Source organism: Pelodiscus sinensis, chromosome 3 (assembly GCF_049634645.1).
Source record: "Pelodiscus sinensis isolate JC-2024 chromosome 3, ASM4963464v1, whole genome shotgun sequence".
NCBI classification, from domain to species: domain Eukaryota; kingdom Metazoa; phylum Chordata; order Testudines; family Trionychidae; genus Pelodiscus; species Pelodiscus sinensis.
This window is the reverse complement of record NC_134713.1, coordinates 179,998,041-180,058,988: the sequence shown is the minus strand read 5'-3', so window position 1 is coordinate 180,058,988 and position 60,948 is coordinate 179,998,041. Positions and strand designations below refer to the sequence as shown.

The 60,948-nt window shown below is 41.9% G+C and overlaps 1 protein-coding gene across 5 annotated transcripts; it reads right to left on the bottom strand.

Annotated features, from left to right (window-relative positions):
• Positions 1 to 258: 258 nt before the first annotated feature.
• On the bottom strand, positions 259 to 48,063 carry PAPOLG (poly(A) polymerase gamma). 5 transcript variants are annotated; one of them, XM_075925531.1, is made up of 24 exons: positions 47,982 to 48,042; positions 47,391 to 47,467; positions 44,468 to 44,626; positions 44,324 to 44,390; positions 41,974 to 42,055; positions 41,779 to 41,888; positions 37,962 to 38,015; positions 34,941 to 35,052; positions 30,360 to 30,449; positions 21,311 to 21,449; positions 21,045 to 21,117; positions 20,845 to 20,965; positions 20,488 to 20,572; positions 18,668 to 18,721; positions 15,136 to 15,255; positions 14,629 to 14,738; positions 9,419 to 9,540; positions 9,141 to 9,316; positions 8,609 to 8,718; positions 8,229 to 8,536; positions 5,676 to 5,888; positions 2,822 to 2,881; positions 1,532 to 1,647; positions 259 to 1,393 (listed from the first exon to the last, which is right to left on the bottom strand). In XM_075925531.1, exons 3-23 carry the CDS (start codon positions 44,617 to 44,619, stop codon positions 1,549 to 1,551), a joined length of 2,457 nt encoding a protein of 818 aa, XP_075781646.1. In that variant the 5' UTR covers positions 44,620 to 44,626; positions 47,391 to 47,467; positions 47,982 to 48,042; the 3' UTR covers positions 259 to 1,393; positions 1,532 to 1,548. The 5 variants fall into 5 exon arrangements, with proteins under 5 accessions (XP_075781646.1, XP_075781645.1, XP_075781644.1 ...); XM_075925530.1 differs by lacking the exon at positions 47,391 to 47,467 and having other exon boundaries at positions 47,982 to 48,063; XM_075925529.1 differs by lacking the exon at positions 47,391 to 47,467 and having other exon boundaries at positions 47,986 to 48,056.
• Between the last annotated feature and the right edge of the window lie 12,885 nt (positions 48,064 to 60,948).

Sequence of the window (60,948 nt, the reverse complement as noted above, 5' to 3'; positions counted from 1 at the left end):
CTAATGAAGTCACACATTGCATGGTAAGATTTTATTTAGTATTTGTCTCAAAACCTAATGTTCCTGGTTGCTCATACAGCTGACCCATAAAAGCTGTGGTACTGAAGGAAAACTACAGTTAAGGAATACTGTATCTGCAAGTTAGAATCCTATTCAAAGCAGAAGTATTTTGTATATTTGTATTTTCTTCAAAACGCTTTTGTGAAAAGGGCTTTCAACAGATTTGAGCTACGTAAAGAAGTAGACTAAAGAAGAAACTGAAGTTTTTAAACTTTTCTTTCAAAAGATGTTATCTTACAATACATACAAAAACACTTTCAAAATACATACAACTTTTACAAAACATTAAACTAAACAAAGTACAAGAGAAGTTATAGTCTAGGGTTTGGTTTGTAGAAACTGCCTTTTCCCCTGGAAACTATTCTATTTAACCAGGTAAACGTTATAATGATTATGTAGATTGTTTACATGTAGACTGCAATAGTTCTCAACCAGAGTTCTATAGACACTGTTATGCAAAAGGAAATATTTTTGGGTGTTTCAGTGAAGCTAGTATCTGTTTCTGCATGCCTAATCAGTGAAGAATTGTTCTGTAGAATGAATAGATGGTAAAGTTACAACAAGTTCTTTCCTAGTCTCAATATTTATCTGTGTCTTAAGTATTTTGGGTAAGTTAATTTGTTGCTGTGGGGAAATTTTTTTTAAATTAGCCAGTGAAAACTGGAAGAGCTCCTCAGGCTGCTTCAGAATAAGATTTTCAAGAATCAAATTCCATCGTATAGAACATTCCTACTATGTCCGTATATTGGCAGATTACCTTAAATGGAGGAATTTTCATTTTTAAATTAAAGATTGATTTATTGGGCTTCCATGGGAGACAAGCTGTACAGCTTACATAGTGCCTGGCTATGTGCTAAGTACAGGAAAGCAATTGCCTATGGATTATGAGTACTAGCCTGACTGATGGACAAAAGTGTGTGCTCAACCAGAAAAAATTGGGAGTCCACAAAATAAAGTGGATCTACACCATTAGGAAAGCAGAAACAATACCAGGACTTTCATATGCACACTTTTAACTAGAATGTAACTCCAGTGTCTGAAGTAAACAGGTTTACATACGTTCAGAAAAATGGTATCACAGGACAATTTTTTTGTATTTTTCAGAACAATTTTTTTTAGCTCAAGACAATGATTATAACACAAGAGTTTTTAAAAAAACAAACAGGACTGCTGTTGGAAGGGAGTTCTAAGTGAGAAGTAGGTCAGTCAGAAGCACAAAATATTTGAACTAAAGGCAAATTTTAAAAGAGACTCAAAAGCCATGATTTTGTAGACAGCTTGTCTGGAGATGATCTTGGAAAAGCTATACAATAATGGAAGTGTCCTACAGCATCTGCAGATCAAAATGCAGACAAAAATTAACAGGAAAAGTCTCTCCAATTCAGTTACAGTAACGATATTTTATGTGGGACAGCAACTGCAGTATAAAAATTGCTTATTTAAGCCACTAAACAACCACTACTATCTTTACCTGAAGAGGCACTGTAGTTACCGGTTAAGGGTCAATCTGATGGAATGTTTAATGACACGAATATTATTTGTTGGAATGGGAGAAGATGAATCTGGTAGTTCTTTACTGGCAAGTCTCTACAATAGAAAAATATTAATTAAGTGGGGAAGAGGAAATGTTTGTCAACATGAATGATTTAACAGAAGTTGGGTAGAAAATGAAACTGTTCAGCTGTAAACAAGACCTACAGATTAACCCTGTAACCTACCACATCAAACCCAGAGGTCTAGAATATGCCCTCAATACTGATTATCTGCCAGAAAGATTAACTTCTCTACTAGAAGTTAGACATTTGCAGGCAAAGTCTAACACTCCTCACCTCTTCCCACATCCAGCCAACTGCCCCAGCTCTGATCCTCCTCCCAAAACCAAACTTGCTCTGCCCCCCAACTCTGAACCCCTTGTGCCCACCCCCAGATGAAGCCCTCATCCCACTCTACAATAGTCTGGTAAAAAGTGAGGGGGAAGGAGGCTTAGGGAGAGGAATGAGTGAGTGGGGGGCAGGGCCTCAGAAGGGGAAGGACAGGGGTGTTTGGTTGTGTGTGTGATTAGATGGTGGTGTGATTAGAAAGTTGACAATCTTACAAGGCAGTCCAAAAATCTACTGGCTGAGGTTAAAAAAGTAGTGAGGTAAGTTTCAGATTGTATCTTGATTAGCCTAGTTTTAAGATCGAGGGCACCTGAAAAAATAGGTTTCAAACCTCTGAAGTGTATTTGTTAGATTTGCAAATGTTTTTTAGTATATCCAGTTTTTTACATTGAAGTCCTGTAAACGTCATATGTAGGTTGACAGCTCAGAGCACTCAGTGAAGAATGTGATTGAAGCAGAGCATAGATTCTAGCAACAGTAAGATGACAATTTGGAAAGAAAGGGGCTTGGTCTAGTGGGGTTTTTTTTAAGTGGTTGTGAAGTTTGAATGCCTGAGATTGTAGGAGACAGATGCTTATGTGCGCAAATGAAGTGTTTTTCCTTTCTCAATCTTTGGCTTTATGCCTGAGCCTTAAGTAAGAATGGCAATTTGGGGCTTCTGTTTGAGAGCGGCTCAAGCTGCTCTCCAAAATTCCACTGCACAGTGCTTGCATGAGAATCAGTTACCAAATGCTTCTGCAAGAGTTAAAGAACTATAATATATGAACAAATAAAGTACTTGATAGTTAAATAGCTGGCTTTATGTGTAAGCAATTATCTTAATGCAAACAGGAACTACTCACTAGTTTTGCTTTACCTGTGAACAAAGACTCAGACAGTACCTGTGATCTTGATGTGTCAATAGTTGGAATAGGCATGGATTCCTCTTGTCCAAGGCTCTCCTAACCCAAAGTAGGTAAGAACAGTGTACTGAATGCATTGCAATTAAGTTCATGCATATGAAAAGTACAAAATTCAGCTAATGAACAAATACTTAAATGCTCTCTTAATTGGTACCAAAAACAGATAGAACAGGCATTTGTGAAACTTTAGAAGCCTCGTGACATTTATTTGTTATGTGGAAGGCATTCTGGGCTATTTTATTCTTCTATAAAGGGCCTGCGTATGTACCCAAAAGATATGAATATCAGTGCATGCACCTGCTCAAGTTAACACTTTTTAGCAAAACTAACTTGGGGAGCCTTTAAAATTGCTCAAAGTTTGAATTTACATAAAAAAGACTATTTACTTGAATGGCTATTGTACACAAATCCAGGCTCTGAACTTTTCATTACCCAGCTTCTGCCTATAGATTGGGATGCCCTTTCTTTAACAAAAAAAAAAGTTGACAAATTTTATTTTTGAAGGAGACAAGATTTAAATTGTTGGTTATAAAGTGAGTAACTTCTGTTTTTGGCTTACTGGCTGTCCTGAATGTATTTGGTTTGAGCTGACCAAAATTCAGGAAGTTTACAGAAAGACTTTAGAAAATGTTTAATTTGGCTGATGTTATTGGGCAAGTTAAAGCTATTTGAATTTTGACACTGGATTAACCACAAGTAAATTTTTCATCCAATAAGTTTTGTACAAAAAAAATATTCACTCAGTGCTAGGTTTAGGTCTAGAAATAATTCAAATGCTCAGAGACTTAAAGTATGAAGTTACACATTGGCTTCCCAGCAAATAATTTCACATTGGCTTCCCAGTACGATGTGTAGGTAAACAGAGAAATGGAAAAAGCTTGATTTTAATTCATATATTCTTAAGTCACTAATTAAGTGAAATTCCTTAAATACTCTGAGTAGACTAGGACCTTCAGACTAATGCCTTAAGGACCAAACTACCCTCAGATAAGAGTAAAGCTTTCATTGGGAGTTGAGAGCATATCTGAAATTCAACTTGGTTGAGTACAAACAGTCCTTACTGAAGAAAGCATTGCTTCAACTTCAAACAAGCAAAAGCCACATGAGTGGACTTTTCTGAGGCACAACAGGAGCTTGAGAAATAAAGTTTTTGGAAATGTATAATCAAATTTAAAAAATAGTATTTCCCTTTGTACAAAAGTGGAGGTGAAAATAGCAAAAGTTATTTAAAAAAATTAAAGATATTAATGCCTAACGCATTGAGGACTGATGTCAATTTTCAGGGAAATGGAACTAAAGATAATTTAGAGCTTGGTCAATATCAGCTGCTGCTAACCTGACCAGCACGTTAAGTGTCTGCACCAGAGATATTGTACAAAAAACCTACAGGAAGACATCCTAATCTTCCCTACTATGGTAAGCCATTTTCTCCAGTGTATTATCCCATTTATAAGTATATCAAAGTACATACCGAATGTTAACTGTGCAACAACTGGATAAATAACTCAAGTTTCTAACCCATCTGTTGGTGTTTATTACATTTTGTAAAGAAGATTCTGTAGTTTACTTGGCCTTCTGCCTGTTGCTGCAAATTTCTCACTCCACAGAATTGTAGCTAATCAGAGTGAATGATTAATCTTCTAGACAATCAGTTTCATCTATATTGTCCTGTAGCACTATCAACACCTTTACCAAAGGCTGCAAGTTTGTCACAGAAGTCATGGGTTGGTACTTTCCAGGACCCCTGACTTCAGATTGATCCAGAGGCTAGTCAGGCCACTGCAGATTAGCCACTGCTGGAGCAGTTTCAGGCCATCACGTGCTTCTCCCCCAAACAGCAGTAGGAGTTAAGAGTGTGGGAGGGATCTCAGGGCTAGAGTACAAGATGGGGGGGAAGGGGGCGCTCAATGGCACTTGCTCAGTGAGTGCTCTTTCAAGCAGTGACACATCCCTTCTCACAACTCCTACATGAGGACACAGTTAGGTGACACTAAGAACTGCCTCTATCTCTGCAGCTCCCATTGGCTGTGGTTCCCAGCCAACAGGTGCTCTGGAGTCAGTGCTCAGGGCAGGGGCAGTGCCTGCAGCTGCCTGGCTATGCCTCTGCTTAGGAGTCAAAGATGTTGCCAGGTCATGGACAGGCCACAGGCTGTGAAGTTTTGTTTACTAAACCATGAGTTAGCAAAAAAATACCCATGACTAAAATATAGCCTTACCAATACTTACTACAAGTGATGGGGAAGGGATTATTTACTTCAGCTAAGATACATAATGAATAGTACCTGCAATATCAAGATTTTTCAACAAGATTTCTCCCATCATTCTATAAACCATAACTTTGTGCACTCCATAGTTAAGATACTTAAAGTATGGGTTTAATGCAGCTTGACTATAGAAATGGCATTACTTTCTTATGTCACTATTGCTTAGACTAATGTGGTTTTATTTTTTGAAGATGACCAGCAAAACATTGAGCTTGTATTTCTTGATAATGACATGAAAATTAATGTTTTTCCTAGAAACTTTACTTAACTAGTTAAACAATAGCACCTCAAAAGGTAATGGTGACTGCTGAGCAATTGAAAGTGGATATTTAACTGTAACTAGAAGTTCTTTAAAGATATGTAGTCCCCATCCATATTCCACTCGTGTCCAGAGCCAGAGAAAAGTAATGTCCTTCCGTGCACACGGGGCCTAGCTTACCTCATGATTCCATCTTAAGGGATACAAGGTTGGATGGACCTATTGAAACACCCGTGCCCCAGCATGCAAGAAGCACTGGGAGGAAGGAGGAGTTGATCAAGAGGGCTGGTGGACCCACTGGAGTACTCACAGTGTTTGAGAAACACTGATGTAGCTGACAGTTGTAATGTCTGACATAAGAACATGGTGAACATGGATGAATGGAAGAAAGGATGTTCATGTCTTCCTGACTGCCTGCAACTCCAGGATATTGATGAACATCTTGGACTTGTGAGAAGTCTGGGTACTTTGAGGTGTGTGGTTCCACAACCCAATAGGGATGCAGCTTTAGTAGTGGTCCTGTCTGGAGAAGGGAGAAAGAGGAGCCTTGTCAGGTATGCATGGATTTGGATTTGTCCACGTCCACCATAGCAAGAAAGATACTAGATTGGTCAGAACAGTCACCATGAGCTTCATTGACTGGCGTTTTGGAGATTACATCAAGTAGAGTCTTGCAAAAGGGATGACAGTTGCATAACATTATACGATCTAGCCGAGACAAGTGACTTGACTAGTACTTGGGGCTTTTTTGTAATGTAGGCTGTGATACTGCTCATGGTCTGGAACCTGTCCTGCAGGTATGATTTTGTTGTGATACAATTCAATATTGCCCGAATGAGAGAGAGAGATAGAGAGAGAGAAAAAACAGATTTTTCAGTGTTTACACTGAATCCAAGTATAACATCATGGAAGTTGATAATATTAGGTTTTTCTCTAGGATTTGAGGACAATGAGACCACAACATCAGACATGGACTGGCTCTACTGGGAATATCTTGGTAAATACTCTGGGGGCAGTTGCTATTCCAGAGGGGAATACTTTGTTCTGAAAATGGGTGGAGTCCACCATGAATCTCAGGAAGCTTTTGTGGAGGGGAACGAATGTTTAGGTGAAAAAGTAAAAGGTCCTTCATCTCAAGTGCCTTAAACCACTTGCCCTTTTCTGACTGGAATTATAGCTGCCAACATGGCTATGCAAAATTGTAGTGTGCAAATGTAGTAGCTGAGATGGAAGTACAGGAGTAGTCTTGAAATAAGCTGCTTTTTAGGTACCATGAAGTCAGTCAAATAAATCCCTCTCCCTCAGTATTGAGGAAAGTGGAGTTCGATCACTCCTTGGTGCAGCAAGAAGTTCACCTCTTGTTTGAGACTAATCTAATGTGGCCCTTAGAGGGGTTGGCAGTGGTTTTGGAGGAAGTTGGGATCCTAAATACCATAGCCAGAGTGGATGACATTCAGCTCCCACTTGTCTGTTATTGCAGTAGTCTAAGTCTTGAAAACCAAAAAATGCTAGGCAGGCTTAGGTCAAGTTGGGCTTAATGTTTTGTTGCTCTCAAGCACCCATCAAAACCAACATTGGCCAGGGCTGACCTTAAGATGCTGAGCCAGTTGCAGAGATGTAGAGAAGCAGGACTTTTGAACCTTCTGTCCTTTGTTGTTCATAATGCCTCTGAGGGAAAAGAACAGCCAACCCATGTACCTACATGTCCTACTGTGGGAGTAAACGCTGCAAATTTGGGGTAGATCAGGAAATTGTGTTCAGCCATTAGCACCTAGTATCTGGTTATCCTGAACTGCAGACTGGATGATTAAGATCTTTCTCCCCAGCAGATCCAGGCATTCACCCTCTATAAGCAGGGTTGAGTATGGCTGGGGAAACAATTGGCTATGATGTGAGCTTCCAAAGCAGTACAGATAGCGCTGGTGGTAGTTACCATCAGAACCATGGTATTTGATGCCCGGGGTCCTGGGTACAGTCTTATATCTTAATATCATGAGCAAACCCCACCCCATTTATCCATAAAGTGATACACTGTTAAAACTATTTTTAAACTATGTAGTTCTTATTTTGTAGGATGTAGCTACAAATCTGTATCCACACAAGTTTCCACCTTGGATCATGCAGCAGTGAGAAGAAACTGGAGACATGGTGATCAGTTTACCCTGCTCTATCCCCTCAGATGGGGCACAGGTGAGGTAGGGTGTATGCACATACCACTGAACACTGCTTTCAAATTCTCCAGCTCCAGATGCATGGTGTGCATGCACAGCCCACTATGGAATACAATAGGGACTATCACTCAAAAAAGTAAAAGAAATTGAGTCTTAGTCAAATTAGTATGACTAATGAACATTTTGGAGAAAAAAGGCTTTGGTAAATATTTCAATACCACCCTTATAATCAAAGTTATTAAATATGGCATTTAGGTCAGTCAGCAAAAAGGTAGTCCAGAATTGACAATGCTGATATTTTTATGCATAAAATAAGAAATAGTAAGAACTTTTGGGCTTATTTTATAAATCATTAAGCAACAAAATAAAAAAGCACAAGCCTAATTTTTAAAATAAATCTTTTCCAGGTTATTTAACTGTTTCATAGAACTTCGGATTAAATGTTCCTATGAGACTGTTCTCTCTAGAGCTTTACGAAACCTATCACTGGATGCAAGTGTTTCCAGCTTTCCAAGAGCCTATAATCAAAGCTTAGGATTTAGTCATCGGTTTGCTAGAATGAAACACTGTCATATCAGATCTGAAAAGTGTAGTCTAATGTTCAGAGTTTGTGTAAGTAAACATTAGACTAATCCTGACAGCTGAAATTTTCTTATTACAAAGAAAGTATTAAAAATTGAAGTTGACATTACCTGCAGCGTCTTTTGGAGTTTCTCTATACACATCTCTCCAACTCTGTCTCTCTTTGATTCTGTATTGAAGTGTGTTTTTACCTTTTCTATATCTTTAAGCCTTTTAGTGCATTCTTCTGAGGAAGGTGAATGAGATCTTTTAGGTGCAACATTTTTAGAGTTTATAGTTAAAATTCCATTTAGTAATTGTTGCCCCTGTGCAGGAGGAGATGTAATAAGTCGAGGAATCACATTGCGTCCTACTACTGTAGGTATGATGCATCCAGTTGGAGAAAGCACTGTTTTTGTTGTACTTGTAACATCTGTCTCTGCACAAAGAAAACAGCCTTTAAAGTTAAGAGTTAAAGTTTACATTTTCCTTACTATGTTTGGATACATACTTGAACCAATCACTGGAATGGACAGTCCTTTAACAGGCAGTGATGGCAAGGTGACATTCAATGGCTTCTCCCTACTGGTAGCAGCATTGGTTTTCTGAAGTACAGTATTCCTGTTCAATAAAAATTGCATGGTTTTTATATATTTCAGGTTACAAACACAGTCTCTTAATTGTACACTTGTTACCAGTCTCCTTGAATTATCCACTAGCCTAAAAATACATATTCTGTACATGAAGACAGTTGATTTCTGTTACCAAGTCCCTTTAAGTTTCTGCTGCCATTTCTGTTTATTCATAGTCATTACCCTTCAAAGTTTGTAGATTATACAGTCTTACAAAATACATGAGTAATATGCAAGACCCCAAACATTTTTTAAGAAATCAATGACTTAATTTACGTGCCACGACAACGACAACTGAAAAAAGTAAGGACTGCCCAACAAACGTGTCCACACTAAAAAAGTCAAAGTTATCCTTCGAAAGCACTTCACATTGCTACAAGGCATACTGGAACAATCTTACATACTGCTAACCTTTCTGTTTCTATCAGAGAAAAGGTGTCCAATTTAGAGATCCTGTTCAATGAAGAAGGGGAGCTATATCGTGTTCCAGTGTCTGTGTTAGTGAAACCATCCAAAGAGCTTCCATCCACTGAAATCCGTGTGGATGGAAATCCACTAATATTCCGCCCAATGTCCGGTATGCTTTGCTGAAAACAAAGGTTACAGGATATAGGTTTTTTTTTTTTTTTTTAAATAAAAGGATACGCACACATACAAATATTTTGTGAAGGGTCAAAACTTCATCATACCTTCTTTCTTTTTTGTAATATTTCAGCAGGCAAATAATAATGCAGTTGCTTTTTCTTCACATGAGTGGCTTCAATCTTCATGCCTTCTTTTAGCATATTGATGTTATTTGCCTGCCTGTGAACTGTAATATGCAATTACCACATTTAAAGCCACAATACATATAGATTCTAGTTCACTCATTGCAGATTTATATTTTTGTAAAACTGAAGATGCCAACAGCTGGCCTTCATTAAGCATTTTTACACTGGAAGTATCATATTGGAATATTGTCAATAATACGTTGAAGCAAATTTAAACTAAAGCTATAGTAACAGAAGGTTATCAGAAGAGAATTTTACTTTACATTTCATAACTAACCATGTCCATTTAATGTTCATAATCTGTCACCATCTTGTAGTCACTTTAAAAAAAGATGATTATGGGTGTTTGTGCTGCTTTAAAAGGTTGCAAATAACAGTGTAGAGGAAAGCAGGGGTCTTTTAAAATATACTAACCTTAACGTTAACGCCCTCTGATTCACTGGACTGAGAAATTCAGTTAACTGTCACCTCTGACTAGTGTTGGTTAGTCAATGGATTCAGATATCCATAATTTGCATACCAAATAACTCAGCTGTTTAAATATTTAATGTAAAAATGCAGACAAAAAAGCCCGATGCAGTTTATTTCATTCCACAAACAGAACTGCCCACAAATTGAGCAGATAGGCAAAGTAGAGGAAGACAAAATAGAGCTGATAATGTAAGTTAAAATTAAGCACATCTTCCTGGATGGTGTCTCTGTAAGAGCATCTTCAGTTTCCATTACTTATAAACCAAATACAGTGATGTCACCCTTACGCTTATAAAGGGTAACTTTAGGAAATACATTAGTGGAGATTCCATTTTAAGGTTTACTTATTTGACTTTATATTCTGCATTTGTTTAACTGATGCAGTAGCAATTTAAGTTAAATTTTTAGTATGCTGCCAAGCGTATGTGGGATCCTAGAATTAGTAAAGAGATCTTGGACTTCCTCTGGAGACTCTTCATGCTCTCATCTCTCACCACTTGCCCCCACCCTGCCGGGACGTGCAGTGGCTAGAGAGAACCACCAGCTGTTTTACAACAGGCAGTGGTTCCTTCTAGCTGCTGTGTGCCCCTTGCAGGGGAAGGAGACTTTGCTCCCATTTCCACATCTTGATTGGCCTATGGGCGAGGGATCGGCAGGATGGCTATGGGATGGATCCACTGGCTTGACAGGCCAGATCTGGCCTGCAGAGGCACTCTTGCTAGACAATATTAATCTCCTGTGGTTCGGCACTGGCCAGGTTCCGAGGGTACTGGATGAGTGAAGTTCAACTTGTAATATAGGGTACGTCTAGACTACATGCCTCTGGCGACAGAGGCATGTAAATTAGGCTACCCGACAGAGTAAAATGAAGCGGCGATTTAAATAATCGCCGCTTCATTTAAATTTACATGGCTGCCGCGTTGAGCCGACAAACAGCTGATCAGCTGTTTGTCGGCTCAACGCGGCAGCCATGTAAATTTAAATGAAGCGGCGATTATTTAAATCGCCGCTTCATTTTACTCTGTCGGGTAGCCTAATCTACATGCCTCTGTCGCCAGAGGCATGTAGTCTAGACGTAAGAGAATGTCCAGCTAACTGTACTGGTTATAGTTAAAATGGAACAACTTGTTCAGCCAGGCTCAGCATTTTGCCTAAATGACTTCATAGAGGTCTCTGGTAACAGTTTGAGTTACAGGCTCACAAAAACATCCATAACAGCATCCATAACATGCATTAACAAGGGCCAGTTGTTTTAAACACCTTAAATACAAGTGCACTATTAAAATTTTAAAAGATTAAACAGTTGACATTCAAATGCACATTGTAAAAAACTATGTACATACGTATCCAAAGGTGCACTTCTAAGTCTAACAAAACACACGCTGGGCTTCCACATTAAGATTTTGAAATGCTTACACATTTATATGCCAGATTTCTTTGAGGTTCGATTGTTTTAGCCCTCAAAGACTCATCATAAGAAACCATTAAAAGTTACCATATTATTCAAGCACTACTGTCATCTCACTCTGAAGTTTAACAAGCATGTTTTCATGAACCATCAGATGCTCACATGAAGTATGACTGAATTTCAGGTACAGTTTCTCAGTATGTTATAACAACGGTGAATGTAAGACAAACAGCAATAAATCTGATTGTCCACTTCTAGCTAATGGGGACTGGGGGGGGAATCAGTAAAAGCCACATATATACAATGAGCTATCAAATGCTCAAACTAAACAAAAAGTATGGTCTTTCAGCTATAGTAGCCTTGGAAATTTGTAAAAATAAAAATAAAAAATTGTGGGATTAAATTAACTTTGTCCCTTTAGATTTAGGGATGTTCAGTTTTGATTAACTGACTAATCAAATAGTTGATGCAATGTGCATCAACTATTCAATTAGTCAACAAGGGCGCTTTTGCCTTTGAAGCGTACACTTCAAAAGGTGAAAGTGCTGTGGGGAGCACGGGACCAGCTGGGACTCAAGCAGTCCCCCACTAGGTCTGTGCTGCCCACGACATTTCAAAGCAGCAGCACCCACATGAAGCCCAGAGTCAGCACCCAAGACCTGACCCCAGGCTCCCTGTGGGTGCTGCCACTTTGAAATGCTGTGGGGAGCACAGCGTCAAGCTGTAAGAGAAATTGTATGACAACGGGAGAGTCCCTAGTTGATCCCAGATGCTATGCGGCGCTGCTGCTTTGAAATGCCATGTGCAGCCTAAGGCCAGCTGGGGACCCCGGGGTCCATGCAGCGTTCCAAAGTGGCAGTGCCATGTGAAGCCTGGGGTCAGCTGGGCCCCTGGTGAGCCCAGGCTCCACGTGGCACTGCTGTTCTGAAGCACCCGCTCTTCTTCCCCCCCTTACTGCCTCTTTCTGATAGAGGCAGCAAGGGGGGGCAGGGAGGGGAGAACTAGTCGACTATCTGATAAGCATTTGCTCATCAGATGGTCGACTAGTCCTTCCAATTCCTACTTAGATCTACACTTCAGTGATTCCAATACATCACAAATGAAAGGTAAGGGAAGAGTCAGTAGTTGAATATTACAAGTAGCTAATAGTAAAGGGTGTGTTGGCAACATCACAGTAACCCAATACTCAAAGAACGTTCATACCCTTACCAGTATACAAGTGTTCATGACCATGTTTTCTGACATGCAGTCTAGCTTCAAGACTAGGACAGGAGTTATTGCATTCTATTACTGACCATTCTGAACTATTTTTATAAAGTTTGACTGCTACTCAGAAGTAGATTACCATTTTTGGGGCCCCGGGCCAGACTAAATGGGGGTCCTACCCCATCCCTTCTGCCTGTAGTCCCCCCTCTAACCTGAGTGCTCCTACTGGAGAAATGGGATTGGGGTGCAGTGACTTACCCCACCCCATCCACCTGATGTTCCTGTGAGGAGCAGGGATTTGCAGGAATGCTAGGCAGACAGAGTAATCCTCCGTGCCCACTCCTCAAGCAGGCGCACTGGGCAGGCAGAGCAGGCTGGGGTTCAGTGGTGCCCATTTTTCTGCCTCCCCCCCCCGGCCCAAGCATGAGCCCCATTGGCCTAGGAGTGGTTAATCCACCATTGCTGATACTCTAATTCCTACGCTATAATTTCTACTACAAATTACATACAGCACGAATGTTGATGGTCTTAACTATGGGTCCCCCAACTCATGCCTCTGACTAGCCATATCTATGCCGCCTTTGACAGCAATTTGAAATAGATGCTTGCAACAGCTATGAAATTTATGAAATATGGCAAATGAAATTTAATGTGCATAAGTGTAAAGTAATGCACATCGGGAAAAATAACCCCAACTATATGTACAGTATGATGGAGGCTAATTTGGCTACGACAAATCAGGAAAGAGATCTTGGAGTTATCGTGGACAGTTCTCTGAAAACTTCCACACAGTGTGCAGTGACAGTCAATAAGGCAAATAGGATGCTAGGAATTATTAGGAAAGGGATAGAAAATAAGACCCAGAATATCTTACTGCCCCTGTAGAAAACTATAGTACGCCCACATCTTGAATACTGTGTACAGATGTGGTCTCCTCACCTCAAAAAAGATATTTTGGCCTTGGAAAGGGTTCAGAAAAGGGCAACTAAAATGATTAGGGGTTTGGAACGGGTCCCATATGAGGAGAGGTTAAAGAGACTGGGACTTTTCAGTTTAGAAAAGAGGAGACTGAGGGGGGATACAATAGAGGTCTATAAAATCATGAGTGGTGTGGAGAGGGCTGATAAAGAAATATTATTTATTAGTTCCCATAATAGAAGAACTAGAGGACACCAAGTGAAATTAATGGGTAGCAGGTTTAAAACTAATAAAAGAAAGTTCTTCTTCACACAGCGTGTAGTCAACCTGTGGAACTCCTTGCCAGAGAAGGCTGTGAAGGCTAGGACTATAATAGAGTTTAAAGAGAAGCTGGATAAATTCATGGCGGTTAGGTCCATAAAAGGCTATTAGCCAGGGGATAAAATGGTGTCCTTGGCCTCTGTTTGTCAGAGGCTGGAGAGGGATGGCAGGAGACAAATCACTTGATCATTGTCTTCGGTCCACCCTCTCTGGGGCACCTGGTGCTGGCCACTGTCGGTAGACAGGATACTGGGCTAGATGGACCTTTGGTCTGACCCAGTACGGCCGTTCTTATGTTGGCTTAGCAAATGTATAGTTCACATGACTGAGCTAGCTGCTCACCATGCCAGAGAAGAGATGCACATATTTATGATTCTGCTCGAGTTTTAGCTCTTCTCCCATTACTCCCTGTGCTGGACAGAACATGTATTTTAATTGTTTTACAGGTGGCTCTGACTTTACTGACTTTTTCTAGCATATGCCTGATTGAAGAAGTGTCATGTGTACAAGTTTAGGAGAGCTCTTTAGGGTAAGAGACTATAGAGTGCTTCAGTTAAGAGTCCTCACAATGTTCCTAATATGGTTTGTATCTGATAAGTAATGCTATTGTGTGGCTATAGCAGGTACACTGCCAAATAAAGAATCTGTTTTGTTGTCAAAACTACTACGTTTACCATTTTAAGATTAAACATCCACATGCTCTGCAACTAGACCTTCACCATAACTATATCCATATAATATAATAAAATAATCGTAAATCAAATTAAAAACCATACCAAGTCTAAAAAGAGAAATATAAGCTTACCCGTATCTGTGAATGACTGTATATCATATGTTAAGTCAATGTTAATACTTTCAGCATTTTCCATTTTCCTAAAAATTATTCCAAGGAACCACATTGATACATAGTTGCTCCTAAACAAAAACACACCAATCAAATCACGTCTCATTTGTGTGTATGTGTCAGTTCTATTTGGATGTCAATTTAGCTTCAGGAAGTGGATTAAATAAACTAATCTACATTTAGCTGTTCATTTGCACTACAGAGTTTGATTTAATTTCTACTTATTGCATAAATTGTTTTAGTATGCTAGCCAGAGGTACAATATTTCATTCTTAAATATTATGGCATATCTAGAATGCCTTCTCTTGGAGACACAGCTGTGAAGTAGTGTTTGATTAGCTTGAAATGCCTTTCAAGAATGCATGTGGAGGTATCTAGAATAACTGAAATCTGCTAGTCTTCTGTACATTTTAGTGACTAAACAACCACATTCTTAGACTTCAAAAACACACACACAATTTAGCTTACTCTTTGTAATGTTCCTTGTTGCCAGGGAAAGACTGAGGATTAACGTGTGCAAGGATTATAAATTCATTTCTCTCCAAGTTCCCAACAAGTACACGAATTTTAGATTCAACTAGACCAACCCTAATAAAAAGAGCAAGTATTAAATTAGTTTGGTTTTCCCGAGTCAGGCACAATACAATAGTTCTAATTACCACTTATACACTTTTTAAATGTTAAGGCACCAGTCCAATCAACCCAGCATGACCAGTAGCTAAATGGAATTTAAATACAGCAACTCAAGGCTGGATCTCAAAATTTGTTTTAATTTAGGACCAGAAGTTCCTTTAGAAAGTTTCTTTATAAGGCTAAAAAGGTTGGCACAAGTTCATGATAGCCATTAATTATCCTATAAAGGAGTTAAAATATGGCCATTCCCATTCTAGCTTATGGCATCGAGTTGTAGGATCAAGATACTAGGTTACAAGTTATAACATTGGTTGGCTGGGTGGTAGGTGGGCAGAAAGAAGTCAATATGAAGCAAAAGTGTTTTTGGAAAGGTTATTGTAATTGCGTTTTGAGAATTGTACTCCAGACCTAGGAAGAAGAGCAGAATTCTTACTATAGCTAAGTAGAGAAAGGTAGTTCTGTTCTTGGAGTATTTAGAGATTCTGAAACGTGAATGTGTTCTGATTTGGAATGTAAACAAAAATTGCAGAATTCCCCATAAAAAGGGAAAGAAGTGGTACATGGGTATTCTGTCAGCGCCTCTCCTGGGTTCCATCAGAACCTCACCTAAAGTCTAACCAAAAATGTTTAGATTTCACCAACAAATTCTTGTTTCACACTTTCCCAGACAGCTCTAGCAGTCTATCCAAGTGAAAGGGTAGGGAGAATGCCTCCTTCTCCAAACCAAGAGAAAAAAGTCTAGAAGCACGAAAAGGGCAAGATAAACCAACATAATATTAAGTATGTTCCAGAATAACTTGAAGGCCTGAATTGTAGTATCTTCTCATTGGAAGTTCTTATGGCATTAAGTCAAAGAAAGATGTTAATTTACAATTTTTTTCTGTTTTCTTTAGTATTTTAACTAGCATGAATCAGTCCATTTAAAACATTAAAAAAATTGAATTCATGATATCACGTAAAGAAGTATTAAGGACAATGTAGGCAGGAATAATTTACAACAACACACACAAAAGTATTCGATAGTTAAGGTTGTTGAACTGACACCTGACTCAAATCACAAAAACAAATGAATAAGGCAACGTAACAGTACACATCCCGTTCATACCCAGACATTTTACCATCACCACAACTACTTGCACTATAACTCTTCCCCCCCCAAAAATGCCTACCTTTCATCAGCTCTGTTGAGTTATCCCCTTCTAGTGTATTACAACACCAGAAGAACAGGATGGTGAAGTAAAGTCTGAGAGAGAATGTAAGGTTGTGGAGAGCAGAGTCTGTGGATTAATGGTGGTATACGTTTGACTGTTTAGCTAAGTGTGCATGCTAACAAGCCTGCATTTCATAATGAGAAAGTTGCCAGTGGATTGCCCAGGAAAACCAGAGCCAAATTTCAAATCCTTCTAATTAAAAATGGGAAAAAGCCATGGCTACCCAGACTAATTAAAAAAATAAAATAAAATCTAAAAAACAGTTTTGCACCAAAAAGCCATTTATGTTTAGAGCTGTAGTAAGATTTATGCACTATTAAAAACCCATTACCTATGGAGCTGCTAGCAGAATGCCCCCATTAACTGTTACATGCAGTCTTAACTTGGTTAAGCTCACCATTTCAGGAACAAAAATGAATGCTTAACATAGCTATTTGACATAATACATATTATTGGCCTTAAAATTATTGGTATTTAATATCATATTGTTCAATTGAAATGAGCACATTTGGATGGTTAGTTTCAAAACAAATAGGAGGTTATTTTGAAATATGTACTTATTACCTGGGTGTTGCAACACACAGTAAGGTAAATAAACTTATGAATACATTTCATTAGAACAAATAGAAATTGGCTAGAAGTGGTGCCAGCCAATTCTGCTCCTTCAGTTGCTATTCTGAAATAATGTTTTTGCATTGAGTCTCGCAGATTAATTTAAAGCGGATAGCTGTGTAGCCATTAACTTTTAAAAGGCTGTGGAAAATGGTTTTTGCCTCCTGACTGCTTTTAGCACTGAATAGAAGGCAATGTTATTGGCCAGTGGCTTCTACAGGAAAAATGGCAGTCGTCATATCAGCGTTTAAACTCGCAGCCTCGGAAACGAGATCCAACATCTAGAACACATATTTCAATAATCAACTATTTCCCCAAGTCCTAAAGTGTTGATATAACTACTGAAAAGTCAGAGTGACTCTTAGTTGAAAGCCTCAGCATACTATTTTCTTCTGAACTGTAGGGCTACGTCTACACTGGCCCCTTTTCCGAAAGGGGCATGCTAATTTTCAACTTCAGAATAGGGAAATCCGCGGGGGATTTAAATATCCCCCGTGGGATTTAAATAAAGATGTCCGCTGCTTTTTTCCGGCTTGGGGAAAAGCCGGAAAAAAGCATCTAGACTGGCCCGATTCTCCGGAATAAAGCCCTTTTCTGGAGGATCTCTTATTCCTACTTCAAAGTACACATCAAAGTAGGATGAAGAGATCCTCCGGAATAGGGCTTTATTCCGGAGGATCGGGCCAGTCTAGACGCTTTTTTCCGGCTTTTCCCCAAGCCGGAAAAAAGCGGCGGACATCTTTATTTAAATCCCACGGGGATATTTAAATCCCCCACGGATTTCCCTATTCTGAAGTTGAAAATTAGCATGCCCCTTTTGGAAAAGGGGCCAGTGTAGACGTAGCCTAGGTGTAAGGAGAAACCTTACATTTGGCAAGATATGAAAACCACTTTCATAGCAGTAATCATGCAGCTGCATACACTAAGAACTCCACTTGCTTCAGAATTGCCAAGAACAAGGGAGCTTTTCACATAGGAGCAAGGTTTACCCCCGGCCCAAAAGAAAAACAAACAAACGAAAAAAAAAAAAAAAAAAAACCATGCCTCCACCCCTAAAAATTGCATGTCTACCATCTTTCAAATTCCTCATTAATCCACTTCTGCAGAGGCCATCACTACTGATCAGCTAAAATTTGCCACCACATAAAATAGTATTTTTTATGACTAATTGGTCACTTGATGCATTATGATTCCCAATTGTGTTTAATTGCAAGTTTAATTGCCGATGCAGACAGCATATCTTCTGCTTGCATACTGCCAAATAGCACTTTAACGGATACTGTTTCACCTTACTAGTGCTCACTGCTGCTTGTGGTGTTTTGAGAAACCATGTCACAACTACACTTATTTACCTTTTCCAAGAGAATTATAGAAAGCTTTTCCATATTTAGAATCCATACCTCGGAATTCCAAGCTGCATATTTTTTAAACAAAGGAGAGAGTTTGGTACTCTACCATTTTCCTCATTATATGAAGACAAGCCTACTGTAAGCTATGTTTTAAGTGATTTCCCCCCCCCCCCCCATATTTAAAAAAAACCTTACCATTCTAAATGATGCTCTTCGGTAGAAGCACTAGCAGTCAACACAATATAATGCCTGAAAAACAAATAGTTAGCCCCCGTCTGACAACTAAACTCTGATCCCAAATTCAGAGTAGAAAACTTAGTACAATAATTCCAAGACTTAGACAAACAGTCATGAATCATATTTTACCAAAGCTATGAAAATACGTAATTACCCATTGTAAATGTAACTGAAAACAGAATAAGTGATCCCATTTCACTGAACTCAAAACATACATGTGCAATTTACTCTTGCATTAGATCATTAATGTATTTTGTACCTTAATTGCTTAATCATCCATTGTCTAGCATTATACTACATTTTAACTAAGGTGCAATCCTATAACAATACAGTGTGAAAATTTAATTTCACCAAGCCAATGGAATATTTTAATTGTTCTAGAATGGCTCTTAGAAGAATTCCAGGTATGTACAGCCAATGCTTTCTTCCATTGGGACAGGCACCAATGTGTCTTGGACAGGGTGGGCAACATAGGTCTCTCAGGCAGACTGGATGCAGCCAAGACACCAGATCCGGCCCATGGAACACCCAGCTGAGACCCTCAGCCACTCAGCAGCCACTGTTTTAAGCACAGGGCTGCTCAATGTGCCCCTCTGCTCTAGAGGGAAGGGATGCTTGTGTGATCTTCCTGCCCCCAGCCCCGTCTTCAGCTCCTATTGGCTGGAAACAATCAGCCAATAGGAGCTGAGAGATTAGCTTGGGGGGAGAGGGACAGTGCAATCCGCTCCCCCCACCCAGGCCTGAGTGCCACATGGAGGGAGCAGCCTTCAGTTTTAAGCAATCTCGGGCCGCAGCAGGCAAGGTGCCCAGCCTGCCTTGAGGGTGCTGCAAGGCTGTTGGTCGGGAGATGCTTAGGTAAGTGCTTCCCAGACAAAGCTTGCCTCTGGCACCCCAACTCTCCCCCCCAGGTCACCCCCCAAACAATCTTCACTCCCCCTTGACCCAGGTCACAATGCCCTCCCAGACCCAATAACCCCTCCAATACCCTCCTTTCCCCAGGCCAGAATTCTCTCCTGCACCCATACTTTCTCTCAGACCCTACACTCCAATCCCCGACCCTGGTCACAACTCCTTCCTTCACCCAAACTCCCTCTGAGGTCTCACACTGTCTCCTGCACCCCAGTCCCTTACCCAATGCACTCTTCTGCACCCAACCTCCATCCTAGACCCTGCATCCCCTTCACAGAAACATGCAGCCCTTGACCACTTTCCAAAATCTTGGAGTGGCCCCCTCACCAAAAGTTAACAACTTCCCCGGGTCTAGCAGCATGCTGGAGTACAGACATTGCATGGCCCAATAGAACGAGTGTGGTTTAGGCAAGTAGAGTAGGTGTCCTACACACATGAAGCTCCAGGGTACACTCCATATGGATTTTTGTAGTGCTTCCCACGTCCACACTACTATTTTTTAGTTGTGCTTTATATGTTTAGGAAATATGGGGTAACAGTTCAGCTCTTTCAATTTACATGGAAATAGGCCTCTTTCAACTTCCTTTTCTTCAAGCTATTTTAAGCCACAAGTAGAGGTACTGAAAGCATTTCTGATATAAGTATAAAAGTTAGCGATTCCTTTACTGAAGAGTAGCCTGCATTTTACTTTTACTGGATTCTAATTCATTGGCTAAAATAGGGAAAAAGAAAATTAAGTCTCTACAGGCAAATGGCAAATTATAGCACCTAGTCACACCAACCAGGGAAATGAGTGATAGCGCACGCACACAAAATATTCCAGTGGCATTGTAATTCAAAATATTTTGGATGATGGATTTCATACATACTTGTACTTTTGAAAAAAGTTTGGTGGTTCAAGGAGTTTTGGCCAGTCTGATTTTCCTTGAAGAATTTCATCTGTGACAGCAAGACCTGTGTTTTGGGGTTTTTAATGAAAGAAAAAGTAAGTCTGCTATATTTTTGTAGACCATTAACCTGACTAGGTAAGCACATTAACATTTCTACCCAGCTTTTGCATACCACATCCTTTGATACCTTTATATGAGAAGGAGCTATATGAAAGCTAGGACTGTATGGCTAACATACATTTGTTTTATAAGGGAGAAAAACTGAGAATTTTTGCTTGGCATCTATTTACTTTGGCTTTTTATATATCACGTATGAAAAGGTTTGAAATAACGTACCTTGCTTGAACTCCTCTACCATTACTGCTCGTGTTGAAGTAGAAACGTTATATGTAGAGTTCTGCTGTGGATAAGCTGGCGTGATTATGGGCATTAGATGATATCTGTCGGATGGGTTTACCTGTGTCATTAGAATAGTTCCAGTTAATTTATAGTGCATTTAAGCATATATTAAGCAAGAAGATACATCATCTACATACCCTAGGATCCCAGACAGGCAAATTTAGATTGCTATCTTCAGGTTGTTTGAGCAACACAGGATTTGGCCATTCCCTACACAAGAGATGAAAAAATGACTATGGTGTCTAGTTTTATCCATATAAGTAAGCTTTCTTTAAAATTATATAAAATAAAGACAGTTTAGCCCAAATCTAGTCAAGTGTAGAACTAGCTTGACAAGACGGTGCTTTAGTTAACTTTGTTAATATTAGGGTTTTTTGGCACTATGAAAAATGTTTCTACTTACCATTTTGAAAAAATTAAGAAGAATTTGTGAACTAGAGTAGATGCCAATGCATTTGGATAAAGCTGACATGTTCTTGCTACCAGCATTGCCCAGGAAACACCACCAAGAAATCCCAGAACATTTGAATAAATACCACGTCCTAGAATAGATACATTTTAGCATTAGCTTTAATTCTTTCAGTGGGCAGGTATGTTACCTTCCAAACTTGAGAGTTCCAGAAGAGAACTCACAAAAGTGGTTACAATCCAGCCTTTACAGTTCACATGTTCTACTTATTCCTACTTACAAGCTTTAAAAAAAAAAAAAAAAAAAAAAAAAGGATACTTGATTCCAGTTTCTATTTCTCACAGTAAGGGATACTGAAGGCCCAAATGGACTTCCAGTTATGCAGAACCAGAATGCATTTTGGCTCTACTCATTTTGCACAGAGATCTGCACTTTTCTGAGCAGGTAAAGGGGAGCCGTTCAAATTTGTTATGAGCACAATCCCTTCCCGTTCAAAACTTGAGTGAAATCAAATCACATCACATGAATATAGACAAGATATTGAACAAAACGCACATATAAAACAGTTGACAGTGGATTTATAGCTTTAATCAATGAGCATTTTCATCAGTGTTTTCCACAGCGCCTCACTCAGACCCCAACCAGGCCAAGGAAAGAAAGCATTTTTAGACAGATTCAGCAACTATCTTCCTGACTTTACAGGATTCCAATGCCATCCAGGACCTGCTCAAAGCCTACATTGGATCAAAGTTTTGGCAGAGGCCTAGTAAGATTTTTTTCATGAAATGTTGTGAAAGTTTAGCTACTTTTGGATCAGCACTATCTGAGATCCCTCTATCAAGGCAGATTGATAAGAGAATTGCAGAAGTTTCTCAAGTTGACATATACAGTCTGATGCACATTACCACCCATGGCCTTTTTTATCCTAATCTTGGCATATTTTAAGACAACCAAGATCACAGGTATCTGATAATCCATTAAAAAAATGAAAACCATATCTTAGAGCCCCTCACATTATTCATCCACAAGGCAAAAATACTTAAGAGTAGCCACTATCACAAAGTAGCAACGTAATTCTAGAATAGCAAGAGTTCTCAAGTAATTATCCATTTGCACATTAGCCAGACTCAAACGGTTTTACTTTTAGAAGTCAGATAAGATTAAGTCTGTTCGTGTCAGTCATCCATCCAACAGGGTTTACTGCTCCCCAAGCTGCAATTTATTTCAATCTGCATAACATCCTGGGGACACACTTATGCTTTTATTTTGGGGGGGGGGGGAAACACACACACACACACACACACACACGTTACTTGCTTATAACCCAAGATCTGAGATGGCTTCTGCATATTGACTTTCATGATGTGCCATCTAATGGAGCTTTTTGGTAATACAGTGGGGAGTTCTCACATGCCCCTACTGATCCCTTCAGAGTTCAGGCATATTCCAAAGATGTGACTATAAAAGGAAGCATGGTGTTTTGGCACCTGCTCAGTTTTTCACATCTAGGACAGAGTGCAGTAATATTACATAATTAGGACTCAGAACAGGGAAAGATGGGTGGAGAGCATGAATATGCAGAATCCCTTGAAAGAACTCCAGTTACTTTCATTCCTTCTTTGAATGCCCTCTGCATATTCCCACTCCTAGGGCAGTTTGGTAAGCAACATTTGAACAAAAAGAATGGAGGGACACAAGGTTCTAATTAAACAGAAATTGAAGCACTGCCCTAACCAACTGAGTAGGCCGATTAAAAAAACATAACTCATCACTAAAAGCATAAAGTTTAGTGAAAATGTGAATTGAACTTCAAAAATGGCAGCTTTACAATGGGATCAGCTCTAACATAGCCTATGGAGGTAGGAACTGCTCTAGTAGTAAAGACTCACTGTTGGAGAGAAAAGATTCCTTATACTCTGTCAAACCAATCTATACAATGTCTACGTGAAGTTTGGGAAGAATCATTAACTCCTCAGTCATGGCTTGATAGTATAACAATGATTTTTTGCATCTAAATAATGCAATCCAGAGACACCATCAGCATAAAGAGGACAACTGATTTTCCCATATTCTACCACCGCAACCTCAGCCAGGCAAGAGCAATTTTCCAAGTCTTGATATATCCTTTTCACCACCTTTAGCAGTAAGTGGGAAGGAATGGAAGGTGTACAGTAAACTGGCCCCCACAGTAGAGACCAAAAGGCACCTATCACTGATTCAAGCCTACTCTTGAAGAAAAATACTGGGATTTTGTATTGAACCAGGTAGCAAAGATATCCATGTCCAGAAAGCCACAAAGGCTGGAAATGTTCCGAGTCTTATATAATCATTCATGCATCTGAGTCATCTCTGCTTGGCTTGCCCCTGAACTGCTTGAGAAGGCATGGACATACTGGGTTGCCAGCAAAGAGGTATCTAGGAAATTAAAAAATAAAGCTGGGAAGAAATGTGGAAAGGAATTTGTAAGGCTAGGGTAGAGACTGAAATATAGAATATTATTACTATAACTATGGCTATGAAACCATTAAGACAACACCCCACAAAACTGGCAACGTAAGTAACAAAAGAGTTAAAAGAACCAGCCAGACAGCAAGCACAGGAACAGAATAAAACACTGGAAACATCTGTAAGAAACATACCCCGGCCCCTAAAAAAGGAGGGAGAAATGCTGTCCCATTATAGATATTAGTGGTCAATAGCAGGCTTCAGGTAGCTACCCAGAGTCTGAATAATGGGGACAGAAATGGAAAAGGGTGCCCTAGCAAAAGACAGAACAGGGTCCACTGCTTTGCAACCACCACCACATGTTAAAAGCCAGGTTCTGATAAACGAAACTGTGACCTAGACTAGTGCTTGTTAGAATGGATCAGGTGCACAGAAGGAAAGAGTAGCAAATACTTTCACTGAACTGGAAAAATCAGATGAAGGGGGAGTGGGGAGAAATGGAACAGTTCACAGAGCACAGTGGACGACAGGAGTTGTGATTTGATCCCTGGGAAATTAATAAAAAAATTCAGAGTACAGATCCAATATTATGTAGGGTTAACGCCCAGAATTAAACCATTAACACATGTAGATGCCCAAAACAGAGTTAACTGCAGAAAAAAATGGCACTCTGCAATCCATTTGGCTTGTACACAAACATACACTGGAGGGAACCAATTCAGGTTCTACAAGAGAGCTTCTCAGTCAGGATAAGAGTCCAGAGTGCAGGTTCCCAGCTGATTTGATCCACAGTATCACACTCCATGTTCAGCTAAAAATACAACTTTCCTTTCTCAATATTTTTTACATATCCGTATATTTTCCTTTTATAGCCTGTCATTTTGCTGAACTTGCTACTGTTGTCTATCTTAAAACATCTGTAGAGTTTTATTTTTGGCTCAGATCTTGCTATCTTCCTAAATTGTTCTTAATCCCCATCCCTCTCCTCACTTCTGTTCTGTAAAAACTTTGTGGTTTTTAGAAAACAAAGATGTCTCCAAACAGTAAAGCAATTGAAAACAGAACAAAAAAGGGAAACAAGGTAAAAGTTTTATATCAATCCAGTAAGTTAAGTATTTCAACCCTTCAGGAATGCAACAGCTGGAATTACTCCCCCTTTAGTGAAGATATTGTTGTCAAGCAACAGAAATGCACACACTGCATGTAACCCTAACTAGTAACCAATATTTGAAACATGGGCACTAAAAAAAACAAAATAAAACCCCACCACTGCTGTATAGAAATAAGCTAGTTGAATATAAAGTAAGGCAAAATTCTGTGTTATTTATTATAACTGATATTTACTTAATGTATTTAAAGTTTTAAATAAGGTAATAACTTGTTCATTTGAATGTTTCAGTTTTATTTGTGTTTGCCTTATTTTGTATATTTATAAATAAAAACAAATTGCACCAGAATTCTAACTGCAAATTATCCTGTAGGTTATGTATGTTGTCCTGTGTTGTGTATTGTGTAATGTGATTACTTTATTATTTTTATTTTGTTTCAACAGGCTAATGTTACCACACTGATTTTAAAAGTGTGCTATCACACTATTGTAATATTATGCTTAAGGTATAACCACAACTTTTTACATTCAAAAAGGTCTCAGTTATAAAACATTTTTGCCTCAACAAATAATGCAATTGCAAAAAAAAAATTATATCTTTTCATAATTAGTCTTGTTTATTTTTTTGGTTTGAATTTATTTAATTCAAAGAAAAAAATGTAAGGATAAACCTCAACCTTAAGGTTAAGATCATAAAATGTAAATTTCTTGTTTGGGTTTTTATAAACTTGTTTTCATTTTTAAAATACATTTGTAAGAAGGACATAAAAATGTTTTAAAATAACCATTTATGCATAAAACTAACCAAAAAGTTTCAACAGGTTTCCACTCCTTCGGCTGCCAAAAGCAACAAAGCATCATGAAAGTTTCATACCTTCAGAGTATTTGCATAAACCTATATTTTAAATATATACTTGGTTTCATTTTATATATTTTTATTTTGTGATGGTAAGTTAAAGGGAGACAGAAGCTGTTAAAATTTGTGCTTAAATAGTTAAAGGTGAAATTGGAATCAACCAAATTAACAGTAATAAAAGCTTGGGTAAACATTGTGTTGAACACTTTTAGCAAGAGTTAGTAACAGGGGAATACAATACACCTAAAAATGTGAGGATCTATTTTAACATTTAATATAAAATAGTAATGCACCTCAAGTAAATGAATATATACACAATTGCAGAGATAAGAATGTTATAAAAAACTTCTTGGTTTTTACAATGTAATAGGAACCAAGTTAATCTATTAAATTTGGGTTACTAAAAAACCAGAGTAACGTAAAAAACAAAAGCCACCACACATTAGGTTATCTTAAACTATGTAAGATTGAATTCCACAGACCTAAGACACTGAAAGATATCACAACACACCAGAAGAGCTCAGTATATACAGTAAAGGAACCCAAGCACCAAGTAAAAGAACAAGTGATTTATATATTAGAGACTGGTCCAATACATCTCAATCTGACAATGTAATTGTCCCTTTATTGTAATCAGCTAGAAATTACTCTGCATTAATTTAAACTTGACTTCTGTTTAAGATCAGCTGTATTTGTGTTTTATTAATTTAGTAGAAGACTTACCTGGTCTTGCTTGAGTCTAATTTTTTTGTTTTTCTACAGTGAAGTCATTTCTCGGATTGTATGAAAGTTTTCCCTAATGGTACCTGTCAAGTCAGCAATGGAGCCCTTGGAGTGGTGCTGTTGTGGGTGGGTGAAAACTACATGCAATTTCTGACCCACCACTTGCTCTGTTCCTTCTGGCCAGAGTACTCTGATGAAGGGGAGGCAGGTGCAATTTGGAATGGACACAAGCAATACCTCAAAGAACAGTTACAAGAGGTCAGTGACCATTTTTCCCCTTAAGTTCTTGCTCATGTCTATTCCAGTAGGTGACTCCCAAGCAGTTTCCTTGGGAGGGAAGGGTCAGTGTTCACTTGGCTGCTGATTGCAAAATGCCAAATGCCGTGTTGTCCCTGGCTTACTGGGTGATGGCCTAGTGGGATGGGACATTATGAATTGAAGGCCACGTTGTTGCTTTGCAGAGGTTTTGGACATGGACATGAGTGAGGAAGGCCACAGATGATGGCCGAGCCCTTGTGGAATCTGCTGTCAGTGGTGGAGGTGACACATTTGTTAAGTCATAGCCCATCCAGATGCAGGATATAATCCATGATGAAATGTGCTGTGAAGAGAGAGTCCTCTCAGCAATGGCAATACAGAATTGTGATGATTTGTGAAATGGCTGTGCCTTCAATGTAGGATGCTGGGCACACCTAACATCTAGGGAATGAAGCATGTGTTGTCTGTTAGTAGTGTGGGGTTTAGGGAAGAATACTGGCTGAAGTATGTCCTGATTCAAATGAAACAGACACCCTTAGTCAGGAATGCAGGAGGACGCAGTGGGACCGTTGTCTCTGCAAACAATGGTATATGGAGGATTCAGACAGAAGTGCTCTTAGCTCAGCGACCCTTCTAGTTGATGTTACAGCTACTAGGAAAACAGTGATAAATAAAAAAGGAGAGAGAGGGCAGGTGGCCATAGATTCAAACCCAGGGGCCCATGAGCTTGGTCAGAACTAAGTTGAGGTCCAATTAGGGAACCATTTGTTGCATAGGCAGGCCATTGTGGGGCGGACGGGGGGGGGGGGGGGAGAAAGTCAGCCACTGATTTTCCCCCCTCCCCAAGGCCAAGTGGAAGGCATAGATAATCATAGCCAGATGTATCCTTATAGTCTATGTTGCTAGACTCTGTCCTTGGATGCTGACATCTCCCTTTTGCTGCTGTAACAACTCTTGTTTTTTGCTGAAAGTCCACTTGAGGAGAGGGATCCTCCTTCAGAAAGTGTACCAGGCCCTGAAGTGGGAAAGTGTTCTGAACGTCTGTTCCAAATGTTGAGGATCAGATTAGCTCTACAGACCTGACATCGATCCCTTGATCTGGCTTTTGAGCATGGACAGGGAAACTAGGCATCAGCCAGAATGCCCAAGGTAGTATAGGGCAATCTGACCACTTGATTCAATCTAGCATTCTCTTACAAAATGAACAGGACGTCACACTCAAACGGAGCATGGAAACAGCATTGTAAAGACAACTAATAGCTTGCTCCTGAATATCATAGTGAAATTATGCAGCTAAAGTTATGAACATAAGCTAGATTTGAAGTGCATTTACTAGGTAAGTCAGTTTCTTAATGATAAAGGAAAAGCGGATGCCTCTAGTCAGGTATTGTCACAGTTGACGGGCAATCACCTGTCAAGTGGTATTAATATGGAAGATCAACCTGCATGTTAGCAGACAGCATGGAACCTCTTTCACCAGACTTGTTGTCTCCTCTCTCAGTGGAAATGAACTTTAAGTACAAGCCTTAGGAAAATGCATTTTAAAGGATGACTCAACTGTTTAAGAAAAAAAAGGGGGGGCCCCCAAACACCCCATGTTGTCTTTCTCTAACCATCTCGCTTTCACCTAAGAGGAAAGAAGCAGGCTTTGGATTCTGGGAACAGGTTCTGGCCAGAATTCAGTCAATGTTACTGGAAACACATGGTAAAGGATGTCACCTCGAACCGAAATCTAGATTAAGTTTTAGTACTAGGAATCATTTTAACTTTAAGTGAATACAATTTAAACATCTTTGTTTTGAAATAAGTTTCATTTTTTAAATCAGTGTTGTTAGCTGTGCAGGTAACTCCATTTAAAGTAGAAAACTGCTTAATGGGTCAATGAACTTAATATTTGGACTGTCTAGGAGAGAGCTGGACAGTGTAGAACATGTGTTTGGGGAAAAGCTTTGGGACCATGAGAGTGTGGGGTCACTCTGAAAGTGTTAACCAATGCTGGAGGAAGACAGAGTGACTGATGTGTGGGTAACACACTAATACACAGAGCTCCTCAGGATATTACCTGCATGCTAGAAGTCTGAGAGGCCAAGGTAGTAGCTACAGCAGCAAAGCATTATGATGTACCCAAGTTAGCAGGGCAGCGGTGACAGTCCCCCAGCGTATTGCCTCCCACAACGTCAGAGGGTCTCAAGTATTTTGGAACCAAATTTGACATCTTAAGCTACCGAAGAGACTTAGCTGATTTGGAACTGGAGCATGATGTGGATGCCAACACCTTTACCACAGTAGTCTTCTTGGATTCAGAAGTACTCAGCCTATCCTGGCCTCCTTTCCTTTAGATCTCTTCAACATCTACAATTCCAGAGGGATGGCAGCCAAAGCCTCTGCAGTAAGAGGACTTAGAGTCTAACTAGTCTCTTTCCAGCCTGGAGGAGAAACAGTCTATAGTGCAAGGTGAAGAGAAAGTCCTTTCCCAAAGCATTTAAGATGTCTTGTATGGGTCTGCAAAGCCAGGCTTCTTGATCTTCAGATCTGCCATGGACACCTTTTGACACCAAGTCTGGCTGAATACCTGAACTATCCTAAATTTTAACTCATCAGTTAATATTGTCAGATAATCTTAAAAAACCCATCAAGGCACTTAAATATGAATCCAAGAAATCCAGAAGTCCACATCATCTGCTTGCTGAAGTTGGATGGTGACAGAGGTAGCCTCTGAATCTACTCAAAGGCTACGTCTACATTGCAGGCTTCTTGCGCAAGAGTTCTTGTGCAAAAGGTCTTCCACAAGAGCACATCCACACTGCCATGTGCTTTTGCACAAGAGCATCCATGGCAGTGTGGATGCTCTCTTGCGCAAGAAAGCTCTGATGGCCATTTTAGCCATAGTGGTTTCTTGCGCAAGAAAATCTTGTTGCCTGTCTACACTGTCTTCTTGTTGAAGAGCTCTTGCTCAAGAGGGCTTATTCCTCGTGGGGAGAGAATAACTCTTCTGGAAGAAGCCCTGTTTTCCGACGTTGTACTTTAAATTTACTTGCGCAATAACTCATGTGCAGTGTAGACACCCGACAAGTTATCATGCAAGAATAGCTGTTCTTGCACAAAAAGCCTGCAGTGTAGCTGTAGCCAAACAGTGGGATCAGAGATAGGACAAGTTTAGGAGCACTAACCAGAAGATTCCATTGTCCAAACTGCTCTGGTTGGCACTAAGTGAAAATATGAAGCTGACACTCAAAGAAGAATGCTATTTAAGTTTTGATAATTCATTGTGCAAATAGACATGAAAAAGTAGAGGGCTATGTGAAGAGGTGATGTTTGGCAGGTCTCATTACAAATACACACAATCATTTAAGCTACTTTGAACCCCAGAGAGACAGTCGCCTCTCCTAAACAGTGTAGTCATGCATAGAAGGTCTGTTTAATTCACAGTATGGCTGAATAAAATTTTGTTTTGAAATAAAAGAGAATAGTTCTTATTCAGGATCACATATATGGCTAGTTTGGCATTTTAAACAGATTCCTGAGTTATACCATGTGATATACATTCCTCAAGATTAGATATGTTACTCTTGGCCTTGAACTATCTAAACTTTTCATGAACTTTTTAAGAACAATTAAACTTTGGGTAGAGATCAAGAATGACTGTTACTCACGTTTTGCCCACAATTTAATTGCTCTAAGAGTTAGCCTGAAGTTCTCCTTGTGTGGAACTAAATGCAGAATTTCATCAGTAACTCTGCAACCTGCAAGGGAGATTTAAATGGCAAATTTAAACTCAGACTTTACTAATTAACCACTGTTTTGTCTATGTGAAAGAGTTTCTAAAGTCAGCATTGAATAATATACATGAAGTTATTTTAAATATGTTTGCAGGCTACTAACATGTCCTCTGGTATGCATTCACATATCTTGAGAACATCACAGGCTTTTAGATTTTAGACCACAGTTACAATCAAACAAGTGAAAGGCCATTTGGCATGAAGTCCAGGGGAGGAGAGGGGGAAGGAGGAGGATCCACAACACGAGTTAGTCAATTTTAAAAGCCCCACACAGTTAGAACTCAGGATTGCTGCTCAAAGAGGTTAAGCTTGACGTATCCTTTCTTTGAAGTACTTCATAGCAAGAGTTTACTTTCATGGGCATTACTTCATGTGAAGTACTTTAGCTATTTATATACAGCAGCACTGGAATACAGCTTCTCCTGAAGTGAAAGAGGTAACAAATTGACATAAGTACAGCAAAACAAGGAGCAGGAAAATATTAGATATGGTCAGACATTTGCCCTACTCACTAAGGAGTCCAATATCCAAAACTTACAATCTTAATCTATCCAGTTTCTTTCCATTACTGTGGTATCTAAACATCTCAGATCTCATCCAATAAAGTGTACAGAATAATATTATGGACTACGGGCTATAATGGCAAGGACAAAGGAGGGTCAGGGCACAACAGGGAGGCAAGATCAAATCAGTATCTTAGATGCCTATACAGGCAGTCCCCAACTTACGTGGATCCGACTTATGTCGGATCCGCACTTACGAACGGGGCTTTTCTCGCCCCGGAGCTCGTGAGCGGTGGGACCGCCCAGAGCGCAGCGGTCCTGCCACCTCGTCCTCTGGGGTGAGAAAAGCTGCTCCGAGTCTCCCTGGTGTGCTGGGGGGGGGGGGGGACTCCCCAGCACAGCAGGGAGACCCAAGCAAAGCCGCACAGGCGGTGGGACCCCGCTGCCCGTGCGCCTTTGCTCCTTTCGCCCGGAGCAAAGGCGCACGGGTGGCGGGGTCCCCCGCCTCTGCGGCTTTGCTCGGGTCTCCCTGCTGTGCTGGGGGGGGGGGGACTCCCCCCAGCACAGCAGGGAGACAGGAGCAAAGCCGCAGAGGCAGCGGGACCTCTGCGCCTCCGCGGCTTTGCTCAGGTCTCCCTGGTCTGCTGGGGGGGGGAGGCAGGGGGCGCAGCTAGTGCCCCCCCCCCCCCCAGCAGACCAGGCTTTTGTTGCGCGACGCCTGGGGTAGAGCAGCTGGGGTGCTGCCGGGTTGGTCCTGCGGGGACCTACCCGGCAGTGCCCCAGCTGTTCTGTCCCAGGAGTCCAGACTCAGCCGCTGTTGAAACTGATCAGCAGCTGATTCCAGGAAGCCAGGGGCAGAGCAACTCTGCCTAGGGCTTCCTGTAGTCAACCTCTGATCAGTTTCAGCAGCGGCTGAATCTGGAGCCAGTTCCGACTTATGTACAAATTCAACTTAAGAACAAACCTATAGTCCCTATCTTGTACATAACCCGGGGACTGCCTGTATACAAATGCGAGAAGTATGGGTAATAAGCAGGAAGAACTGGAATTGCTAACAAATATATACAACTATGATATCATTGGTATTACAGAAACCTGGTGAGATGGGACGCATGATTGGAATGTTGGTATGGAAGGGTACGGCTTGCTCAGGAAGGACAGACAGGGAAAAAAGGGAGGAGGGGTTGCCTTGTATATTAAAAATGTACACACTTGGACTGAAGGAGATGAATGTAGGAGATAGCTGCGTAGAGAGTCCCTGGGTTAAGCTAAAAGGGGTAAAATGAGGGTGATGTCATGCTAGGAGTCTACTACAGGCCACCTAGCCAGGTGGAAGAGGTGGATGAGGCCTTTTTTAAACAATTAACAAAACTATCCAAAGCCCAAGATTTGGTGGTGATGGGGGACTTCAACTATCCAGACACATGTTGGGAAACTAACACAGCGGGGAACAGGCTATCCAATAAGTTTCTGGACTGCATTGGAGACAACTTTCTGTTTCAGAAGGTTGAAAAAGCTACCAGAGGATGTTCTGGATTTGGTTTTAACAAATAGGGAGGAACTAGTTGAGAACTTGAAAGTGGAAGACAGTATGGGGGACAGTGATCATGAAATAATAGAGTTCATGATCTTAAGGAAAGGTAGAAGGGAGACCAGCACAATTGAGGTAATGGATTTCAGGAAGGCAGATTTTGGTAAGCTCAGAGAACTTGTAGGTAAGGTCCCATGGGAAGCAAGACTGAAGGGAAAAACAACTGAGGAGAGTTGGAAGTATTTCAAAGGGACGTTGTTAAGGGCCCAAAAGCAAACAATTCCGCTGTGTAGGAAAGATAGAAAATATGGCAAAAGACCAGCTTGGCTTAACAAGGAGATCTTGCATGATCTCAAAATAAAAAAGGAGTCATAAAAAAAATGGAAACTAGGACAAATAACAAAAGATGAATATAGGCAAGCAACACGGGAATGCAGGGGCAAGATTAGAAAGGCAAAGGCACAAAATGAGATCAAACTAGCTACAGGCATAAAGGGAAACAAGAAGACCTTTTATAAATACATTAAAAGCAAGAGGAAGACCAAGGACAGGGTAGGCCCACTGCTCAGTGAGGAGGGAGAAGCAGTAACAGGAAAGTTGGAAGTAGCAGAGATGCTCAATGACTTCTTTGTTTTGGTCTTCACCGAGAAGTCTGGAGGTGTGCCTAACGTAGTGAATACAAGCAGAGAGAGGGTAAGTTTAGAAGATAGGATACACAAAGAACAAGTTAAAAATCACTTAGGAAAGTTAGAGGTCAGCAAGTCACCAGGTCCTGATGAAATGCATCCCAGGATACTCAAGGAGCTGATAGAGGAGGTATCTGAGCCTTTAGCTATGATCTTTGAAAAATCATGGCAGACAGGGGAGATTCCAGAAGACTGGAAAAGGGCAAATATTGTGCCCATCTATAAAAAGGGGAATAAGAACAACCCAGGAAACTACAGACCGGTCAGTTTAACGTCTGTCCCAGGGAAGATAATGGAGCAGGTAATTAAGGAAATCATATGCAAACACTTGGAAGGTAATAAAGTGATAGGGAATAGCCAGCATGGGTTTGTGAAGAACAAGTCATGCCAAACTAATCTGATAGCTTTCTTTGATAGGATAACGAGCCTTGTGGATAAGGGAGAAGCGGTGGATGTCATATACCTAGACTTTAGTAAGGCATTTGATACGGTCTCGCATGATATTCTTATTGATAAACTAGGCAAATATAACTTAGATAGGGCCACGATAAGGTGGGTGCATAATTGGCTGGATAACCGTAGTCACAGAGTTGTTGTTAACGGTGCCAAATCCTGCAGGAAAGGGATAACAAGTGGAGTTCCGCAAGGGTCTGTTTTGGGACCCGTACTGTTCAATATCTTCATCAATGATGTAGATATTGGGATAGAGAGTACGTTTATTAAGTTTGCAGATGATACCAAACTGGGTGGGGTTGCAACTTCTTTGGAGGATAGGGACACAATTCAAAATGACCTTAGCAAGTTAGAGAAATGGTCAGAGGTAAACAGGATGAAGTTTAATAAAGAGAAATGGAAAGTGCTCCACTTAGGAAGGAACAATCAGTTCCATACATACAAGATGGGAAGCGACTGTCTAGGAAGGAGCATGGCGGAAAGGGATCTAGGGGTCATAGTGGACCACAAGTTGAATATGAGTCAGTGTGATGCTGTTGCAAAAAAAGCAAATATGATTCTAGGTTGTATCAACAGGTGTGTTGTAAGCAAAACTCGTGAAGTCATTCTGCCGCTCTGTTCTGCACTAGTTAGGCCTCAGCTGGAGTACTGTGTCCAGTTCTGGGCACCACATTTTAAGAAAGATGTGGAGAAATTGGAAAGGGTACAGAGAAGAGCAACAAGAATGATTAAAGGTCTAGAGAACATGACCTATGAAGCCAGGCTTCATGAACTGGGCTTGTTTAGTTTGGAAAAAAGAAGATTAAGGGGGGACATGATAGTGGTTTTCAAATATCTAAAAGGGTGTCACAAGGAGGAAGGAGAAAATTTGTTCCTCTTGGTTTCTGAGGACAGGACGAGGAGTAATGGGCTTAAAGTGCAGCAAGGGAGGTTTAGATTGGACATTAGGAAAAAATTCCTAACTGTCAGGGTGGTCAAATATTGGAATAAATTGCCAAGGGAGGTGGTGGAATCTCCCTCTCTGGAGATATTTAAGAACAGGTTAGATAGACATCTGTCAGGGTTGGTGTAGACGGAGCTTGGTCCTGCCTTGAGGGTGGGGGGGCTGGACTTGATGACCTCTCGAGGTCCCTTCAAATCCTATGATATGTAATAAGAGTAATTGTCTTTTTTGTACAAACTGCTTATTCCAAGTTTGTAAGACACGGTTGAATTAGAAATAGCTATTATTCACGTGGGATAAGAAAATGGTCTATCAGCTTTAAGATTAAATGGGAATTACCATTTAAGCTTCGTATACACCTTATATCCAAGCTTCTTAGACGTGAATCATCTCGAAGATCCAACTTATCAGAAATAGTCTGTACAGCCAGCCTTGCAAACACAAGATCAATCTTGGGGAGAAAAAATGTAATACACGTTATACATCACAACTAGTGAGAAGTAGAAGCTAAACAGTTTTAAATTCTCCTCAATGAATGTTACAATGGAGCTCTCCAGATTTGCCCATCACCAGATTATTAGGATTTAGGGAATTAGACATGTCAAGAAAAACAGGACATACAGGAGCTACCAAAAAGTATATTTCATAGGGAAAACATATATGCATAATTTTGAAGTCATTTTTCTTTTGACAGGAAAAGCCACTCTTCCTATCCTGCTTCCCCCAAAAGTTTCAAAACAGAAATTTAAAAATATTTCAGGTAGAGATTTCTCTCAACAAATCAACATTTTGTTGAAGACAACCACCTCTTTCTTTAAAGAATTTGACTAGTTCAGCTATACCTTACTAAAGGCTGGGTAATTCTTTCTTTGTTAATGATTCTTGTGATATTATGCTAGGTTTGTTACATTTTTTTAGAATATACCTCTTTTAAGGAACATCATTGTTTTTAACTATACAGGCAGTCCCCGGGTTACGTACAAGATAGGGACTGTAGGTTTGTTCTTAAGTTGAATCTGTATGTAAGTCGGAACTGGCGTCCAGATTCAGCCACTGCTGAAACTGACCGCCAGTTCTGACTTACATACAGATTCAACTTAAGAACCCCAAGTCAGCTGCTGCTGAAACTGATCAGCAGCTGATTCCAGGAAGCTCAGGGCAGAGCAACTCTGCCTCGGGCTTCCTGTAGTCAGCGCTGGTCAGTTTCAGCAACGGCTGACTTGGGGACGTCTGGGGCAGAGCAGCTGGGGTGCTGCTGGGTTGCTCCAGTAGTGCCCAGAGCGGCGCTGCGGGACCAACCGGCAGCGCCCCAGCTGCTCTGCCCCAGGAGTCCTGATTCAGCCACTGCTGAAACTGACCAGCAGTGGCTGAATCAGGTCGCCTGGGGCAGAGCAGTTGGGGTGCTGCCGGGTTGGTCCAGTAGTGCCCAGAGCGGCGCTGCGGGACCAACCGGCAGTGCCCCAGCTGCTCTGCCCCAGGGTCCACAACAAAAGCCTGGTCTGCTGGGGGGGGGGGGGGGGGGCACACTAGCTGCACCCCCTACAGCAGACCAGGGACACAGGGAGCAAAGCGGCAGCGGGGGATGCCTCGCCTCTGAGGCTTTGCTCTGGCCAGACTGCTTTGCTCCCGGTGCCCCTCGTTTGCTGGAGACTGTCCCCAGCAGACCAGGGGCACCGGGAGCAAACCCGCAGCTGAGACGGGGTCCCCACGCTTCTGAGGCTTTGTCAGAGCAAAGCCTCAGAAGCGCAAGAACCCGCCCCTGCTGCGGGTTTGCTCCCGGTGCCCCTGGTCTGCTGGAGACGGTCCCCAGCAGACCAGGGGCACCAGGAGCAGCTTTTCTCGCCCCGGAGCTCGAGGTGGCTGACCGCTGCCTGTGAGCTCCGGGGCGAGAAAGCCCCGTTCGTAAGTGCGGATCCGACATAAGTCGGATCCGCGTAAGTCGGGGACTGCCTGTACAGTAGTCAGACTTATAGTTCATATTTTGTGGGAAAGATTCAGGACCTGATTCTTCAGTCTGTTAGAGCTTCTTTGAGTCACCAAAATATCACGTTCTCCCTACATCTGGGAATCCTTGAGTGATTTAGAATCACATTAGTAACTCTATGCCAGCCCACTCATTGTGACCCATCATATGGAGCATAGTTAGGGTACACATGGGCCTAATCCCTGCATGCAGAACAGCTAGCATAAGATACCCAATATAGCTCAATTTACCTTTCTAGTGTAGACATACAATTTAAGATTGTAGGCATGCTTTAAGATAGAAGTTCAGCATAACACAATCTGGAGAAAGGCATGGCCCACTTGTGAACCCGACTAACTTTGTAGTCGTTTAAGGATCTGTCTACATGACCATTTAGTTTGTGGAAAGCTGGCGTGTGATCTAGCTTACACTAGACTAACTGTTCAAGTACTTTACTGACATACATTAACAGTCTGTTAACACACCTTGATCTAGTTCTCTTTGAAACAAGACTGTTTATGCTCACCAACAGGGTGCACTCAAGCAAGACGACGGAAGCAAACGAGTGTGGGTTGAATTCACCCCCCAACTTGCCACAAACTACATTTGTGGCAATAGAGAAATGCCCTTCAGCTATGTCTGTTTCCACACACTTACATATTTGCAACTGGCCTGTGCTTGGGCCCAAGCTCAGAAGCCTACACAGCAGCACAACAGCCTTGCAGCAAGAATCTGCTGACTTAGGCCAGCTTTAGGTTTTTATTTGCTGTGTTAGACATCCCAGAGAGGCTTGACTGAAATGTAGCATGGATCAAAGTGCTGCGCTACAACTCCCCCGTGTGGATGCTGCTGGAATGACCTAAGAGGCACCTACTCACAGTCAGTCAGAACCCAAGCTAGGTTCCTTTTCGTTCATGCTAGCTGTGTCCACATGTGGCAGTTACAGTGCAGAGCTTTGGTGCATGCTGCAATCCTCCCCCTTCTCCCATAATCTGGGCTGCAAGCATAGGCATGTGCAGGGGGTGTGCCGAGGCACATCCTAATGTCTCAAAAAAAAAAGTGGCTTTGTGTTTTAATTTAATCCCATGATATGCTCTTAGTTTTAAAGTATAGATTGTTATATTATGCAATAAGCGCCGAATATAGAAATGTATAGAAAGCTTGCATTCACCTGCAGCATGTCCTTTATGATTGAGTATTCAATAAATGTTCACCAATAAAAAAAATAAAGTTCCCTGGGTGCACACCCTAATGAAATGTGCTGCGCACACCTATGGCTACAGGGCTGTACACCCTTGTGCCAGTGAGACCAGAACTAGTGTTATATTATTCAAATTCCAGAGGAAAACACAAAACCAGATCTGCATTTTAACTAGTCACTAAACTTTAATTCTTACCTCAATACCATCAAATTCAAACTTGATAACCGGTACATATGCATCTTCTATTGCCTGTAAAGCAGGAAGGGAAAAACCTAGCAGTCTTTAATTTTTTAAAAGCAAGTCTTCTATTCCATCTCCTGACCTCCTGTTACCCCCTGGGTTTGAGGCCAGAAAGAGTATTTTACAGTATTTGAGAGAGAGAGAGAGAGAGAGACACAGACACACATACACCCCATCCTCCCTCCCCTATTTCTCTTGGAAAAGTGGAAAGTACACTATTTTATTATATTTGTCCATTGTAACCAGTAAGATTGCATTTGGCAGCAGTTGTTAAAGTTGAAAACAGCTTTGACTCAACTCTTTTGGTGCTCTAAAGTTTGCATGATTACTTGGATTGCCTTGAAATTTATATGACATGAGAGCATAAAAAATGGCCATACTACGGCAGTGGTCCATTTAGCCCAGTATCCAGTCTTTTGACTATATCAAGCAATCAAAAAGAAATGAACAGAACTGGACAAAGTGATCTATCTTGTCATCCAGTTCTGGGTGTCCTAAACCTCCAGTTGGAGGTTTAGGACACCCAGAGTATGGGTTTGCATTCTGACCATCTTGTATAATAGTCATCGATATATTCCATGCACTTATATATTTTTTTTAAAACCGTGTTCTATCTTTAGCCTTCACAACTTCCTATGGCAACGAGTTCCACAAGTTCATTGAGTATTCTGTAAAGCAGCACTTCCTTGTGTTTGTTTTAAGTCTGCTGCTTCTTATCAGGTGAGTCCTGGGCTATGTGATGGGGTAAACAACGCTTCCTTATTCACTTTTCTTCCCACTATTTATGTTCATGTCTGTTATAAAAATGAATGGTTTGTTCAATTATTTGTTTCTTCTCTTTTAATCAGTTACAAAGCCTTAAATAGACCCTTCCTTCTCTCATGAAGGCTTAGTTTGGTTAAGAGTTCTTGGTGAGGGACCTTGTTAAAAGGCTTTCTGAAATGCCAAGCACATCCACTGGATTACCTTCATTCATGTTGACACTCTCAAAGAATTCTAATAGATTAACAAAGGGAAGTCATGTCGTACCAAAGCCATGTTGAGACTGCAGAGATATTTTGTAGAAGAATATCATTTAGAGATGCTCCTTCATATTAGTAACATAGGAATTTGGAGATGTGCCCTGGAGGCAAAGTTAGGAACATCACATTGGTGGAGTGCAGCAACTTGTTCCAGAAACCCTCCAGTTTGTTTTCTTAAAAGTTTTATTCTTTTTTCATTAATTGATTTGTTATAAAATGACCCTAGAGATGCAGCTTGTCACTGCTCCCCAACCCCCCCCCCCCCCCCCCAAAAAAAACCCAATATGCACACTGTCTTAAGTTTGATAGAGTCAGCCAACTTTCTTGCACAGACCTGGGGGAATTAAGCCACAGCTCTTACGAGCAAAATGGCCTCAGTTGCTTGAGACTTACTCCATCTAGTGCAAGGCACCTACTGGCCCTTTGGGAGAGCAAAGGGCATAATATTTCCCAGGAAAGTTAGCTCTCTAGAGAGGCACATGCCTAATGCTCAGATACCAACTATTCACCTCTGAATATGTGCAGAAAGCAAACACAAGACCTGAGCAACAGCCAGCACAGTAACTTCTCATCTGGCTGTTAACCAAAAAATAAATGAGCACAAAAGTGTAAACATGTTGCTAAAAATATGCATCTGTCAAAGGACTTATTTTAGGAAAATGTGTTCTGACTGTATTAGAAGATTCAAGAGCCACTCAGTCTTTGAAAAGAAAATAATATTGCACATGGAAATGCTTTCTGGGAGGGGAGGAAGATATGGGATATAGGGGAGAAGGGTTGGGATTCAAGGGTGAGGAGCAGGTGTAAGGGAAGTGGCAAGGTACGGCTCTAAGGATATCTACAGGAAGGATAGGAGCAGGGTGCTTGTCAGTTCCATAGTCTTTCCCATATGTGCGCCAGGATTTAGGAGACACTGGCCTCATGTGAGGGTCTAAATCTCTCCTCTTGCCCTTGTGTCCGACTTTGCCCCTCGTTTCAGACCGAAGGTGAAAAGTAGGCTTACCACATCTCCAGCCTCTCCTACTCCCTCCCCCATGCTGTCATCCAAGAAAGCCACATACCTCTGGATGGGGAGCTGAGAATAAGCACACTGAACATGCACCAAGAACACTGCCGAGAATGGGATGAGCTGAGAACCAACAGGCTTCATGCCTATCGAATGTGTGAGGGAGGGGAAGAATCCCCACTTGAATTTAATGAAGCAGTTCACACAGCTGAGCTCTTTTAGGCTATATTATATGTTGCAGGGAATAGTGTGAAAGACTGGCACCTCTCTCTCCTCTTCCCATGCTTTAGTTTACTGTAACAGTTACAATTAGTTCAAGAGGCAAAAGTCTGTGGTAGATTTAAAGGCACCAGTCCTGCTGATGTTCCCTGTGGGCATCAGTATAGAGCAACGTGAGTTTAAATAAAAAGTTACAAAAAATGACATTAAGGTTTCAATGATCCCTTAAAATCAAGTACTCAAAATGTAGGGACTGCCAAAATTAAGGTTGCTTGCCCAACCTTAACATAGCCCTCGTGTGCCTATAAAGGGCTTGACAAACCATAGCAAAATCTACTCGCCAGCACCGCACTGCACATGTGCGCACCACCGGTGAACGGGGATGACCAGCTGAAAATCTACTCGCCACAGGCGGGTACATACACTGATTTGTCGAGTCCTTAGAATACTGTTTTAAGTAGTTTTTTTTTTCCTTGGCTCACTCACAGCACAAGATGGACATGCTTGGAGGATAAAGCAGGGATGTACATTAGAAGAGAATCCGTTCCTATAGGACCTCTGCCTTATGTTGCAGAAGCTGGAAAACATGTAGCGAATGAGGCATGGAGATAATGTTCCCTTGGGCAGCCATCCAGGAGAGATTCAAACGGTGACCAGCAGATTAGCTGAGAACCTACAGTCTGCAGCATGTGTTTCTACTGGTGATGCACATAAAATGTATTTTGCACATGGATCATTGGATTCTAGCCCTCTGTTGCACAGTTCCTATGTAATCCAGGCAAGTCACTTGATCCAAAACTTGAGTGTGTTACTTCATCTGGATGCCCAACTTCAGCCCCTGGGCCTGATTTTGCAGAAGTGTTCAGCATTCAACTGCAAGTGAAGTCAATGGGAACTGTGATTTGAACATGTCAAATGCAGTAGAATGCTAAACACCTTGGACATGCTTTTTCAGGGACCAGGATCTTTCAAACGGGGCACACAAAATTAGTGGAAACTTAACCTGAATCTCTCGGATCGCCATCCATAAAACCAGGATAATACAACTTCCCTCACCTCAGAAGTTTTGTAAAGAATAATATTTGTGAAACTTGGGTATTATAGTGATAAGCACCATGGGGAAGCTAAGTCTATAACCAGAGCAAGGTTTTAATATCATGCAGCAAGAGACATGGGGTCATATTTTCAACATGAGAAAATAACGAATGGCTGCTCATTATTTGAGCTTCAGCAAACACATACAACTGAAAAAAAACTCATACTATGTGATTATCTAATTAACCAATCTTCTAATACACATGCACAAAGGGAGTGATTAAAGTGTCACAGGCAATTTTGATTGTTATTTCTTAAGAATACTTGACTTTGCAACCTTAGTGTTTTAACAGAACTGTGTGTACAATACTATTTGAAGAGTGCCATCAGCAACTGCAACTTTTTCAAATTGGTTAGTTTAAGAGTTCCAGTTGACATGTCCCTTGAACATGAACAAGTTTGTTACTCTGAATACAAGTAGAAAACTTACTCTTAAAGTCCTGATTCCATCTTGAGCCTTTAGCTTTTCAAAGAAGGACTGAAAGAAATCTGATCTTTCCACATGTCTAGGAGCAACACAAAGAGCATCTATGTCAGCACCTGCAAAAATATTCCATATGTCTTCAGTTAATCAAGCAGTTAGTTTGAAACAGTGTTTGACTAGACACTATTAAAAAGGACATACCTTTGGTGTGTACTCCAAGCCTATAGGAGCCAAATGTGAATATTTTTCCACCAACATTTGCTACAACTGAAGGTGGGAGGTTCTATAAATAGAGTAGAAATAGAAGTTTAAAATACAGCTCTTGCTTCCCAAGGTCTAAAACCCTACAGCTAGCACTATGAGCAAGCTCATTAAAGTTAGCTTGTTTTGGCACTTAGTAACATTTCAGCAAATAAAGTGCAGTTAGTAGGTGTGAAATATTTTGAGAATAAGGTCACAGGAATTTCTAAACAGCAACAAAAAAATAAGTCACTACATGTGGGGACATTAGCTTAGCCTTCCTTAATGAAGGGCAACACATGGATTGTTCAGATAGCAAGGGTTGTCACTGGAGTAAGAACTTAATTTTGTCTAGCCAACTGATGTAACAGCAATACGAAATCATGACGGTAGTCATTTCCTGACAGATTTACAAAAATACAATGGAATAATTCATTAGCATCTGCAGCGTTGATAATATACGTCCATTTATGTGAGTTTGAAAGTACAGGTAATAAGTATAAGATACAAACTGGATCATAACCAGTGAGCCAAAAGTAATTAAATTTACCTCCAGTCTGTGGTACTTTTAAAACTTTGGCTCAGGTTAGATGGTCACACTTTGCTCCATAGGGAGGCTTGGCAGGATTATATTTTACTTAGCCTTGTTCTTGTTTTTTCACTGAACACAAACACAGAGTCCCGTAGCATCCTAAAGACTAACAAATTTATGTGAGCATAAGCTGGGGAGGGGGAACCTTTTTTGGGTTGGGAGACCACTGAACCACAGGAAAAAAAAAATCAGATGGGAGCCGCACACTAGTGTGAAGCAAAAAGCCAAAAATGATCAAAAAGCCCTCACTGATGTGGTCGCCGACTGAGAAGGAGAAAGATGCTCCCCACATTCCCTTTCCATACCAGAGCCTAGGGGGCCCGGCCTAGTAGATTTTGTACTTCAGCCCTGCAGTGGGAAGCTGGAACTCACTTCCATCAGATGCATGAAGTGGAGACTTCAGTTTGGCAGGGATATGTCCACATGCAAAGATGGGCGTTTCCCCCCTTTTAGTATTCTCACCTTCTCCAACTGTTGGGAGTGGGCCACATCCACCCTGATTGAATTGGTCTCGTTAGCCCTGTCCTCTGCATAGTAATGCAACATTCCCAGTCTTTAAGGTACCACAGGACTCCTTGCTGATTTTAATTAGTAAAGGTCAATGTCAAAGCGAATGCTGAAATGGACAAAAAACTATCAATCCTACAGTGGGCCTGCTTGCCGGGATCAGGGGTCACTGGTCCTGCAAGCCCTCTGCAGCCTTGCTGTTACTGGAGCGTGTGACAATAATGCTGCAGAAGGCTCTCTGCACTGCCTCAGGACTAGTGGCACCTGATCCTTGCAAGCACAAGGGGTGAGGAAGGAAGGGAGGGAGGAAAGCTGGTTGTGCTTTTGGCAGGCCAGATCAGAAACCCTTGGTAAGGAGCGCAGAAGGGAGATGAACACCCTGTTATTTAACGGAGCGGGCTTCCTTGCCGCTGTCTGAGGAGTGAGTGGAGCCAGTGACTGGAAGAAGATGGAGAAAGGCTGCCGTCCTGGCCTGGCTGAGCAGAGCCCCTTGACCAGAACTGGGAGGAGGTGGAGGAGCTGCTATCCCTGGGCAAGAGCCATTTAGCAGCGGGGTGGCCTGCTCCATGGCTAGGAATAACTTCTCTTCAGTGGCCAGGTTTCTCATCTGACCTAGCAGGGCCTCAGCCTTCCAGGGAGTCCTAGGACACCCTGCTGTCACAGCCCTGTTCACCCCCTCTCAAACCAGAGGGTGCACCCTCTTCCACATCTTGTACCCCAACATCTTTGGCCTCATAGGAAGTCCCCTGCAGTCCTGCTGTGAGAACTGCTCTACCTCCACTCTACCCCTCGACTGTACAAATAAAAATAAAGTCTTTAAAATATTGATTAGATCATGGAAGTTAGAAAAAATAAAAAGCTCATTTTCCCAGGCTCTACACTCGTTAGAGAAAGCATCTGATTCTAATTTGTATTGTTGAACACAGATGATTTAGCTATGACCAATTTACAAATTCACTTATTGCTAGAAAAAGGCCTAAATCTAGGTAGCTAAAAATCTTCCAAACCTTAATTGAGTGACAATTGCTACAAGTCTATTTCCCAATATAGAAATGGAAAATGTATTACTCCTTGGCAGAAAGTCAAAGGACACAATCCAGAATGAGTGATTTAGAATTCTAACTATGAAGGCAATAAAGTAAGTAGAATATTAGAAATAAGGTATTTTTTCTCTTAAATCATTGCTTAAATTGGAATTTTAAAAATGTTTACCTTACTTTCACTGAGTTCTGAAATCCATTCTTTGACTAATTTATTCAATTTACCAAGAACACTCAACCTGTAATGAGAATCATCATTAGATCTAGTTTTAAAATAGATTCAAGCAATACGTTTCAATTATATTAAGAGTTACACCTGTGATTTAGTTCTTCTTCTTCTTCAAATACTCCAAATGGCTTCATGGCTTCAATTAATTTCTGAGTGTGAATATAATCTATTTCCTTAGGAGGAGTCAAACTAATTGGAGATGTTATTCCATAGTGCTTCTGAGGCCGATTTTCCAACATAGAAGTTCTGTTGAAGGAAACAGGAATAGTAAATGTAACCAATGACAGCAGTTAGTATACCATGTCTGGCATTGGTTATAACCAGTGTTCCCTGTAAGCTGTGGCCACTCAGGAGAGATTCAAATGCTTCCTAGTCGATTAGCAGAATGCCCACAGCTAGGCTTTGTTTCTATGGTTGGTGCACACTCACATGCCTCAGTGCACATAAAAATTTATTCACCAATGGAAGGGAAAAAAATATTAGAGGGAACATTGGTTACACCACTTTCAAAGACAACCTCTGCTCTCTCACCCATGATGAAAAGCAGGTGAGAAACTCAGAAGCCAGACTGAATCCTTACTGAAGAGAAAGTAATTATCCACAAACTAATCCAAATGCTAGAGTTCAAATTAATGACACTGCAGTGATAATGAAAGCATATTTCAGTAGCCAGTATAGATTTAGGAAGAACAGAAGCGTACTGCTGCCATACTCAAGACCTTAATTTTAGCCACTTACATACAGAGTCATATGGATTAAGCTGGTTACCCGGCCAGTAAAGATAAAAGTGGCTATTTTTAAAGTTTTACTTTTGTTCTGTTTCCATCATCTTTTTCAAATTATAGTTATTTTCAATTCATTTCCTGCTAGCTGCAAACTGAGCAAGATGAAGATTTACTGCAGCAAACATTTCAGTACTGCTTTACTTTTCGTTATGTATTAGATACAATAAACCATTGTCACTTAAAGTTAAGCAAAATTAGCCTTAAAAACATTTTCCCAGGAAAAGAGGTGGTAGTTTGGGGACATAACATCAAAGTTATTGGGGGCAGGAATGAAGGGTCTTTCTAGGAAGACCCCACTGGGGGGAGGGAGGGACCCTGGGAAGAGGAAAATGGCAAGAAATAGGCTGTGAGGAGCATGTTTACTAGCAGTGAGAGGAACACAGGGAGCTCCAGACTTCCTGCTTCACTTACGGGGTAGTGTAGGAGAAGAGGTGCTGCATAACTTTCTGCAGCAGAGGAGGACTGAGATGGATGAATCATTTTGCACCTCCACAATGAGCATTATCCACATCAAACATATCCTAGCCCACCACTGTTGCTTTTTAAAAAAATTAGTAAGAGGAGTTCTTTATCAGAGCCTTGTATCTTAGGGCCTCTTTGGATAGATTATTCCAATTTTTCACCAAAAGTATATCCCTGCCCTTGTTGCAGGATAACATTGATGACCATTTAACTATGCATGTGGATTTCAGCACATTTTAGAAGTTTAAAAAAAAAAAAAGTTAAAACTTAATGAAGCTCAATATACTTCCCTAAGTGACAATTTGCAGCCCAATCTCCACCCCAATTTTTAAACCCATTTCCTTTTGCACATCAATTTTAAAGCATTATGAAATGTACATGCAATTCATTTTGGAGGAGGCTGTATTTCAGGAAGTCCCTTCACCAGGTTACCCCCACCCCAAGTTCCAATGGCACATCAGGGAGTCCTGCGGCACCTTAGAGACTAGCACAAATATATAGCATCATGAGCTTTCCTGGGTAAAACCCACGTCATCAGAAGAGATGGGTTTTACCGAGGAAAGCTCATTTTGGGGGAAGCCTCCCTCACACAGACCCTATATTGGGCACCTCCTTACACAAACCCTTCCCCTGGCCTGCCTCACTCATTGGAAGGGGAAAGCAAGACTTCCTCACACCGATGCTGCCCTGAAATTCCCTCATTCACTGGAGGGGGAGAGAAGAGAAAGGATTCCCTCACTCACTGAGGGGGAGACTCCCTCATACAGACGAATCCTGCCCCAAGTCAATGCCACCCCTCACACATGGGCAGAGGGAAGAGCGCCTCAGATCTCTGCCCTAGGCCCCCACCCTCACTCACTGGAGATTACAGGTTGAACCTGCCATCTGGGACTCTCTGGTTGGGCAGCACAACAGACGTTGCTATACCAGGGACCCCAGCCACAGAGGTTAAGAGCAGCTGTGAGCAGCACTGGCTTGGTCAGCAGCAGTGACCTGAGAGTAGAAAGCCCCGCGAGCAGCTACCACCCAGCAGCTTCCAAAAGCCTTGGAAGCCCCAGGCAGAACCGCTGCTGTCACTGCCCATGTTCGGCCGGGTAGCCTTGGGAGCAGCCATCACCACCGCCATTGGGCTGGGGGCAGCAGCGCCAGGAAGGCTGGCTGGCGGTGGTCAGGTCTCTGGGTTCTTCCGGGGCAGCTTCCAGGAGGGGAGCCCCAAGAGAGCCCAGACACCTGACCTCCCCTAGTCAGGCAAGTTCCCTTGTTTGGGACCACTCTGGTCCCAAGCATGCTGGACAAGGGAGAGTCAGCCTGTAATTTCAAATTGGTGACCGCCCTTTGTAAGCCGAGGATGCTTCTTTCTGGAGGAAAGCATTAGCTGGGGCTCTCCTTGGTTTGTGCACACAGGGGCACCTCTGCCCAGAGCCGAGCCATGCTTGTAAGAGTCCGCAGCCATAGCACTGACAGGTGTGTGCTGCCCCATTCATCCCACTCTGTAGTTTTCAAACGTCACTGCACTGAGAGCCCCTTCGAACAATGAAGATTGCTACAGGACCCCAGGAGAGCCCCAGCTAATGCTTTCCTCCAGCTCCAGGTAGGGGGGCTGTAATCTGAGCTCTGCCCCCCAGGGCTGGAGCCCTTAGGCTTTAATGCTGGGTGTTGAGGCTCATGCCTTAGCTTCAGCCCCAGATCCCACCAAGTCTAATGCCAGCCTTGGGGACACCATTAAAATAGAGTCACAAATGCACTGTGGGGTCCCAACTCACAGTTTGAGAGCCGCTGATCTCACTGAACGCTGATTTATATGCCAATGCTGGTGGTGCCTTAAGTGTTAACGATTTCACTGCCCATCAAAGCACATAAGAAAGAAGCAGATCAGGCCTCGTCCTGGCTTAAAATGTAGCTTGACCTAGCTGCATCATCCAGGCTGTGAAAAATCTCATAGGAAAATTGGCCCCATGAGGTCCTCTCTCCCAGGAAAGGGGAAGGAAAAAGGGGGTGTAAAGCAGCATGATTAGGGGATAGGGAGAAAGAGAAGATAACTGGACTTTAAGGAAGACCCAGGCTTGGCCACATGGTTTGCCACAGCAGAACACCTCGGGGGGGGGGGGGGGGTGTCTAATTTCATCCCTCCAAAAGTCCTGCCTCTAACATCCCAGACAATAGGGCCAGACAGAACAGACAGGTCTGGGGACCACCCCCCCCCAACAGTCAGGGGAAAACAACCCCAGAAAAGCAGCCACATCCAAGAGCACCTTACATAGCCAGGGAAGGCAGCAGGGTCATCCCTCAAACTTCACTGCCACTACAGTAAAGTGTCATTTCCCTCACCCCCCAGCTGTCCAGTCAATCCTCACCCACACATTTCCTTCATAGCCTCTGCTGCAAACACTGCACATGTGAATCAACCAATACTCTGCTCCACAAGTAAGCTGACTCCTGGCTCCTGCCTGTCTTTATATAGGGCCACGCCTCTGCCAATCACAGCCTTTCCAGCAGCTATAGGGGCCAGACATTGCCCCGCCCTTCCCTCAGCCTGTAGCTTATTGGGGAGAGTAAACAGTTTCTGATAGGAAGTGCATGTGGAGGGAGACTGAGTCCTCACACGGACCCTATCTTGGCTCCCTTTCATGCTTCAAGGGGACACTCTCATACAGACTCTGTACTGAGCCTCTCTTCCAAAGGAGACTTCCTCTGCTATTCTCTGGAAAGTAACTTCAACTGGGTCCTTTGTAGCTGGAGGATGTTGCTATATGGAGCAGGGAATGAGGTGGGGCTCTCCTTGACAGTCATGCACACCAGCATCTCTCCCAAGAGCTGAGACAAAAGTAAAGCCATGTCTGTAGAGAGCCTGCAGCCATAGCACTGCCAGGTGTGCGCTGCCCCATTCACCACAAGAAGTGCTGACTCAGGTGCCTGTGATGGTGCATTAAGTGTTGACTACTTCACTGCCCCAGCAAGCAGGTAGTAAAGTAAATCATACTATGAAGTTCTAACCAGCTTGGGAAAGTGTATCCCAAGGAGCATATTATTCCACTGAAGACTTTAGCCTGGGCTTTCTGTCAGGAGCTGCTCCTAGCCTCCCTTGTGTCCACACACCAATCCCTCTCACCAAAGTTGAGAGATGCAGTCAGCTGAGGATAACTGGCAGCACTCACTGAGCAAAGCTGCCCCTGTGCTAGGAGCCAGACATGGCAGCTACCTCTGAGAGCCGTATGAAGCCAAGGCAGGCAGGGAGCCTATTTTAGCCTTACTGCACTGCTGATCGGGAACTGCCATAGGTAAGCACCACCCAGCTAAAGCCTATGCCCCGAAATCTGTCCCACACCCTAACTCTCTGTCCCTCCTAATGTAGCCTAACTTCCTTCAGAACCTGCATTCCAGCTCCCTGAGTCCCCTCCTGGAGCCAGCACCCTGCACCCCTTCCTACACTCCAAATTTCTCCTCTCCAGCCTCATCCCAGAGCCCTCACCCCTGACAGAGCCATCATCCACTCCTGTACCTCAACCCCCCCTGCCCCAGCCCAGTGTAAGTGAACATTGGAGAGAGTGAGGAATGGAAGAAGAGGGGAAGGATGAGTAGGGGTAGGGCCTCTGGGAAGAGGTGAAGCAAGGCTGTTTGGTTTTGTGCATTTATAAAGTTGGCAACCCTATGTTCTTCCTTTCCTCTGTAGGTGGTGGGAGAGGTGGTACTGAGTTATCTGTCTCTCTGCCCTCATAGGTGGTGGGGCAGTGTGCACTGGCTTTCTGCCATATCCCCCCTTTCCCTTGTAGATGGCTCACACCTGAGCAAGGCTAACTCAGGTTAATGCTGCACTGAAGACACCCACATGACAGTCCTTTCCCCCAAAGAACATATGTCATCACAATCTATTGTGAGTAATACTTTGGTATCTCAAGTGGGCAGTGCATATTTTGTGCATCTTTGTGGTTTTTCAATGAGATATTGAATCTCTCCCATTCACATTATTTTCACAGTGTAAACTGCCAATGTGCACACAAAAGACGCTTGTGCTCACTTTCATTGTACTTACTTCAGTTCCTTACAGATTTTGCTAATTAAAATTAAAACTAAAATAACATGAATGTAGTCGTGTTCCACTGATTGTATTTGAATGCAGAAACTAAACTGGTCATCATCGTTTCTTGGGTCTCATGCACCAGCTCACAACATGATAGCACAATGTTGATATAATTTTGAAATTTTTCATAATAACTTGTGATTATTTGTATTAAGTGATTAGCCCTCTCAAAAATTACACCATAACTTTTATGTCTACAGAAAATTATTGGTCCAAAGGAAGCCAATGGCATTTTTTTTAAAAGCTGTGTGCAAACTTCTGGAGTTTCATTCTGTTCCAAACAGAAAACCCAAGTGATCATCAGAATAATAATTTTGTACATTTCTCACAAAGATGAGATATAACCTTGTTAAAAGACTTTTTTACTGGTTTACAGTGAGCATAATAGTCTCGCGGTTCTTGTCCATGAAAACCAAAGAAAGGATCTTTCTTGGATTTGCACACTAATATATCAGTTCAAGTAAAAGGGTAACTAATTTTCAAGTCCATCTAGTGGTAGGATATCCGTAGTTCAGCTTTCTTCATTCAGGCCACTAGGCTTCAGTCCTGAAAAGTGATCCATAAGATCTGACCCTTCTAATGGTGCAGAATAATTTCACAGGACCAGTACCTGCCACAGAAACTGAGGGGACATGTACACTTTACCAGGGTGGGTAAAGATTCTTACTTTCCATTGTGTCTGTGTAACACTAGTGCTTGTAAAGGTTACAGAACGGATGGCAGTATTTGTCTGCTGTAGCGTTTTGTAATGTATCTGCATACATTAATGAAATGGCGGGATTGGAGCCTAAATCCATGGGCAGCTGGTATCATAGGCTGGGAGGAGGCTTGACCTTGGTCCTCCCTTTACACCCACCCATGCTCTGCCCCAACCCCCTCCCTGCATCCCAGGGCAGTGGCCCGGCTTTGGCCAAACCACCTACTCTCCTGGTGGCGGGGGACCTGGGCTATGTTGGCCAACCTCCCAATGCTCAGAGGTTGGCAAGGTAGCTGTATCCATGCCACTTGCCCTCCTATTGCTCCAGAACTTGGGGGGATGGTACGGTACTGCCCTCCTTCCCAGCATTCCAGGGCTGGGGGGCTAGCCTGGGCTAGCCACAGTGAAGATGCTCTAGGCTCCAGTGGTGGGCACGGAAGGGACAGGTCTGGGGTCCAGCTTCCCCCAGTCAGCAATTTATGCACCACCTATGGCTAAGTCCTTTGTATAATATTCACAGAACAAGTATGGCAGCGGCAATTCAAGCATATCCACACTGTCTTTCTTTCAACTCTGACCTAGAGTGACTATCTCTGGGATAACTCTTGTTTACTACTGACTCAGTAGTGAAAGGCCCATTCCCATGATCAATTATCTTAATTATCCAGGCTCTCTCAGGAAAAATTCTTACTGTTTAACTGCACTCTACTTAAACAACTTTTGGAAAAGAATGGGTTTAATATCACATTTTTCTAAAGATACAGATAAAAATGTATAAAAGAGTAGTTAATTCCTTGTAAAAAAAAAAGTCTATAACAATCTACCTGGACACAATTCTGGATCTATACAATATTTTCATTATTTTGTTCTCCCCACCCATTTTGTAATAAATTATCTGAAAACAGAATTTGGTCTCTCCTTTGCAATAGTATGCACAGAACTATCAACATGTTTGCAATAGTAGATATTATGAACTGTATGTTTCTAGACTGTGCACTGAATGCTCCTTGCTTCATTTTCTTGTTTAATAAATATAGCTCATCTTATAGCAGAAAATGGAATAAAAATGGTATTTTCTTTATTTTCATCTTAAATATTGAAAACAACAAAATCTGATTTATGCCAAGTGGGTTCTCCTCTTGAGCTTGTGGTTTAAATCAAAAGTAACCTTAAGTCTCTACAAATAGAAAGATCAGTCCTATGGAGGAGAAAATTAAGGGAAGTTTTTCTAAACACTTATTCAGATACTTAACTTTTCTGTCTTGCACAGTCCCATTAAAATTAATAGAACCACTCATGGCACCTTGTTGGAATCTTTCAGGGGCCTGCATTAAAATTCCATTGATATTGATGGTGTGAGCTCATCTTTAATTAACACAACTGTGAGCATAAGCCCTGCCTCTTAAAAAAAAAAAAAAAAAAAGAACATCTGACCCAGACAGAGGATCTGTTGACTGAGTATTGTTTTTGGTGTGTGCAGTAAGGCAGAAAAGACAAAAGAACTGGGGGTCAGGAGGGGAAAGAGAAAGCCAAGCAGTAGCATGTGTGTGCAAATATCACAAACCAGGATGTGGGGGCTCATGCCTAGTGGTTGGAGCAGGAGACACAAACCAAAGCTAGGGGTTACAACCAGTATCCGGAAACCAAAGCCAAGGATTCAGTGTTAGACTCTTGAAGCCAATGGAGAAGAGGAAAGAGAGCACAAACATCGAGTTAAGAGCAGGCTTACTGACTCCCCCAGCTAATCAGGAGGTGGAGTCAATCAAGTAGCACTGGTGTAGCTCAGCTAGTGCATACGTTGCTTGGAGACTGGGCAGATGTAGCCTCAAATTCTCATTCCCTCTTGACAGTGACCCTAGAAAAAATGAAGATCCAGGGCCTGGCTCTGTTGGCAAAAGAGGTCTGAGGTTGTAAGCTAAGAAATTGCTTCTTTTGGTTCTCCCTGCATTCTGTGAAGGACTTTGTACATTCCCTCTAAATAAATAGGAAGGCATTGAAGAAAATACCACACTGCATAAAACCCCATTTTTAGCTTTGTTTAGCCGCTTTGTTCAAAAAAAGGGGGGCAACAGTAGTACATTTAAAGACAGGCCTAAGTGTTTATGGGATTGGGATCTTAATTTGTCCTGATATTGGAAGTCTTTCCAATGACTTCAGTGGGCTTTGGACTAGACTGAAGAGTGGGGCAAAAGGAAGTGGAGATCACATGGACAGAGAACGCCCTACAGGAGCAAGACAGTAGGATGGGGGGGTGGCAGTAGCTGGGGGAGAGGTTGTCTAGGAGCTGAGGAAGCCAGGAATAGTATGGAAGGGTGAACCACAGAGGAGGGGGACAGAAGCCAGGGTGAAAGGGGATTGGATAGGAGCAAAGTGGCTGGACAGGTGCATCGATATGTGTGGGGTGGGAGGGAAGGGGGAGGTATAAGGAAGAGAAGGGCAAGAAGCTGTTTTAAAGAAGTGAATAGGGACAGGAACTGGGTTGGGATGGGTGGGCAGGAGCAGGTGGGGAAAGAGAGGGGCTAAGGGCAGAAGTATCTATTAGTGATGTTAGATATTGGGTAATTAAATTGTCATGTAACTGCATGAAATCTTTTGTGGTTACACAACTATTTGATAGTCCCTGGGGCGGGGCTGGCAGCCAGTGCACTCCCAGCCCCACTCCCAGGGAACCCCCTGCCACCCTGTGCTGCTGCCTCTGCAGAGGGGAGCAGGTCTGCAAGGGGAGCCAGTTTAAAAACCAGCTCCCTGTGCAGACTGGCTGCAGGGTAGATGCAGATGCAGAGAGGCAGCCGTGCAGAGTGGCAGCAACCCCTGTCTGGGGAGGAGGGGGGGTCTGAGCTCCCCACGGACAGAGGCTGCTCTGCAGAATGTTAGATGGCATCATGTGTATAAAGAGGAAGGGGCTGTAAAATGTAGCAGATGTTCTTTCTGTGAAGTAGGCCAAGTGTGAATTGGAATGGAGGGCTGGCACAGGCAGCTCCTGTTCAATACAGTGAAAAGGCTGAGTGCAGGTATGTGCGTTGGGTGTACTGGGACGTTGATCAAAGGGGGCACAGTTAAGGTTGTGTGGGATTTACCTTAACACTATACTTCCTGGTTGCGTCTACACTGGCTGCTTGATTTTGCGCAAAAGCACTGACGTTCTACTGTCTGAAATCAGTGCTTCTTGCGCAAATTCTTTGACGTTCCCATTTGGGCAAAACACAGGGGCTTTTCCGGAAATGTTTTTGTGCAAGAGGGCCAGTGTAGACAGCTAAAAACTGTTTTGCGCAAAAAAGCTCCGAAGGCGAAAATGGCGATCGGGGCTTTCTTGCACAAAACCGCGTCTAGATTGGCACGGACACTTTTGCGCAAAAAGTGCTTTTGCAGAAAAGCATCCATGACAATCTAGATGCTTTTTTCTGCAGATGCTTTCAACGGAAAAGCTTTTCACTTAAAAGCATTTGCAGAAAATCATGCCAGTCTAGACGTAGCCCCTGTGTTTTAGAAGTATGAATTTTGCTGAATTCAACATTGTGAAATGGCATGAGATATCATTGGGCAACCTTAACTCTACATTACGTTTTTGTCAGTTATTTTTTAAGCAAAAACAGAAATATTGTTGGTAGGAGTTAGTCATTTAGGCCAGTCGTGGGCAACCTGCGGTCCATGGGCCAGAAACACCTCATCAGGATAAGCCACTAGTGGGCCACCAGATAGGTTGTGTACCTTCCCCCTGTAGCTGTGGCTGTCTGCAGCTCTGATTGGCCTTGGTTTGCCGTTCCTGGCCAGCGGGACCTGTGGGAACCTGTACCTGTGGACACAAAGTAAACAAAATGTCGGGTGGCCCACCAGCAGCTTACCCTGATGAGCTGCGTGCAGCCCACAGGCCGCAGGTTGTCCATCACTGATTGAGGCAGATGTAGTTGTTATGCAGGTTTGCAATTATCAAGCTATTGTGGCCAGGTAATGATAATTATACCTTATTATTATATAGCACTTTTCATCAGTTGAACTCAAAGCACTTTACCAAGAAAGGAAATATCATTACCCTTATTGTACAGATGAGGGAACGGAGGCTCAAAAATGACTTGGGAGGGGCTCTACGCATCCATCTACAGCACAGGAGGCTCAGAGAGGTGTGATCTAGTCATCTCAATGTGATTATTTTCAGATGAAATACAGTATGAAAAATAGTTCTGGGTGAATCTACACAGCACCCTACACTCGAAATAAGATACGCTATTTATGCTACACAAATTGCATATCTTATTTTGATTGTATTTTGAAATTTGAAATTTGGCATATCTACACAGTGCGAAATTTCAAAATAATGAGCTATTTTGAGACAGCCCTTAACTCTTGTGGAACAAGGGTTACAGGGATGCTGGAATAGCACGCCCGTTATTTCAAATAATATTTTGAAATAACGGGCGTGTCTAAAAGATGCGGGGTAGCTATTTTGGGATACCTCTAGTATCCCGAAATCATCCCACTATCTAGATGTACCCTCTGAGACATATGAACTTCTCCAGTCTTCTCAACAGCTGTCCCGCCCCCCACCTACTCTGCTCTAGTGCTTGAGATCCTGTCATATACACCAAGCATGTCAATCCTGAACTTCTTACCCCAGTCTCAGCAGTGTATTCTTGGAGTGTGTTCCTCACAGGTCTGTTCTTAGCTCTCCATTCAGCTTTCCAGAGAGCTAGGGCATCCCCAGATATGGTTCACGTGGGGCCTCGAGGTCCTGGCTCACCTGGGGGCAGGGTAGAGGGGCTCAGACACCTCATTTGAAGGGATAAGGGATCTTTCGGAAAAGGCTTTATTTTCCGAAAGATCCGCGTCTAGACTGGCGCTTTTTTCCAGCAAAGCTCCGAGCCAGAAAAAAGCGGCAGCCATTTTTATGCTAATGAAGCGGGGGAGATTTAAATCCCCGCTTCATTTGCAATTGCGATATGTCTAATTTGCATCCCTTTTACAGAAAAGGGATGCAGTCTAGACACAGCCCAGCTAGGTTAGATATTGAACCGGCATGCTTCATGTATATGACAGGATTTCAAGTACTGGAGCTGAAAAGGTGGGGGCAGGACAGCTTTTTAGAAGAGTGGAGAAGTTCATATGTCTCAGAGGGTACATCTAGACAGCGGGGCTATTTCGGGATACCAGAAGTTCCCGAAATAGCTACCCCATGTCTTTTAAACACGCCCGTTATTTCAAAATATTTTTCAAAATAACGGGCGCATGATTCCTGACTGAAATCATTTGGGGGCCAATCAGCTGTGTGAAAAGAGTGTTGGTAGCATTTGTTATGCTTCAGGAAAGATGTTTTTGGGGAGACTGTGTAACCCTCACTCAAATGGCTCCAAAATTAGCTCATAAACTCTACCTCATGGCCCCATAACACAAACCACATTTCAGAGCAAGCCGAGTAACCCCACAGATTTTAAAGCACTTAGAAGAGTCATCCATTGAACAGTAAGTGACTCTTGGCCTTATCTATAGTGAAGCTGGCACTCTGCTATCATACGTACTCAAAAATTGTCAGAACACGGCTCTGGATATTTAGCCAAGAAAAAGACTTCACTGCTAGCCTGTGCTTTGTAATTTTTCTGACTGAGCTGGTTTGCTACTACTGGCATGAGCAATTTGTGTCTGGGACTGACAACTGTAGTTGAATCCTTGTCTGTTTTCAATGGCTTGTTAAGACTCCAGCTTGAACAGTGAGGCTTCCGCTTAAATCAGTGAGAGACAAATAGCGATCAGCTTTCCCCTAGAAGTCTCCTAATGTTACGCTCTAGTTGGCATCCATGGATTTCCACAAGATTTTCTATATTTTTTACTCCTTCAATAGAAATGTCTTTGTGGGAGACTATACGTTACTTAGCCTGAGTCCCAGTGGACACAGGATTAGTGTGGTGGACAGGTCATTCCCCCATTTCACTCCAAATTGAAGCGAAGATTAATTGTGGTATTCACCAGCTTCTGAAGCAAGTTAGGTAATAGAAACGATCTGTGAGCTCACTGGAGCAGCACTAATTTCACTGCTCTCAACGAGGTCTCTTTCTTTTATCAAGTCATTCTCTCTCAGCAGGCCAAAAAATAGCCACAGGATGCCAGTGCTTAGTTTAAAATCATGTTAATTTTGCTTCTAGTTTGTCTTTAGCTGTTGGAGATTAATGAATAAAAGTGGTATTTAAATTTACAACTAGTTTTCTTCTAATCACTTGGCAGTGTTATTGATGGTAGCTTGGTACTGTGATTACCCAAACCAGTCTCCTTAAAGACTTCTCTGTTCTATCTGAAACAAGACTTTTCAATAGAAGGGGTGCAATGCACAGGTGCGCTCTGAGGGGCACATCCTACGAGTTACCTCAGGGATTGAGAAAAAACAATCCCTCAAATTTCATGATCTCCTAGTTCCAGCAGATCATGAGGGGAGGTAAAGAGCTGCTAGTTTTCTTCTTGCTATGCTCCCTGGCTACATCTAGACTGGCATGATTTTCCGGAAATGCTCTTAATGGAAAAGTTTTCCGTTAAAAGCATTTTCGGAACAGAGCATCTAGATTGGCATGGAAGCTTTTCCGCAAAAGCCAATCTAGATGCGCTTTTCCGCAAAAAAGCCCCGATCACCATTTTCACGATCGGAGCTTTTTTGCGGAAAACAAATCTCAGCTGTCTACACTGGCTCTTTTGTGCAAAAGTTTTGCGCAAAAAGGACTTTTGCCTGAACGGGAGCAGCATAGTATTTCCGCAAGAAGCACTGATTTCTTACAGAAAGAAGTCAGTGCTTTTGCGGAAATTCAAGCGGCCAGTGTAGACAGCTGACAAGTTTTTCTGGAAAAGCAGATGATTTTCTGGAAAAACTTGCCAATCTAGACACAGCCCCTCTGATTAATCTTTATTGGATACTTACCAAACCCCAACGAAATTGCTCATCTTTCTTCCACTCTTCTCCCTCTTTCCACATACTGCTCAGTTCTGGTCAATGGTGCTGCCTCATAAAAGAGAAATCTCTCTCCCAACACACTTCAGAATAAGAGCAGGCTAGGACTGATAATTAGAGAAACAGGCATTTGATGAAAATCTCTCTTTGCCATCTCTTTTCCTGCTTGCATGGCTTGCTTTGGGTTTATGACAGTAAGATGGATTATACTTCCACACATAAGGTATCTAAGCAAACAAACAAACAAAAACCACACCTCCACCCACACCCTGCCCAGACAGAATCTTTAAAATCTTCTTGCCCAACAGCTTTGGAACCAGCTCTGTTCAATTGAGCACCTCCAGCTTAAAGTGGAAAACAGACAGCTAAGGAGGAGAGCTTTTAATGGTTAGTTACTCAGTAAATGAGTTATTTCAGGACATGCAGAGAGAAGCTTTCGGTGGGAGGGTAGGAGTTCACATTAATTTGATAATATTTGTGAAACTGAGTGGAACACTTATGTGATCTTGATTACTAGAATTCTCATAACTATTCGGTGACCTTTGCATTTCTCAATCTTAGAAACGGTAGGCAAGGTTTACTGGTGCATGAGATGTATTTCTATATTATGTCATTAGCATTCATTATTTCTAGAGTGCTGCAAGTTTGTTTGTTCTCCACTTTTTGTCTCTTGTCATATGCTCAGACTGTAACCTCTTTGGGCAGGGATTGTCTTTTTATTACATGCATGTGTACTGCCTTGCACAATGGGGTCCTGATCACCGCCTCTGAGTGATAGTGCAGTATTAATAATTCATGGCACTGACTCCAGCTGCAGTCTGATTACTGTGTTTTTGGTAAAAAGGGTTGATAATTTGCTAATGCCCAGGGGAAAGTAATGCACCAGACACAAGTGAACAGCAGTAGCAGAGAAGACAAGCTAAACGTTGCGTAGATATAGACAGCTAGTTATAACTTTAATTCCCTCATGGCTGGTAGCTTGATGTCAGAGGCTATTATATTAGATGTGGACAATCTCCCAGCAAAATCAGGAGAGGGACTTGTTCTTTTCTTTCATTTGGAACCATCAACAATGGAAAAAGTAAACTAGAAAACACAAAAATCTGTTGTTAAAATGAAATTAAGGCATTTATCAATATATCATGTATATTACCTTTCAAAAATGTTATAGCTAAAAAAAAATCAGTAAGAACAACAACTTAGAATCCCAGGATATTCAGTGTTAAAACTCCACTTTGTAAGAAATTAAGACATATGAAATGCTGGAAAGTCATAGATAAGAAAGCCAGGCTACCTTAGTTCTGTGGTAATAGGGGAGAGAGCCTCTTATCTTCCCACTTTGTGTATGGAGTTTTGAAAATGTGCATCAGAAAATATTGGCTTTATAAATAACTAGAAGATTTACCCAGCATTGCTTGGGTCAGTAATGTCTCTGTACAAATCGGGCATGAGGGGGTCGGGAGTGTGGAGAAGCTTCAGTCTCCCTATCCCTAAGGACAGCTCAGATGGAGCCGGGGAATGAGGGGTTCAGTATTCAGGCTGCCCCAGGGAGAGAAGACTACTCCAGCCCTCTCTCACCTCAGCTGCTTGGGGACAGGTGAGGACCGCCTGTCCATGGCCACTGCAGTTGCAGCAGGCACAGCCGGAAGAGGAGGATATGCTCTTTGGCTGGGGGACAGACAGCCAGACACAGAAACAGACAAACTCTCTCAAATATATAGCAGATAGCTGTTCCTTTCTGCATCCCTGCTCCCTAATGTCCCAATGATAGTTGTCCCTATCTCTGCCCCCTTACTGTCCCTCTGTGGACATTATACAGTATAACTGTTGCTGCGAGCAGAGCCCTCCCTTTCTGTGTTATGAGAAACAATCATATTCCAGGCACATCCCATTGTCCTAGCACCACTAAGCCCTTACCTTGCTTTAAGTCAGCGTTTTTCAAACTTGGGTCACAGGGCTGCCAGGGTAAGCCACTGTCAGGCCCATGTTGCTGTATGCTGAACGTGTCCTTAGCTATAGAGCCCCATAGCTCCCATTGGCTGGAAATGGCGAACTGCAGCTGTTCGTTTCTTGTCTGCCTCCAGTCTGTGCTCCAAGTCCTGACAGACATAATCATGGTGCATTTCCTGTGCAATTATCATTGAATAATCTGCCAAGGAACTTGAGGCAGTGACAACAAGGCTACAGAATAAGGTTATGTGGTTCCTTAGTGTTATGTGCATATCTTGAAGCTGTTTTATATGTTTGTATATAAAGCCTGTTTGTATATAAATAGGTGTACCTGCACATAGCACTTTTGCCTTGATGACTAGTAAGCAGAGCATACATTATAGGCAACTAGGAAAGCATGCTTTTGATCACATAAAGGTTTTACTGTTCACCTTTTACTAGGTCTTCTTTCAGTTATAAGTAGGGGACCATACAGCTAGTATGTTACCTGCCTATCTGTTCACCAATGTCTTGATCAGACCATTAGTTCATATTGTCTAGTTAGTATCCTGCCTCCAACCGTAGCCTGATGCTCTGAAAGGAAGTGGGACAAAAATGCATCTAGCCAATGGATATACATGATATGAAAAGGACACATTGCTCCATAATTCCTGCTGATATCCTGACTCTCTGGTGTTGAACTAGGGAGAAATTTTGCATTGTGATGTTATTCTTTTGTTTTTATTTTTTGTTTTGCTTGCACAGCTATTCGTTTTGTTAATGGTTAAAAAAGTTCTCTGATTTTTTATCTCTAGCCCTACTGTAGTCTGAATTACTTGTGACATTGAATTCCGGGGATTTTCTGTACATTGCAAAAACTCTATTTCCCTCATTGGTGCTGACTGTTAAACTAATTGAAAGTCCTCTTGTTCTTGTATTATTTAATTACATTGTAAAAAAGGAAAAACTAGTCAGTTTTCACTATGGCTTTCAGAATTCTGAATTCCTCCATCAAATCCCCTTTGCTCTTTCCCATTCCAAGCTAAATAACCTTACCTTTGGCACTTTAGGTCTAAGCACAGAAGTGCTGTGTTGAGGAAACCAGTGAGCAGCTTTTGAAACCCACCAACCTACATTTCTTATGTGCTGGTCCCTAATACAGCTGGCCATAGGAGTAGGTCAATGTGAACAATGCCATCTTTGGTCAGCAAAGTCCCTTAAGCAATGCTTAAATTTATGCTTTCCTCAACACAGACGGATTACTTACTTATGCGCTTGAAGTTAGGCATATACTTAAGGTGTCAGTTTAACCAAACCCTTTGGAAGCAGCTCAGAGGTTCAAAGCTTTCTGTACTTGCAACACATAATTCAGCTGGGAGAAAAGGCATGACATCTTCACAGACCTCCAGTGGATCCCCCTCCGCAAGGAATATATAGGCTTCTGATGCGTGATATAAAAGGGAAGAAAAGCAATCAGGAGAGAGGAGCTAAAATAACTCCCACAACTAAGGAAAAGTATGAAATTAAATAAAAAGAGAGAAAAAACAAGGAGAAGAAGGGGAAAAAGAATGTGACTGGAAAGGGACAGGAGAGAGAGAGAGAATAGACAGAAAGATGCACAGTCATGCTGTACCTGCGTGGAAACGTGGGGTTATCTATCAGTCTCTCACAATGGATGAGGGGCTCCAACAGAAA

Excerpts from the sequence above, each read along its gene's own strand:
- PAPOLG (XM_075925529.1), bottom strand. The coding sequence starts at position 48,023 with ATGTGCAGTGTTTGCAGCAGAGGCTATGAAGGAAATGT. Across the intron at positions 35,053-37,961 it reads TTGAATTTGATGGTATTGAG|ATTGATCTTGTGTTTGCAAG; the intron begins GTAAGAATTAAA and ends TTTCTCCCCAAG. Across the intron at positions 21,118-21,310 it reads TTCTTAATTTTTTCAAAATG|GGAATGGCCAAATCCTGTGT; the intron begins GTAAGTAGAAAC and ends TCTCTTGTGTAG.